Source organism: Quercus robur, chromosome 5 (assembly GCF_932294415.1).
Source record: "Quercus robur chromosome 5, dhQueRobu3.1, whole genome shotgun sequence".
Lineage (NCBI taxonomy): Eukaryota > Viridiplantae > Streptophyta > Magnoliopsida > Fagales > Fagaceae > Quercus > Quercus robur.
The window spans coordinates 72,756,076-72,828,164 of record NC_065538.1 but is presented as its reverse complement, the minus strand read 5'-3'; the positions used below and the strand labels follow the sequence as shown (position 1 = coordinate 72,828,164).

General features: G+C 37.9%; 3 protein-coding genes across 3 annotated transcripts; 1 reads left to right on the top strand and 2 right to left on the bottom strand.

Annotated features, from left to right (window-relative positions):
- The first annotated feature begins 36,181 nt into the window (after positions 1 to 36,181).
- Positions 36,182 to 36,724, top strand: LOC126728678 (uncharacterized). The gene has a single exon (XM_050434470.1). The coding sequence runs from the start codon at positions 36,182 to 36,184 to the stop codon at positions 36,722 to 36,724; it is 543 nt and encodes a 180-aa protein (XP_050290427.1).
- Positions 36,725 to 46,794: 10,070 nt separating this feature from the next.
- Positions 46,795 to 51,168, bottom strand: LOC126728677 (uncharacterized). The gene is made up of 5 exons (XM_050434469.1): positions 51,094 to 51,168; positions 50,759 to 50,983; positions 49,355 to 49,447; positions 49,154 to 49,255; positions 46,795 to 46,995 (listed from the first exon to the last, which is right to left on the bottom strand). Exons 1-5 carry the CDS (start codon positions 51,166 to 51,168, stop codon positions 46,795 to 46,797), a joined length of 696 nt encoding a protein of 231 aa, XP_050290426.1.
- A 10,857-nt stretch (positions 51,169 to 62,025) lies between these two features.
- Positions 62,026 to 70,676, bottom strand: LOC126727001 (uncharacterized). The gene is made up of 6 exons (XM_050432446.1): positions 70,121 to 70,676; positions 69,869 to 70,018; positions 69,653 to 69,787; positions 64,673 to 64,717; positions 63,875 to 64,404; positions 62,026 to 62,807 (listed from the first exon to the last, which is right to left on the bottom strand). The coding sequence occupies exons 1-6, from the start codon at positions 70,665 to 70,667 to the stop codon at positions 62,178 to 62,180; spliced, it is 2,037 nt and encodes a 678-aa protein (XP_050288403.1). The 5' UTR covers positions 70,668 to 70,676; the 3' UTR covers positions 62,026 to 62,177.
- Between the last annotated feature and the right edge of the window lie 1,413 nt (positions 70,677 to 72,089).

The following is a 72,089-nucleotide window of genomic DNA, read 5'->3' as shown; positions in this document are numbered from 1 at the left end:
ATTCATGATCTATGTTGGTTGATTTAATTAAGGGATAATTACACATAACCCACCTGTGGTTAGGGCGAAAATCACTTTGCCTACCCGTGGTTTGAAAAGTATCACTTAACCCACCTGTGGTATGTTTCCGTCAATCTCCGTAACCCACCTCAAGCCCAGCCGTTACAAAAACACCTCTTAACACCAAAACACAACATAACGCGAATCAAAACACCCAAAACTCAGAAACTTTTCAAGAGAGAGACTTGTGGTGTGATCAACGTGTTCTTTGTGGTTTTTATATCTCTTTTTCAGCATCACTCACCTGCAAATCCCTACTCTCTTTCAGTTTCATGGGGTTTTCTCATAGACCCATTTTGCATTCCACCTGAATTCCCACAAACCCAGTTTAGATTAGTGGGTTTTGTACTTGTTCTTCGTGCCACTCTTACCCTCACCCGTTGAGTTCTAGCCATGGAGCCAACTTTAAGAATTTGGGCCGTTCTGAAATGCGATTTGGGCAACTGGGTTTTGATCATTTTCTAGTTTCTACAGTTTCGAATGGTAGGTCGGGTGGCTATGGAGGTTCTGGTGGCTATGGGCAACTGGATTTTTTTTTTAATTCAAGGAGTTAGCCAAAGGGTTGAGGGAGGCAATGGGGAAAACTTCTATCTTTCTTTTCTCTCTATTGTGAACCCATAACCACTGGCCATCGTGATTTCTGCAAAAAATAAAAAATAAATAAAGCACACCCAAATGCAAAAACCAACAAAACCCACAAATGGTGACACAAAACCACCAAATGGAGAGCCACAACTCATTAATGGCGAGAAAATTTGTAACCACTTATGGAGAGCCAGAACCACCGTGATGAGATGAAACCACCGGGCCAGGACAGGCTGAAAAAGAGATATAAAAACCACGAAGAACACATTGATCTCACCACAAGTCTCTCTCTTGAAAAGTTTCTGAGTTTTGGGTGTTTTGATTCGCGTTATGTTGTGTTTTGGTGTTAAGAGGTGTTTTTGTAACGGCTGGGCTTGAGGTGGGTTACGGAGATTGACGGAAACATACCACAGGTGGGTTAAGTGATACTTTTCAAACCACGGGTAGGCAAAGTGATTTTCGCCCTAACCACAGGTGGGTTATGTGTAATTATCCCTTTAATTAATTTGGGGTTTTATGAAAAATCAAAAATTCTAGGGCTTGTATTGAATCCAAATTGGGGATTTTGTTCAAATTAGTTTCAATTGATGAAATTGGCTTGTTGAATTGATGTAATTGGTCATTATTTTCTGAACTCTATCTTGTATGATGATCAATTCATCAATTTATTACAAATTGATCAAGTGGTTTTTCAAAATTTTGGGGTTTTTTTTAGAAACTCTATGCTTAAGCCAAATTTGTGAACTTGAACTTAATTTGAACTTAATTGCACTGCGTTAGGTCATGCATCACTACATTTAATTTGTTCTTGCATCATATAGATTTTTGTTCTATATTTTTGTGCTAACTTGCAGTCTGCCAGTTTTTTTTTTTTTTTTTTTTGCTTTGTGTCTTGGTCCTTATCCTAGCACTATGCCTAGGAAAACTAGAGCCCAATAGGACCCCCTCCACTTCCTCTGAGTCTCCCTCTAGGAGTGAGGTGTTTAGGAATGACAAAAGTAGAGAGGCCTTTGAGAAACTGAATAGTAAGCATAAGATTTGGGCTGAGCGTTTTGTGATTTTAGATGAGATTGATCTGGCCATTAGGGCTAACTTTGAGTCTAGAGGTTGGTTGTCTCTCTTAGAGATAGATCATCCACCCCCTACTGCCCTAATTAGAGAGTTATTCTCGAATCTCTCTTGCCATGTCTATGATTCCAACACTCTTGTTAGGAGTTGGATATGAGGTGTTGAGCTCACCATGACTCCTCGGGTAGTGGCTAAAGCTCTTGGGGTTTCGGTTGTTCGGGAGCCTGACTATCCCTATGATAAATCTCCACCCTTAGATGTTGTCATGTATCACTAGGTCTTCTATCCAGTGGGGTTCTGATCCTTGGATCACGTCTGCTGAGCTTACCGAGACTGCCTATCTTTTCTTTAGGATAGCGTGTCATTTTTGTGACCTATTTCTCATCTCCACACCATTCCACTAGAGTGATGTGTGTTTTTGTATGCTTTTGTTTCTGGTGCGTCTATCAGTTTCCCTTATCTGCTCCTTCGTTCTTTGAACGAGGTTCATAGGAGTTCTGCCGTAAGGCATGCGCTTATCCATCCTATTTTCATTCATAGGATTTTGTTGTTTCTTGGTCTAAATGGTTTTCCTTCTGGTGAGCCTATTCATGTTGTTGCTCCCATAGGTGCCACATTTCTTAGGCAGAGGGTTGCTCACTTAAGAGTTGATCCTCCACGTCCTAGAGGTGCGTCATCTGGTGCTGTTCCCCCTCCTCCCCTTTCTATAGGTTCTGAGGCTGCTGAGGCGTCTGGTGCTGCTGCTGCTGATGCTGATGTTCCTCCACTGACTACTTCGGATGTTTCGGACATTCGACGTATGTTGGATCATGTCTTGATCTTTCAGGTAGCTCATGGACAAATTTTGGTGGACGTGCTCGATGAGATCCATGCTTTACACGCAGAGTTGGCCCAGTTTAGCCGATCTTCACCGCCACCTCCCTTTTGATGATGGATTTTGATTGCCCTTTGGCATTCCGTCACAAAAAGGGGGAGTACATATTTGATTTGTTTTAAGCTCTTGTAGAGTTTTTCAGGGGGAGAGTATTTTTGTTGGTTGGAGCTTGTGGAGTTTAGATTGTATCTAGGTGCTTCACACTGTATTTTATCTTTTTAGCTCTTGCCATATTTTTGTTAGGATATTCATGTTAGGGGGAGTTATTTTTTTTTGCTTTATATGTTTCTTGTTTTCAATTGTTTATTGATTTATATTTATGAGTTATTTATTGATATATGTCTTTATTGTGTGTTGTTTGAAATCAAGAATTTAATTTGTTCACTTGTATTTTCCACACATGTAGTTATGCATTTTGTTTAGTGTTTCAGGAAATATACAGGTTGATTCAATTGAGCTGCTGTCTATACTTGCAACTGATGGATAGTAGTTAGGATTGAGTTTGTTTTATGAGCATTTGTTTTGTAAAGGGCTTTTCTTTGTATACTTTGAGCTTCTAGTTGTGTTTCGTCGCGGATTGCAAAAGGGGGAGTTTGTTAGGTTCTAAAGACTTAGGTTTTTATGTATTTAGAACTCTAATATATATTATTGGTAAACCATGATCAAAACAATATGTTTAGTAGTGTTTAGACTTGCTCAAAGTTGTATCTTTTATGTAAAGTTGGAATCGAGCTAATGCAAAAGTTACTGTGCATTTCGGCTTGGCTCGATCGATCAAAGCTTAGGCTCGATCGATCGAATCTTGGGCAGAATGCGTTTTTCTGCAGAATTCCAACTCAGCCCTAGTTTGTTTAAAACGTTTAGGGTTTTCTAATTTGTCCTAAGTATAAAAGGCAAACCCTAACCACGTTTTAGAGTTACTCATATTGCTGTCTGTGTAAATCTCTTGTGAGATCTAGAGGAGCTTTCCTTTACACAAACTTAGGGTTTTCAGGGAGGAGATATTATCTACACATTGATGATCAACTCAGTTGCTACCATTGAAACTCAAAGAAACACAAGCAGATGTGCTTGTATCTAGTGGTGAATCCAAGAAAGGAGTCCTTGGATTCGGAGCTTGCACGTGGTCGTGTTAGTAAGTTCTACTGGTGGGTAGCAATAAGAAGTCGAGCATGGAGGCTTGTAAGTCTTATTGTATGAACTTCGATTCTTTCAAGATAGTGGATTCAGGTTTACCTTGAGGATAGCTAAGTTAAATCCTCCCCAGGTTTTTACTGGTTTGGTTTCCTAGGTGATCATATTTTTGTGTTATTTATCTTTCCGTTACTTTGCATAATATGATTGTTGTGATTGTGGTAACCTAGTTTTATTAAATTGGACTAAGTAACCACTTGGCTATTTACCTAGGTTAATCCAATTGTGTTTTTAAGGGGTCTAAAAACTATCAGTAGTGAATTTCAAAACCATGACTTGAGAATACCGTTAATTATCATCTCAATTCCACATGGTGCCCAAGATGTGTGGTCTCTCAATCAGTCCTTTGTACATAGACTCTCAAAGAAAAATCCTTCTTCTTCTCCTTATAGAGAAAAAACTGATTTCTTTTCTTTTCATCATACGTACATTTAAACTACATTAGTAGTTCCTTTATGTAATAACTCATATTAAATAAAAACTGATTATCTAATTAGATTAGCCTTTTGGGCCTACCCAATTGGGCTTTAGTTTGTGGCTTGAGATGGGACCAAAGGGAACAAATAAGACTCTAGCTCCAATGGGCCTTGGGCATTTCTGTCAACTCTTGATAAGTCCAAAGTTACCATTAATTATATTCAATACCACTATAAGAATATAATTGCACTCTAGGCCTTATTAATAAATTATATCCCAAGACTTTATTATACATGCAACCCCTTTATTAAAATATTTGTAGTAATACAAAGTCATGAATATTGACTGCCACTTTGAAGATTACTACATCTTAATCCTTGAGTACCCAATTTAATCCTTTATGTTATTCATCATACATTTATGAAATCCAATTTCATAAATATATACTTTATAGTAACTCCCTACTAAAGTGGTTGGGCCCAACACTCTGAATAACCAAACCCATTAAACTTATCTCAAGATAATAATTTATATCTCCGTTAGGAAATTATGAATTCCATCTTGAGAATATATGTTCCATCAACACTAAATGTGGTTGCCCAACATACTGAGGTTTTGATCATGTCTTATAGATCTCACTCCTGATATATCAAAGCAACCTACACCTTATGATCAGGTCCATTATTCTCTCAGGATTTAGAGTTGATGTAAATAGAAATCGTGAGATTTATTATTCATTTGATAGTCGTTAGGAGAATAATAAATCTTACAGCGGTCCAGTTCAATATGTCTTAACTCTTAAAACATATCAATATATCAACTAGAGGTCTCCACTTCTATGATCAAGATAAATCATCTTAGTTGATATGTTATAGTCTTTGCAGATGAAATGCCCAATTTCATCACCGACTATGAACTAAAATTCTGAGTATAACATGCCAATAAATTGGATTTTAGGACAATAAATTGGATTTCATCACCGACTATAACATGCCAATAAATTGGATTTTAGGACATAAACTCTAACAGATGTAACAATGGAGAGGGTGAGAGTTAAGAATTTGAAGAGTCACTATGTAAAGATTGTGGATGAGTCAATCTTGTTTTTCTCTAGAGTTTCTCTCTCAAAATTCTGTCTAGAAGCTCTCTATATTTCGTGGGTATAAAGGGTATTTATATTGGAGTGAGAAAGGAATGCAAAGAGTTAGTTATTCCAAAACAAAGTGGACTGGCGACTTGGGCTCGCGACTTGACTAAGTCGCAAGTCCAAGCCGCGAGCTAAATGAATGGCCAGTCTGGACTTTTTGTCTTGTAGTGCTATAGCTAACATGGTCGTTCAGCTTCTCTGCATGCTTCACTCGTGTGCATCTTTTGGCGGCTTGCAAGCCGCGAGCCACCTGCGAGATCCAGCTACAAGTTCCTGCTTCATTGCATAGTCCTGAGCATTTCTTCACACTCTGTAACACACTACCCTTACATGATTCCCACCTAAACACAAGGTTACAAACTGCTAAATTACAAGCAAATTTGACATGGAATAAAGCCAACAAGATGGTTGATTAAATTCAACCTTACAATCTCCCCCTTTGGCTATTCTGTGACAAAACCCTAAAACAAACTCTAGACTTAGCATGTGAATTGGGAACAGTTGAACAAAACTTACTTACACCTAACTCTAGAATCTAAGAAGCTCTTGAATCATAAGAAAAAGTGTCTCCTAAAACATAACAACACAACTTGATCATTGTATGCAGAAAACTTGTAATGCATATAAAGCAAGCACAATGCGATCAAGCAAAATGGAATAAAGCAATAAACCATGGCTTGACCATACAAGCAATCACTATAGAATAGTGACCACAATGCTCATTCACATATAGAATGAACATCTGAACATGCAAGCTAATAAGCTTAAATGCAAAGTATCATTTGCATGTCCAACACTCAACCAATGCACAAAATATGTATGCATCTAGGAACAAGATCCTACTAGGGCACAAGAGTGAGAGTACTTAAAGTAATGCATGACAAAACAACAAGTACTAAGCTACAAGGTATAGGTACAAACCATAAAAGCCTACAAAATACTGAATGTAAACTTATATATTTATAAACCAATGTACCAACAGCATTTAAAACATACTCACAAAAGCACTATAACCATGACCAGAAGTATATATAAGCTATAAGTAGATAACTGTACCAAAAAAAAAAAAAAAAAAAAAAAAAACCAACTAAACTAGCCAAAAGTGTGTGTGAGTATATGTAGCAGCTTCCTCTTTTTAGGCACATAACTCCCCCTTTCACTATGCACTCTTCCCTTTGTGTTGCTCTCCCCCTTTCACTGTGTTCTCCCCCTTTTTGGCACGAATAGCTAAAGGCTGTCCTCTAGCTTTTATTGAATAACATCTAACTGTGTCTCAATGTTTGTTAGACGCATTTGAACTTGATTGTTGGTGGAGTAGATAAGCCGTTCTAATCCAGAAATCCACTGAGATACACTTTCAATCATAGTGCTTAACCTGTCAGCTTAAGAACTAGGAGGTGCAAATGGAGTTCTAGTTGTTTGCATCTCGGAAAGAATGGGAGAAGCAGTCTTGGTATGTATAGGTGTAGCTGAACCTTGACCAGATGAAGTGGTATGAAGGAAGGATTCACTTTTAGGTGTTTTGGAAGAGTGACTTTTGCTTGCTTGAAGAGAAATCATGGACAATGGACGAAGACGATCCATTTTCTTCCCATTTGTTGGTGGACTTACCCCTTAAAGAACCATGATCTTCATAATAAGACTACAAAAAGGATTACATGTTTTGTTTTCCTGATCAAGCCGCTGTTTTCCCAATGATCTGAAAGATGTGGGCACATATGTCAATTGGAGCTCCAGTGATCAGATCACATAAGAATTGAGCTCTTCCAAGATTGATGAATACAGTGTTCAAGAGTGGATACAGGTTGAAGAACATGATTAGTTTGAGAGTATTCAGTTCAGGTGCAAACTTTGTAGTGCCTATGGATTTGCCTTTGCTTGAGACTTCATGATCAGGCCCGAGGCCTTGAAGAATGTCCTGTATCTGAGGCTGTCTATCATTATACGGAGTAAAGTCTACATTTGCCAATCTTGTGATGTGAAGAACCTTTGCAATGTAGTCTGGATTGATGGTGAACTCTCTTCCGCATACCCAACACTTCAACTCAACTTCAGTATATCTAGGCATTCAAATAGAATTCCTTGACCAATTCATCAATCGAGTCCTCAAAGTTCCCAAACAGATCAACCTAATCTTTTGCTTCAAATATCTTAGGAATAAATGTAGTTCCCACTCGTTCCACCATAGTAGGAGCTTTCAGAAAAATGCTAGAGTGTGTTTGTGAATTAAGAGGAGTCTTGAATCTTTCACTGTTTGAGTCTTGAGACGAACGGCGAGTCCGTTTTGAAACAGGGGATGATGGAACATCAATTACAACATCTTTTCCTCGAGAGGAACAGCTAGACATCTGCAAAAGAATAGACACACAGCAGAGAAATGGATCAAGAAAGAGATAGCACACAAATGTGGGAAATGGATCAAGAATGCAACATTTAAGCACAAGAAACACAAGTGTGTGTGGTGTGTAGGCACAACCAGGCACAATGTATACTATGAAAACCCCGGAAACACAAGTAACTATCTTTGAGACAAATTACTACAAGCATGAAATGCACAGCACAGCGCAGGTTTAATCAGATAGCATGCTCAAAATAGAGACACATTCAAGGAAACAAGTATATCAAGCGTCATTAAATCAAACCCCATAAAACCCAATCAAAAAAACTCAACAAAATAAACCAACCCATGGTAGAAACATCATATATCACAATACTCAATGACAACTCACAAATCAAGAAATCCAAGGCAAAGAACATGAAATATATAGTGAGAATAAGAGAATCCATACCTTTTTCTTGAAGATTGAAGTTGAAATGATGAACAAATGGAGGTTTTTGTGAGAAACTCGGTGGGTTAGGGAAAGGGATAACTGGAGAATGAACAGTCACAAAATTTCGAGGGAAAACTCAAAAAGGTTTTAAAAACTGACCTATTTGCGCAAAACACACAATTTTCGCAACTGGGTTAAGTCGCGAGCAAGTCGCCAGGGCCAGTTGCCAGAACACTTAAGACAAAATTTAGAAAATTTTTCTAGTGTTTTTTGTGACTGGAAGTTCGACCTATAAGGGAGTCACGAAATAAGCTGCGAAAATCTCTAAGTACCGCTCGCAACTAGAACCTCCATTCATGAACAAGTCGCCAATCTAAGCCACAAGAAACATAAAAACCCAAATTTTGAAAAATATTCTAACTATTTTTCTCGATTGGGACATTGACCCGCCAATGAGTCGCGAAGAATCTCTGAGTTGGCTCGCGACTGGGGCATGCGACTGGATCAACCTACGATTGAGCCGCCAGAATAGGGCAACACTGTTTTTGAAATTTTTACAATTTTTGTAAAAACAAAATACTTTCCAAAAAAACTAAAACACTCAAAAATATTTTTGTGTTTGATCAACAAAGATTAAGCATGTGAAAACACATTTAATCAAGTACAATCACACAAATGAATATGGCATTCATTGAACATAGACTTGTGATGTGTGTGGATATCAACAATGAGATAGTCCATAGTCTAACGTGAAGCTTCAATGATCAATTCAACCAAGCCTTACACAATTAGCACTAGATAAAGTGACCCATCTCAATTATAGATATATGCATATATGACCTCCCACAAAACTTGATTACATAACATGTGAAGCTTTTCATATGGCTCCATATACATCATATCATTTGATTTTTTTTGAATCAATATATCTCATTATGAGATCGATGCCTGAAATTTTTGATATTTCAATTGATGAGCAAGCCTTTGGCTTTTTGGGTATCATACATTTCATTTTACGTCGCTTTCCCTTTTTCCTAGTTAAATACTAGTATGTGCGACAGGCTTTTACAACTCACTATCTCTTTTTATTTGGAGATTTACATTTGTTGAGCTCTTAAGCAAAATAATAAAATAAAATAAAAGAGTGGGAAGATATGTAGGCACAAGTTTATGCATGTCTCAAGACCAACAAAACCATTGACTAATCATTCATGGCAAGTTTGAAGATCTATTTACAACAATCACATAGATGTCAAGATTTCTACCACAATGATATGAGTGCATAGGGAACAAGCTACGCTCGTAAATGCACAAGGCCATTAGTACAAAAGTACAAGGCAAAAATATGTTTGTGACAAAACACAATAATGTCTATCAAACTCTTCGGATTTTCTATTTTTTATGTGTTTTTGGATTTTTGACACGATAAGCAATAAAAGATTGATAAAAAAATCAATATAAAAACATTTAAATCAAAAGCATACAAACAAACAATTTTCAACTCAAACTAGCACTAAGCACACAACCAAGCATCGTCACAATAACATAGGAAGTATTAATGCATGGAATTGTTGTAATGCTTATGCATGAGTACCCCTCTTCACCCACATGTCTTGTGCGTTTGGGGTGATATCCCTATAGGATTGGGTATGAGAGTTAGGACTTTCAAACCTTCTAGTGAAGCTTTCTAAGCAAGTGGTGAATGCACCGATCATCTTCATCACATCCACCACACCGGGATCACCATTTCGACCTCTTGATGACTCAACAGCCCAAGTCCTCTTGTCATTTCTTGGTCCTCTTGACCTTTGATTACTGGCATTCTTCAATGCTCTTAACTTATGACAATTCGGTCTGGTGTGCACTTGAAGTCCATAATGGTGACAGACATGGTTCGCTCTTAGACCTCTTTGTATTCTTGGAAGAGATTTCCCTTTGGCTTCAAACCTAACCACAGATTGGTTACGGGGTTTGTTCAACACCCGTTGGTCAGCCACAATCCTCTTTTTCTCAACCTTTGCCTTCTCCACAGTGGGGGTAACTAAAATTAGCTCTTTGGCCTTCACAAACTTCACTTCTTTGGAGATATTCACATCTGTACTACTTTCTCCTGTGTATCCTAATCCGGTTTTGTCGAAGAAGGGTTTTTGATGAGAGAGGACATCATCAAGCTTTTTTGTGGATACTCGCTCTACCTTCGCATTTGCTTGAACCACCTCAAGCTCAAGGAATTTCACCTTGGTGTAAGCTTCGGTTAGCTCACCATTTATTGTCTCAATCTCACACTTGGCCTCCTTATATCTTACTAAGAGACTTCTATAGTCCTCCTTTGCTTTCTTCATCTTCTTCATAGTCGCGTTGGCCACCCTTGTGTATTCCCCTGATTTTTCAAGAAGAGAATTGTAGTTCTCTTGAAGGCCTGCTATACATTCAACTTCTTCAGCATTCGATTCTTCTACAATTCTCATGGATTCCTCATTACTATGCTCCTTAAGTTCTTGCATAAGCAAATTCAAGTCCTCTGAAGATTCAACATGAGCAATAGTCATAAATGCTAAGAAATTCCCTTCTTCTCACAGCTATCCTCCAAATCAAAGGTGGAGGAATCTAAGTCACTAAGAGTGGTGGCATACGCCTTGCCCTTTGATCTTAAGTAATTAGGACATTCCTTTTTGAAATGGACATGTCCATTACATTCAAAATAAGTGACTCCTTGATTAGATTGGGACTCCTTCCTGACTCTCTTTTTGAAGTCCTTCTTCTCCTTTCCGGAACTTGTGAATTTCCCTTTATCATCAAATTTCCCACTATTCTTGAACTTCAGGAATTTTCAGAAATTCTTTGCAAGGTAAGCAACATCTTTCTCGACGACATCCTCATCAGATGAGTCGTGCTTCTACCCTTTCATTTATTGTCTTAAGAGCAAGAGATTTGCTTTTCCTTTGAGTGGGCAACGACAATTCATAAGTTTGAAGCGAGCCAACCAGTTCTTGGACTTTGATCTCATCAAGATCCTTGCTCTCTTCAATCGTTGTCACCTTGGCATGGAAGCTTTTCAGCAATGACTGAAGGCTCTTCCTTACTACCTTGGAATCCTTAGTTTTCTCTCCCAAATTAAACTTGCCGATGACCACTTCATTCAGCTTACTATAGAAAGAGTCAAAGGACTCGTCCTCACTCATTCTGAGCTCCTCAAATCGGGTGGTCAGCATCTGTAGCTTCGTGTCTTTTACTTTCTTTGTTCCCTCATAAGTGGTCTCCAATATCTGCCAAGCCTTCTTGGCAATGGTAATGTGAGAAATCCGATGGAACTCATTTGTAAACACACCACAAAAAATAGTGTTAAGTGCTTTGCTATTAGCATTTGACGCCGCGAGGACCGCCTTATCCCATGTGAATTTGGCTTCCTTCAACCTAGTCCAGCCAATATCAATGGCATCCCAAATAGATTCATCTATTGAACATAAAAATGCTCTTATCCATACCTTCCTAAAGGCATAATTGCTAACATCAAAATATGGTGGTGCATTTAAAGATTGAGACTGGTCCACCTCAAACGGAGTCAAGGATCGCACTAAGGTAATTAAACCACAAAAAGTGCACCTGCTTTGATACCAATTGAATGTTCAGAATTTATGTAAAACACCCTTGAACATTTAGACCCCTAAATAACAAATTACCAATTCAAGCTTATCAACAAACAATGTAAGTGTGAAAAATGTAAATAAGCTTAACACAGAATTAATAAACAATCTAAACCAAATAAAATCTCATCCACAGTAGAAATTAAATGGCAAAGATTAAGGGAAGAGAGTTGCAAACACAAAGACAACACAGCGATGTGTTATCAAAGAGGAAACCGAAACCCTTAGTGTAAAACCTCTCCGCCGCCCTCTAAGTGATCAACAATCCACTAAAGAATCAAGTTAGGATACATGAACAACAAAAGACCCTCCAAGTCTAATTTACCCAGTGTACCTAAGCCCTCCAAGCTCTTACTCCAATGAGGTTACGCCGAACCTATTTCTTCTTTAACTTATCGGATTCCGCTATAACCCATAGCATCAACCAATATGAATTGGTTCCTTCCGAACTACTTCCTAAAGCACCAAAAAGCCTTCTCACAGATATGGGTAAGGTGAGAAAAGGATTTGGTTAAAGAACCTCTCAAGGATGTAACAATGGAGAGGGTGAGAGTTGAGGAATTTGAAGAGTTGTTATGTAAAGATTGTGGATGAGTCAATCTTGTTTTTCTCTGGGGTTTCTCTCTCAAACTTCTCTCTAGAAGCTCTCTATATTTTGTGGGTATAAGGGGTATTTATACTGGATTAAGAAAGGAATGCGAAGAGTCAGTTTTTCCATAATAGAGTGAACTGGCGACTTGGCCTCGCGACTTGATTGAGTTGCGAGTCCAAGCCGCGAGCTAGCAGAATAGCCAGTCTGGACTTTTTGTCCTGTAGTGCTATAGCTGGCATGACGGTTTAGCTTCTCTGTAAGCTTCACTCGTGTGCATCTTCTGGCGGCTTGCAAGCTGTGAGCCACCCACAAGATCCAGCCACGAGTCCCTGCTTCACTGCACAGTCTTGAGCATTTCTTCACACTCTCTCACACATTACCCTTACATGATTTCCACCTAAACACAGGGTTACTAATTGCTAAATTACAAGCAAATTTGGCACGGAATAAAGCCAACAAAATGGTTGATTAAATTCAACCTTACAATTTATATGTCTGCAAATCACATTTACAAATTTACAAAGAGAGAAGTGTGTGTGGTTGTGTGCAACCAAGCTGTCTATCTTAATTGATTCTCTTAATCCCTGTAGAAACATCTTTTGAGAATGGGCCACAACTTCACTTGCAATGTTGAAGCTGATTAGTGCCTGAGTGTCTTAGCTATGTCTAAGTCTATTAAGACAGCTTTGCAAGAATCATACACTGGCATAGGTGGTTTACAAGAGATTTAAGAGGCTGTTGAACTCTTTGCAATGAACTATATGAAAAATTGACATCAAGCCTCCTAAGGTGTTTCTTTCCTTCCTTTGATCTCTAATTTAAAATATAAAGGCATTTTCATATAAATTTATGTCACCTCCTTCATCACTCAGTACATATTCAAACTCCTCCAAGTAAATATTTAACATTGAATTGATTTTAATTAGTTTTTTTCATATAAATTTTATAGATTTATTTTTAGTTTCAACTAAATTAATGAATTTTCTATGTAGATTTACAATCTTCCTTTCTCCTCTCACATTGTTTTTCCAATAGCAATCCACTGTTAGTTTTTTTACTCTCTCTAATTTTATTAATTTTTATTTTTTTCCAATAAATTTGTAATTATTTTTGGCTAATCTAAAGTCCGTTTGGTTGTGCGTTTGATCTGAGCTTGATGTGGTTTTTCATGTGATTAGGTTTTATTCAAATGAGAAACCAGTTAGTGAGAAGTAATGACTTAACTATTTGCACATTCAATAAGTAGCACTGATCAATATGTTTGTGGATTAGTGAACTCAAGAGAAAGCAGTTAGTGATATGTAATGAATTGTCTAACCATGCAAAGTCTCTTCTAACAACTTGGTGTAGGGTTGCATCTAAAGGGAAAATCGAAAATGGTTCCTGTTAATGTTATTAATAAGGAAGCTGTTGATCTGGCATGTTCTTTAAAAAACTAAACTCTGTTATCATCTTACAACATGCCAACTTTACCTTAATGAATGTTCCAGTTAATGAATATTCTTTGTGAAATTTCTTAGCAGCAAATATTAGAATAATAAATGTTATTAGCTTTCATAGTTGTCTTAGTAGAATATATTTTGTTCTGCCACAAACAACCAACTTTTTTATCCTTTATTTTGTGTGGAATTACAGTCAATTGGAACAAATTAGATCTTTTATGTTTAATTCAAGCAATGTCGTATGAATACTCTGATTTGCCTAGAATCAAGAAGCATGAAATGGATGGAAATGCAAAGAAATTTTCTATACTTCATCTTATTTGATTGGTGCTAAATTAGAATTTGCTTCATGTTGGAAATCTAATCCCTGAAGAAGTTTTTGAGTATCTTAATTGTACAATAAAGGACTTGACCTTTGATCAATTGATCTCATGTAGTTTAAGGAGGAAAAGGTTAGTAAAGAAATGTTAAAATTTCATATTCAACCCTGTTAGAACATATGTATTTCACTTGTTAAGAACATATGTCATGATTTTATGTAATTGGCTAATTCTTTGACAAAATGCACTTTACTTGTATTTGGGTAGATCTAGGATGAGGTTTAATATTTCAAGAAATTGTGTTTCAAGATCAAGTGTTGAATTCATCAAGTCTGTCCAAGAAACAAGTGAAGAAGTGCTGAGTTTTTAAACCTCGATAGCTGCTCGACACCTCTCGACAGCTAGGCTATCTATCGAGCCTCTTAAGGTGTTTCTTATCGCAATCTCAACACCTTTTCGATAGCTGGTCGATCGATCGAGAAAGTTTCTGTCCCCTCGATAGCTTCTTGACACCTGGTGGATCGATTAAGCCTCATCTCTTGTGTCTGATGTTTTAATCCTCGACACCTGGCTTGACACCTGCTTGACACCTTATCTGTCGAGCTTTACGAATTTCAGATTTTCAGATCTGATTTTCAACCCATGATGACATGTATGTGTAGGGTTTCTTTTCTCACAACCCTAGACCTATATAAGGCTTATTTTAGAGGCCATCACATAAGAGAATATAAGGAGAACATATGCAAAAAGTGACCGATGCCTTATTCTCTCTGAAAAAAGCTACTGCGTCTTTTACGCCTTAGGGTTTTGTAACCAAGTGCTTCTTGATCTTCACTGTTGATGAAGTAGAGAACTTTTCAGTCAACATTCTTCTTCCTCAAGTTGGTGAGTGAGTCATGTACTGGTATTTGCGTAAAGGAGTTAGTCACGTATTGGGATCCGTGCAACAAAAAAGGTGGCATCCATATATTGAAGAGTTCAGAGGTTCTGAAGCAGTAGAAGGTTTCTGCTGTGAGTTCATCCACGGGGATTGTAGAGTCTAGGGACAAAGGTTTTGTACTAGATCTAAATCTTCTCTTTTCTATAGTGGATTGGTTATTGGGAAGGTTTCCTCCCAGGTTTTTTACTGTGAAACTAGTTGGTTTCATTGGTTTTCCTAGGTTATCATATCTTGTCTTATTTATTTTTCCGCTGCATGATTTTGACATGATATTGATGTTTGTTTGATTTAACAAGTTTTATTGATAATAAATCTAATTAACAACTTGGATTTAAAACTTGTTAATTCTATCAACTAGGGTCTAAATTTCCCAACAAACCCTTCTTGTTTTTTTGCCATTATTGCTTGCTCAATCTCCCTCATTGATTGGTTCTTCTATTCCTTTATTTTTGGTGTTATCTTTAGTGTTGAGGAAGTTAATAAGTTATTTACTTTTTCAAGGAATATAAGTTGCACTTTTGGGTTGGGAGTATTAAAGGCGCCATGGAAAAGTAATAACACCACTAAGGGGCCTGAAAAAAACATTTGTTGCTCTTTGAGACTACATCATACAATACACAATCACTTTGCATAATGTGCAACAATACAAAGATACAATTGTATATTGAAATGAAAATTTCCATCCATGATAAGTGGAAGCATACAAGCATAAACATATTATTTTTGTATTTATTTGTATGTGAGTTTCTGTTGTTATATTATTAAAATTTTAACTTTGAATTTGTTATATGAACCTATGGTCTAACCTTAGGTTACTATTAATATTTATTTATTTGTTCATATATCCTCTAGAGATAACATATATAATATTATATTAAGATTAATATGAAATTAATTGACATTTTATTTATTAGTACTTAATAAAGAAAACAAATATGTATATTATATTAAAATAAAATTTATGAACCTTCTCATGTATAGCACGGATTAGCAACTAATGTGCATATATATATATATATATATATACATATAAAGCGAAAATACCATTTTAGTCTCTATTTTTTTTAGTCACAATCAATTTGGTGACTGTTAATTTCTAATTTGCCATCAATTTAGTTTCTACCATCAACTTACTAACAAAAAATACATGACAAATGGTTTGTACAATTAGTATACTTAAAGCTTAGATCGCAAATAAAATATTTTTAAAATTTTAAATTGGTATAAAAAAAAATGCCAACTCAATGTCATAAAAAATCAAGGTGAGGGGTCCAAGGACCGAAGAGGAATAGATCAAAGAATGGTTTGCATAAATCAGTCTGAAGAGCTAAGTAAGCTTCGAGGATCCCGTTAACCCGAGGACGAAAGTAGAAGCATGGGCATTTGGTATCTTATGAAGAACCATAATGGGGGTGAAGGATATGAGATGAAGCTTATTGAAAGAGAAACTTCCCACCTCCACATTAAATGCCCTACACCAACCTTATCAGCTGCATTAATGTGGAAACAACACCTGGACAATAACTTCACAGCTAGCATCCCCTTTCACCACCTTCAGTAGAGTTTTGATGGGAAAAATATCCTAAGAAATGCCTTGAGGCATACAGGTGGAGGGGTAGGATGCAAGGAGGAATGATATAAAAGGAAGAGAGTATCCTAAGAATGGGGAGATTTTTTGGCCAGAAGAAATAGAAAAGCAAGGAAATGAACAGTGTGTAATTTGAACTAGAACTAGTAATACATATAAATAAGAAACTGATCCTCGGATCAACCCGAGGAGAGCATTACTACCAATCACTACTTCAATTTCTCTTCTCTATCACTCTAATCTCTTCAACTATATACCAAGATTTGATTTAAAGTTACACTTGAAGTATTTTTTTCTTACTCTCTTAGAAATTCTATTGTTTGGGCTTGGTATAAAGGGTGAGGTACCACTGTTGTTAGTGGGCTGAAGCCTTTATTTTCTAAGCACCTACAACCGACATCATAAAAGTTATAACAAACAATATTTGTATTTTTTTTAACAGGAAAAACTTTTAAAAATATACGTGAATGTTAAGGAATAAAGAAAAATGAATAAAAAAAAGTCTTAGCCTAAAATTTTTTATTTTCTTTCAATTTCTTAGCCACCAAACACCTCTAAAGTTATTGTTCCCATTCCTAAACCAGAGATCAAGCACTCCCACCCACTAATCAGACCAATTCAAATCACACAATACCACCACATTCAAATATGTACTCATCTACTTTATCATATATATATATATATATATGTGTGTGTGTGTGTGTGTGTGTGTACTCATCTACACATTCAAATCACAATACCACCGTACACTTCTACTCATTTCATTTTCACCATTTCAGAATATGCAAATCCAAACCCATACCAACATGATAAACACGGGAAAATTTGGCAATTAACACCAATCCATAGACTATATAGTTAGTTGGCAACATTTTGAAACTATATACTAAACTAACATCTCGAGTTTAAAAGACTCGATTTACCCCTAAGAACTCGATCCTCAAAGGCTCGATTTTTATATTTTGATTTGGCTTTTTTCCACGTGGAATTTACCTGGAACTGGATGTGGTTTCTTTGGGTCCTTATTTCCTCATAAACCTCATTCAGATCCCAACTCTCTCTATTATGGGTCTCTCGGGCAGGTAATCTCTCTTCACTCTTGTACTCTCCCTCTCTCACTCTCTCTCTTACTCTCATAATATCCTAGCACTCACAACTCATAAATCCATATGTCAAGTAAGGGTATCTGTGCTTTAGAACTTCTACCAATAGTGTGTAGTTGTTTGTGTATCTAGCTGTTAGTGTATATATTTGCAAGGTTTTTATATGTATATATTTGCTAGGTTCATATGTATCTAGTTGTTAGTGTATATAATTGCTAGGTTTTTATAAAAAGTAAAAATTATTTAAGATATATTTGTATTGTTAGGTTTTTATCATGGGTATGTAATGGATCATGACTCTCTTTTTTTTTTTTTGGTTTGATATTTTTCTTTATTTTTTTGTTAGAATGATTTCAAAATTTTGTAACGGGGGTAATTTTTTTTTTTTTTTTTTTTTTTTTTTTTTGAGTATGAAATGATAATGATTGAGTGTGTTTGTATGTGATGTGGGGTGTGTTTGTATATGCATATGATGTAACAAGTTGTAATTTTTCTACTTTGACTAGATAAAAGGTTTTGTAATTGATATTAAATGAAAGAGATAAAATATGTCTCTAACATATTACACTTGACTTTAATAGGTTCACAATCACAACTGAAGATGATTGATAAAAATATATACTACGATGGACCCCTTATCAATCCTAACGAGATTGACGTTTTCCGATTGAAAGGGTCGAGTATCCAGTGCTATTATATGATGATACGTTGTAAGTTAAAGACATTTAATGTTTTGAAGATGAAAATTATGGAAGAATTGAATTTGAACCTTGCTTGTTATGACATAAAGATTATTTACCGTTACCCATAAGAAGTCCTTCATGAACGGATAAATTATAGCTATATGGCAATCAAAGAAGACAAACGTATAAAGATCATGTTTAATAGGATCCATAAAATGCCCTAAGCAAATGCTATAGAGTTATGTGTAAGTTCAGAGCCGCTTGCAGAAGTTGGTGCCAAAGAGGTGCAACAAACAACTACATCTTTACAATTTACAGCCCTAAATGATGGATGCAATACAATGGGAGGCTATACACTCCCATCTTAAGGGACACATTTAGGGGAGGAAGACGAAGATGAATATCATGCTGCCAATAATGGTGAAACACTCCAACCTCGGGAGACACATTTAGGGGAGGAAGACAAGAAAAAGATCATGCTGCCAATAATGGTGAAAATCTTGATGATATAGATGAGTACGAAGATAGGACTGAGTGAGGTGACTTTGACGGGGATGTTAATGACCATGAAGTTGCCCCTAATTTTGAAGAGGAAAATATGGTTGATTGTGATGAAGGTGAAGCGGACAATGATATTGGTGTCCAGCATGTTACAAATACGACCACTACCTACACACCTCTTGCCTCATCATTCTATGCAAATACTTAAGGAAATATGGTTGATGCTTCATGTCTTAAGATACCATTTGTTTGTACTTGGGAAGATGAGATGAATTTTAGTAAAGGGTTGAATATCGCAAATAAAGAGGCGATGAACTGTGCATTGATAATTTATGTAGTAAAGGATAATAGAAAATTTACAATCAGGAGTTTGACCAAAACTAAATTGTGCGTGACATGCATTGATGAGTCATGCAAGTGGTACATTGGGGCATTCATGAAGTTTAAACTTAATGGTCTATGGATGGTCACATCTTATATGGGTCCACACAGTTGTATATCCTTTAACCTGCAAAGAGACGATAGAATGATGGATTCTAATTTTGTTGCATCAGAAATTGTTCCCAAATGTTCGCACAGTTGTATACCCCTTAACCTGCAAAGAGACGGTAGAATGATGGATTCTAATTTTGTTGCATTAGAAATTGTTCCAAAATTGTGACAAGATCATAGTGCTTGTATTGATTAGCTCTAGGACATCATTAAAAAAAAGTATGATCATGAGCTTTCTTACTATAAGGTATGGGATGTGAAACAAAAGGCAATTGCAAAGATATTCGGGGATTAGGAGCAGTCTTACCTGTAAGGTTGAATTTATTCAACCATCTAATTGGCTTTATTCCGTGCCAAATTTGCTTGTAATTCAACATTTAGTAACCCTGTATTTAGGTGGGATTGTTGTAAGGGTAGTGAGTGAGATAGAGTGAAGATTGCTCAAGAGTGTGCAAGAAAACAGAGTGTCGCGGCTGGGACTCGCGGGTGGACTCGCGGCTTCAACCCACCAGAAGATGCACACGTGCCAAGCATGCTGGAAGATGAACAGTCATGCTAGCTGGAGCACTACAGGACAAAACAGGACAACTGGCCATACGGTTAACTCACGACTGGATCTCGCGACTTGGTCAAGCCGCGAGGTCAAGCCGCGAGCCACCCCTGTTTTGGAAAAACCTGACGTTTCACATTCCTCTTCACTCCAGTATAAATACCCTTTTAACCCACGATTGAAAGAGAGCTTCCAGAGAGAATTTTGAGAGAGAAACCCTAAAGAAAAACCAGATTGTTTCACCCACAATCTCTACCTTAGAGTCTCATCAAATTCCCTCACTCTCTTCCTCTCCATTGTCAAATCCTTGAGAGGCATTATACCAAACCTGGTTCTCACCATTATCATCTCTGTGAGACAGACGTTTGGAGTTCTGGGAAGCAGTTAGGAAGGAGCCAATATTCATTGGTTGATGCTACGGTCTAGTAGCGGAATCCGGAAAGCTAGAAAAGAAAAAGGTTCAGCACAACCTCGTTGGAGCAAGAAGCTTGGAGGGCTTAGGTGCATTGGGTAGATTAGGCTTGGAGGGTCTATTGCTGTCCTTGTATCCCAACTGTATTTTCTAGTGGATTGATTACCGCTTGGAGGGCGGCGGAGAGGTTTTTCGCCGAGGTCTTCGGTTTCCTCTTCGATAACACATCTGGTGTTATCCCTGTGTTTGCATCTTCCTTCCTCTCTATCTCTGCCTTTACATTATCTGCTGTGGTTTATTTTGTTATGGCTTAGATAGTTGTTTAACCAATTCCATATTATAGCATATGTTAAGTTTCCGCACACTAGTTGTTTGACATATTGCTTGTGTTGGTTAAGTTGATTTTTGGGGGTCTAAACGTTCAAAAGTGTTTTTGTACACGTTTTTGAACTTTCAATTGGTATCAGAGCGGGTACACAGCTGTTTGGTTTCATTACCATTGTGTGATCCTTGACTCCCTTTTTTAGATGGATAGGTCTTAATCCCTTAATGCACCTCCATATTTTGATGGAAGTAATTATGCGTTTTGGAAGGTTCGTATGAGAGCCTTTTTATGCTCTATTGATGAATCCGTGTGGGATGCGGTTGAGATTGGTTGGACCAAACCTGAGGCAGCCAAATCCACATGGGATAAGGCAGCACTTGCTGCATCTAATGCTAACAGTAAAGCACTAAATGCTATTTTCTGTGGTGTGTCTCCAGATGAATTTCACAGGATTTCTCACATTACCATTGCCAAAGATGCATGGGAGATTCTGGAAACAACTTATGAAGGCACGAAGAAAGTGAAAGATACCAAGTTACAAATGCTGACCACTCGGTTTGAGGAGCTCAAGATGAGTGAGGATGAGTCTTTCGACTATTTCTATGGGAAGCTAAATGAAGTGGTTGTCAGTAAGTTTAACTTGGGGGAGAAAATGGAAGACTCAAAGATTGTAAGGAAGATCCTTCGATCATTGCCGGAGAGTTTTCGTGCTAAAGTGACAGCCATTGAAGAGAGCAAGGATCTTGACGACATCAAGGTACAGGAGCTGGTTGGTTCACTACAGACTTATGAGATGTCGCTGCCAAATCAACGGAAGAGTAAATCCCTTGCTCTAAAGACCACTAATGAGAAGGTGGAAGATCAAGGCTCATCGGGAGAAGATATGGTGGACAAAGATGTAGCCTATCTTGTTAAAAATTTTAGAAAGTTTTTGAAATTCAAAAACAATGGAAAATTTGATGATAAGAGAAAATTCCAAAATTCTGGAAGGGAGAAGAGGGATTTCAAAAAGAAAGATGGAAAAGAATCCCAATCCACACAAGGTGTCACTTGTTTTGAATGTAACGGGCATGGACACTTTAAGAAGGAATGTCCTAATTACTTGAAATCGAAAGGCAAGGTGTATGCCACGACCCTGAGTGACTCAGATTCGTCTGACTCAGAATCTGAAGAAAGCTGTGATGGAGAGGGGAACTATTCAGCTTTCATGACTATTGCTCATGTTGAGTCGTCGGATGAGTTGAATTTGCTTGTACAAGACCTTGGAGAACATAGTGATGATGAATCACTGGGAATTGTTGAAGAATCAGAAGCTGAAGAAGAAGAAAGCACAGCAACTCTTTAAGAAAATTACAACTCACTCTTGGAGAAGTCGGGTGAATACACAAGGGTAGCCAAGGCTGCTGTGAGAAAGATGAAGAAGGCTGAGGAGGACTACAAAAGTCTCCTAATCCGGTATAGGGAGGCCAAATGCAAGATTGAAACTCTGAATGGTGAGCTGTCCGAAGCTTACACTAAAGTGAGATTTCTTGAGAACGAGGTGATGCAAGCAAATGCTAAAATAGAGAGGGTTACCACCAAGAAGCTAGATGATGTTATATCTTCTCAAAAGAGCTTTTCGGACAAATCCGGACTGGGATATACCGGAGGAAGTAGCTCAACTGGAAATGTCACTAAAGAAGTGAAGTTTGTGAAGGCCAAAGATCCAGTTGTAGCTGACTCTACTGGTGTGAAGCTCGAGGTGGAGGAGAAGAAGAATGTGGTGGACCAACGGATGCTGAATCATCGTAATCAGTCTGTGGGCAGGTCTGAATCTCGTGCCAAGTCACGTCCACGACCACAAAGAGGTCCTAGAGGGATGTATGTGTGCCATTATTGCGGACTTCAAGGGCACACTCGACCAAATTGCCAAAAGCTGAGAGCAAAGAACAGTGCAAATCCTCAAAGGTCAGGAGGACCAAGAATTGATAGGAGAACTTGGGCAGGTGATCAACCTAGAGAGCAAAATGGAGATCCCGGAATGATGAACGTGATGAAGATGATTGGTGCATTCACCAACTGCTTGGAAAGCTTCTCACGAAGGTTTGAAAGCCCTAACTCCCGTACCCAATCCTTTAAGGAAATCACCCCAAACGCAAGTGACGTGTGGGTGAAAAGGGGTACTCATGCATAAGCATTACAACATGTCCATGCATTAATACTTCCTATGCTTTGTGACTATGTTTGTTTGGTATGCTTGTTGTGTTTGTTCGTGGTTGTTTGATTATTCTTCTTGTGAATATTTCTTAATTGTGTTTTATCAATCTTTTTGTTTCTTGAGTCAAAAATCCAAAAATTACATAAAAATTTGAAAATCAAAAAGCTTGATTGACTTTGTTGAGTTTTGTCATAAAACTCGTTTTGCCTTGTACCTTTGTGATAATGGCTTTGTGCATTTTCGAGCATTGCTTGTTTTCATGCACTCATATCACTATGGGAAAAATCTTGAAATCTATGTGATTGTTGTAAATAGATCTTCAAACTTGTCATGAATGATTAGTGAATGGTTATGTTGATCTTGAAACATGCATAGACTTGTGTCTATATATCTTCCCACTTTTTATTTTTTTGCTAAAAAGAGCTCACCAATGTAAATCTCCAAATGAAAAGAGATATTGAGCTGCAAAAGCCTGTCGCACATTCTAGTATTTGACTAGGAAAAAGGGTAAGCGACCTTATATTAAAAGTGAAATTTCATTCAAAAGGGCCAAAGGCCTGTTCTTCAAAGAGAAATGTTACATATTCCTCTCACAATGAGAGATGATTGTCTCAAAAAGATCAAAAAGATCAAATGTTATGATTGTTAGTGGAGTCAAATGAAAAGCTCCAAGTTATGTTATCAAGATGTGTGGGAGGTCATATATTCATATTTCTATAATTGAGATTGGTCACATGATCTAGTGCTAATTGTGTATGCCTTGGTTGAATTGATCATTGAAGCTTCACATTAGACAAAGGACTATCTCATTGTTGATATCCACACACAACACACAAGTTTATGTTCGATAAATGCCATATTCATTTGTGTGATTGTACTTGATAAAATGTGTTTTCACATGCTCAATCTTTGTTAATTCAAGCACAAAAAGATTTTTGAGTGTTTTAGGTGTTTTTGGAAAGTGTTTTGCTGGAAAAATCTGAAAATTTCAAAAATACAGTTTTGCCCTGTTTTGGCGGCTCAGTCGCGGGTATGTCAAGTCGCGAGCCTCAGTCGCATCTTCGCTGGTCAGTTTTGGCAACTTGTTCACGAGTGGAAGGTCCAGTCGCGAGATTCACTCAGAGATTTTCGCGGCTCAGCTCGCGACTCACTCGCGGGTAGACCTTCCAGTCGCGAAAAACACTTAGAAAAATTTTTCAAAATTTTGTTCTTGAGTGCTTTGGCGGCTTGAGCTGGCGACTGTCTGGCGACTTAATCCAGTCGCGAAAATCGCGTGTTTTGCAGAAAAATGAGCAGTTTTTAAACCTCTTTCAGTTTTCCCTCGAACTTTTGTAACTGTTCATCTTCTCTTAAAACTGTTGTTTCCTTCCAAACACTTCGTGAATCCTTCTTTCAAACCCCTTTGGTGCTTCGTTTCGTATCCAAATCATCAAGAAAAGGTATGGGTTTTTGCTTTCTTAATCTCATTTTCTTTTTCCTGCATATTTCTGTTAATGTTTGGACTGGTTTTGTATTCGTTATACTTATCTCTATGTTCAGTCTGGGTTTTTATATTGAAATATTGTTTACACTGAATCTTGTTGACAATCTTTTGTGGGGTATTGTTGCTTGGTTCTTTTCTGTTGGCCTGTTCTCTTGCAGATGTCTCGTCGATCTTCCAGGGGTAAAGACATTGTTGCTGACGAACCAGCAACACCAGTTGCTAAAAGGACTCGTCTATCATCTCAAGCATCTCAAGATCCCAATGAGGATAGATTCAGAGTTCCCCTTAACTCACACGCCTACTCAAATGTGTTTGACAAGTCAACAACTATAGTGGAGCGGGTAGTAGAGTTCAACACCTTAGGGACTACTTTCATCCCTCGAATCTTTGAGAAACGAGACTGGGCAAACTTGTTCGGCAACTTTGATGATCCAATGGATGAGTTGGTCAAAGAATGCTTCTCCAATGCATCTGATTTTGGACCTATCCTCGTTTTCTGGGTCAGAGGAACAGAGTTTAGTGTTACCCCAGACTCCATCGCAAATCTTCTCGGCATCACCAGACCTCAAAATGTGAATTTAACTCCCTATAATGAACGAAATCCAGAGGTTGGAGAAATTTTACAAATCCTAGGACACGATCATGAGGTATCCAGTGCAGGAACTTCCATCAGCACCGCAAAGTTTGCACCTGAGCTGACCACACTGAAGTTGATCATGTTCACCAATCTCTACCCACTGTCCAACACTACATTCATCAATCTTGGGAGAGCTATATTTCTGTGTGATCTCATTACCGGAGCCCCCATTGATATATGTGCTCACATCTACTACAACTTGAGGAAGACCGCGTGTCGATCTACAGCTCGAGGAATCATTCCATTTTGCAGTCTCGTCATGAAACTTATTCTTAGTGCTGGCATTACTCCTCCTGCAGATGGTAAAATGTTGACTCGTCAACGTCCCATTTCTTTGTTCACTCTTCAAGCGAGCAGAAGTCACTCCTCCAAATCACCACGAAGTGCTCACATCTCTCCAGTTACTTCATCTGCCCCTGACTCAGAGACACCTGCACATACTACATCTGCATCACGTGCTGTTCCTGAAGCTTCACCGGCTGGTATTCCGCAAGCACAAACTGTTTCTCATACTAACAGAGTTGGCAGTGTTCTTGAGCATATTCAGAAACGCGTTGATGAGCTTGTGGCACTTCTCTACTCCACAAACAACCATGTCCAAATGCACCTCGAGACTATGGAGAATCAGCTAGATGAGATTCAACGAAAGTTGGACGAGAGTCTTTAGCTATTCGTGACAAAAAGGGGGAGAGCATTCAGTAAGGGGGAGAAAAGTTCAAAGGGAAGTGTGCATAGTGATAGGGGGAGTACACACATACTTTTGTTTTTAGTCTTATCTTCTAAACTTATGGTTTTTATGGTTTTGATACACTGTGTTTTGGTGTATAGCTGTTTCTAACTCTTTTCATATACTCTTGGTTTAAACTTTAATATATGTTTGATGATGTTATTCAGGAAGTTGTTGGTTTGTACCCATGTGCTTTTGTAAGCTTTTAGGGTTATTGTTTTATGCATAGCTTGTAGGCTTTATGGTATGTACCTTGCTTAAGTGCAGCCTTTATGCTATGTTGAAATCAGTACTTTAATCTAAATGTTCTGCATTTTGGTTTATGTACTGTCACTCTTGTGCCCTTGTAGGATTGTTCCTAGATGCATATGCCATGTGTGCTATGCATTGGTTGAGTGTTGAGCATACAAGTGTCTTGCCTTGTGCTTGTTAACTTGTATGTCATTGTGTTCATTCCAAGTGTGAATGAGCACTGTGATCACTACCTTGTGGTGTTCACTTGGTTGATCAAGCCATGGTTTGTTTATTAACTCCATCTTTGCTTGATCTCATATTGCCTGTTTCATATGCATTTATAATTTTCTGCTTACAATGATCATGGTGTATTGTTGTGTTTCAGGAGTTTATGTTCATATGATTCAAGTGCTTCACAGCTTCTAGAGTTAGGTGTGAGTGAGTTTTGTTCAACTGTTCCCAACTCACATGTTAAGTCTAGAGTCTGTTTTAGGGTTTTGTCACGGAATAGCCAAAGGGGGAGATTGTAAGGTTGAATTTATTCAACCATCTAATTGGCTTTATTCCGTGCCAAATTTGCTTGTAATTCAGCATTTAGTAACCCTGTATTTAGGTGGGATTGTTGTAAGGGTAGTGAGTGAGATAGAGTGAAGATTGCTCAAGAGTGTGCAAGAAAACAGAGTGTCGCGGCTGGGACTCGCGGGTGGACTCGCGGCTTCAACCCGCCAGAAGATGCACACGTGCCAAGCATGCTGGAAGATGAACAGTCATGCTAGCTGGAGCACTACAGGACAAAACAGGACAACTGGCCATACGGTTAACTCGCGACTGGATCTCGCGACTTGGTCAAGCCGCGAGGTCAAGCCGCGAGCCACCCCTGTTTTGGAAAAACCTGACGTTTCACATTCCTCTTCACTCCAGTATAAATACCCTTTTAACCCACGATTGAAAGAGAGCTTCCAGAGAGAATTTTGAGAGAGAAACCCTAAAGAAAAACCAGATTGTTTCACCCACAATCTCTACCTTAGAGTCTCATCAAATTCCCTCACTCTCTTCCTCTCCATTGTCAAATCCTTGAGAGGCATTATACCAAACCTGGTTCTCACCATTATCATCTCTGTGAGACAGACGTTTGGAGTTCTGGGAAGCAGTTAGGAAGGAGCCAATATTCATTGGTTGATGCTACGGTCTAGTAGCGGAATCCGGAAAGCTAGAAAAGAAAAAGGTTCGGCGCAACCTCGTTGGAGCAAGAAGCTTGGAGGGTTTAGGTGCATTGGGTAGATTAGGCTTGGAGGGTCTATTGCTGTCCTTGTATCGCAACTGTATTTTCTAATGGATTGATTACCGCTTGGAGGGCGGCGGAGAGGTTTTTCGCCGAGGTCTTCGGTTTCCTCTTCGATAACACATCTGGTGTTATCCCTGTGTTTGCATCTTCCTTCCTCTCTATCTCTGCCTTTACATTATCTGCTGTGGTTTATTTTGTTATGGCTTAGATAGTTGTTTAACCAATTCCATATTATAGCATATGTTAAGTTTCCGCACACTAGTTGTTTGACATATTGCTTGTGTTGGTTAAGTTGATTTTTGGGGGTCTAAACGTTCAAAAGTGTTTTTGTACACGTTTTTGAACTTTCATTACCAAAGGTTGCAAAAGTTGTTGTTGGCATACTTAGATCAAGATCCGAGTACCTAGTACTTTTATCACACCATACCCAGAAGTGCACCTGGTACTACATTACTGCGTTATGTATTTTGGGCATTTGCTCCATGCATTGATGGATTCAGATATTGCAATCCAATGATCAGAATTAATAGGACCCATTTGTATGGTAAATATCGAAGGGTGTTGTTGATTGCAATGGTAACCAATGCTAACAACAAGGTTCTTCCTCTCGCCTTTGTTGTTGTCAACAAGGAGTCAAGACCTAGTTAGGGGTGGCTTTTAGAGTAACTCAAGGTTTTGATAAGGCATGTGATACCTGATAAGGACATTTGCATTATTTCTAATCGTCATGGCGATATCAAAAGCACCATTATAGAGTGGCCTAGAGATGATGACAGAAGATTACGAGTTTTTCACTAATATTGCCTTCAACATGTTTCTAGCAACTTCAACACACATTTTCAAAACCCGATTCTAAGGGCATTGGCCTTGAAAGCTAGATATGCTACTCAGGAAGCTAAATTTAAGTCCATAATGCAAACCATTAAGGAAGTTGAGATTAATGCCCTTAGGAGGAATGTGATGATACAAAGAAAGAATGGCGATCTTGTACACTATATGCCATACACATATCTAATGAGTGAGGATCTAGACACATGGACCTAGTCACATGATGGTGGAAGATGCTATGGGGCAATGACAACCAATATCTCAGAGTTCTTTAATGGGGTACTTAAAGGTGCTCGTGGCTTGCCCATTGGTGCAATGGTTGAGTTCACTGAGTGCAAACTTGTTGCATATTTCCATGATTGGCATAAAGAAATTACTTCTGATCTCTCTGAAGGTGTGGTATGTAGTAAATATGCCTTGGGGATCTATGGCTCAAATGTACGCAAAGCTTCAGGACACTCTATGAGGGCATTTAATCATGAAGCTAGTATATATCAAGTAGTTACCCCATACAACGACTATAGTGGTAGAGGGAGAAACCACAGTCATGAAATAAACATACTGGCTAGAACATGTGGTTATGGAAAGTGGCAAAACATTAAGATCCCTTGTTCACATGCAATTAAAGTTTTTCAGAGTCTGCGAATTGATCTGACCAGCTATATTGACCCATGTTACAGTTTAGACAATGCCATTCACACATATTCACATCAATTTATGGTGCCAAAGTCAGAGTCATTGTGGAGGGAAGTTAACGGCCCACGGTAGGTGCCTCACCCAAACCAAAGGTCGACCTTTGAAATCAAGAATAAGGAATGAAATGGATGGGGTATGGATAGAATCGGGAAGCTGGAGGGAAGACTCGAACTTAAGGGAGATTCAACTGAGGCAGCAATGCGGAGTGTGTCATGAAGAGGGGCATAATCGTTGAAGATGTCCCAATTCCTATGAGGCTCCGACAAGTGATGATGTTTCAAACTAGGTAAGTGTTGTTTTTATATAATATGCTCAAATTGTACAAAGTAGATGAGATGTAATGATCGGATTGTATAAAGTAGCTAACTTGCATAGAATTTCGTTTGCTTTTTGTTCTTCGCCTTTGGGAACTAACGACCATATTTAAATGTTTGTCAAGCGAGCGGAAACTTGATTTTGGAATGGCATTGTACCTAGAAGTTGTGGTTATCTTCAATATGGACAAGTCCATTTATCAAAGTAAGCTATGTTGTATCGACACAATTATTATTTTGTTTATTGCTAAATATTCTTGTAATTGAACTGACTTCAAAACTTATATATATTGTGTGTGGGACTAATGTGCTCTATTTTCTCTGTTTCTGGTTGTATCTGGCTTTGGTCATAAATAATTTTGAACTCTCTGCCTACTTACTCACTTTCACTAAACTCCAGTACTAAATTAAACTTGAGTTTCATATACTCGAGTTCCATTAATTTTTTTTTTCCTGCAAAATAAGGCATAGCTCCCTGTATATTCACAATCAAAATGGAAAGTTTCATATACTCGAGTTCCATTGAATCATTTTGTTTTTCCTGCAAAACAAGGCATAACTCCCTATATATTCACAATCAAACTATATATTCATTTCCAAAAAGTTATTTCCCTGTATACTCAATTTTTATACTCAAGTTTCACGAGTTTCATATACTCACGTCATTTCCCTGTATATTCATAATCAACTATATATTCATTTCCAAAAAGACATTTTCTATATCACCATTGCTTGTTCACATAATGGAGATTAGATCAAAATACTAGGGATATGCCTAACTTTGTACACTTGTTCACATCAAAATACTAGACTAATGCCTATCTTTCTTCGTATCAAATTCTAGTTCACATAATTTCTTTGTCAACTACCTTTTTTGAATCTTATGCTGTCTCATATAATATTTACTTTGCGGAGGAGGAGGTCTTGCACGTCCTTGGTCAAATGCCTCGTGCCTAGCTTTGGGTCCATATTTGTGACCACCTGTCCCACAAGGAGGTGCTTTTGATATGCACTCCGGCTGACCTTCTAGCTGTGTAGGCAACCTAACAACTTGCTCAACCTGCACAACTAGTTGCTAAGCTTCACTCTAAACATGGTCAGCATAGGGTGAGTTAGTGCCCAAAGTGGGGTTGAAGTCAATACCCAGGTCAAATGATGGAATGGGTGAAAGCTCAGGAAATGAACGTGGGATGGTTGGAGGGATGTCGGACCCAGGACATGGATGTGGGGTGGGTGGAGGGATGTTGGAGCTAGGAGATGGATGTGGGGTGGGTGGAGAGGGATCAAGGGTAGGGACAACTCAAGGGGTTGCAACATGTAAACGACAGCCACATCCAGCAGAAACTATGCTCGTGCTTGGCCTCTCAGTAGTGCTTGGCCTCTTAGTAGCCACTACCTCAAGAGTAGCTGTTTCTTCATTTGGGGCCTCAGGGATATGACCACGTACACGATCAATCTCATTCATTGCCTTCAGCACGTCAGTAATGTCCTTGTAGTCTGGAGTGCCCACTCCATGACGCCTCAACAAATAGAGGTATCCTTCAATCTACAAGTACATTACGACTATTAGTAATACAATACCTATTAAAAATGGAGAACTTTAAGCACAGGAATTGAAATCATAGGAAATGTAAAATAACCAGAAAACTCGTGCAGTATCTAGATCAGTATTTTGCAAATAACAAGCTAACATTGTATAGTATGACACAGTGCAAATAACAACCTGTGCTTCCACATTTTACTAAGTTTGAAAATGATTAAATGACACAAATGATTTATAGAAGATTAATAAATATGAATGAAATTAAATGACAAAAATGATTATTAGGACTGATTTTTAAGCCTAATTCGATTGATGTTTAATAAGAATTTCTGGCCCTGAAGTTTTGGCTGGGGGTGAAATTGCCCCCACATTCATGCATAGGTGCTTAGAAACTTACATGACAGCCTAGGTACCTTCCTCTTTTCCTCTTTCATTTTTAACTTCTTCAAGGTTGAACATTATTCCAACACCATTTACAACCCATCAAATAGTCTTGATAAACCTCCTGAAATTTCAACATCCCATTCCACTGATTGTAATTTCAATTTTACCTGATATATTCACTTTTTGTTAATGTATAGACTGTAGGTTGATTCAATTGTTGTGAGTAGTTTTTGCTAGTAATCCAGATTCAGATTTGAAGCATGATGAACTTTGAACATTAAGATGGCATAAAAATTTGGCAGTATTGAATATTTTTGGCCGAAATCTAACTAGGATGCTTCACTTAGCACCAATTCATTAGAGTTCTCCATATTTTCCTGGAAAAAAGAGCATTCAAAGAAGAGGTGCTCTCTATTTTTAATTTTATTTCTACATAGTTCACACTTAGTATCTCCATTAAAGCCCCATTTAAGCATTTTTTTTCCTTTGTTGACAATCTATTCAATGTGGCCAGCCAACCAATGGAAGGATGTTTTTGGCATTAGCACCATGGCAACTAATTTGACATCAGCACCCCTAATAAATAGTTCCCCATGCTTTTTTGATCACCTATTTCTAACTCACACACAATATGCACTTTGTTAACACTAAATAGAATTCACAAGATACCTCAAAAGGCAAATCCACTTTACGCGTAAAACATTAGAGTGCACACAACCGAAGAGAAATCTAGCAGATCCAATTTAGGTTTCAATCTAGCTAAAACAGATATAAGTATAAATGTATGATTCTACTTGTTTAATGAGAACAACAATATTATTGTAACTCAAAAATGACAAGACTAAATAAGACATGCCAAGACTAAACAAGACATGGAGAAATGAAAGAACTTACCATTATAATTATTTTAGCGCCCCCACTGCTCCCCCCCCCCCCCCCGGCGGGAATCGAGGAACCTCTGAGTTACCTTATGGAACTAGTCGAAGTACTCATGGTGAAGAGGCATATTACCAAGCACTGCATGGCACCATTGTTCAAATCAATTACCCCAATCAATGATATGCCCAGCATGTTTCTGCATCCAATCGACACCGACCTTCCTCCTCAAATCAATCCCATTAAGCACTACATCAGTATTAATAGGTTGGGGAATTTCCTTGATCATCCCAAACTAACAAAAGACACGATCTAGTGTATATTTCTCTACTAGGTGGAAACATACAAGCGGCATCGTTGCCATCCACACTGCCTTCCCTGCAATGCAGTATGTTGTAAGGTCGCTTAATTCAACTTCATTCGGTTGCCACACCATTGGCTTTAGTGTTCCTATGGATAATACAATGGTGCTACACTACTAAAGGATTGTAATTAAATGGCTTTTGGAGCAAGTTGCAATACCATTGTCGCCAAATACTGAAGAGGATCAGGTGCATAAGTATGCATGGTGCTACATTCTAGCGCTACTGGAGGATACAATCTTCATGGACAAGTCTGGTGATAGGGTGCATCTAATGTGGGTGTAATTATTAGAAGACCTTCGCAACCCATGAAGGTACAGTCGGGGAAGTGCTTGCCTTGCATAGTTGTATAGAGATTTATACAGGGCAAGCAATAAGATGACCATTCAGATTGGTGGGTCCTTGCTATTAGTCCAGTATTGGGCATGGGTCAGGTTCCCATTTTGTGCCAAAGTGTTGAGTGTGGCCCATCAGTAGGTGCTTATGGTCCTCTAATGCGTGGTCCATTGTCCTTGAAGTAAGTCTCTACCCGAGACACCTCATATACATTCTTTGTAGGTGGTTGTGGGTCCAAAGTAAGAAAAACAGGCCTTCCAACATCTTTTTGCGCCAGTATCACGAGCAAATAGCTTCAATGTTGTTGGACTAGGTACAAAAATGTGTTTTTTTTTACATGTTTAGGAACAAGATATAGCTTGGGTGAACTTTGAAATATACAAATTGTTGCCAAATGTGTTTTCTACTTGTTTTTTGGCTGCTATAGATGGTCATACACCACAAGAAAAGGGGACTAATGTGGCGGACCAAAACTACCGCTAAAAGTACATTTGACCTTTAGCGGTGGGTGCTATTGTGGCAATTCTCCCCACCACTGTTGCGGAGCCGCAATAGATCTATTATGGCGGTAACAAAAAGCGCCACAATAGATCTACCATTTAGCAGCAGTTTTGGTATATTGCAGCGAGTAGAAAACCGTTGCCATATGAGGTTACAATTCGGGTCAATTGACCTTTTAGCGGTAGTATATGTGTGCCGCTATAGGTGACAACCTTTAGTGGTTGTCAATAAGCGCCGCTATAGGGTTTAATGTACAACAACCCATATGCACCTTTTAGCGGCAGTTACACCCACCGCTATATGTGTGAAGTTTTAGCGGCAGGCTATAAACGCCGCTATAGGGCTTTAATTATAACATAATTTTAGACCTTTAGCAGCGCTTTTTGCCCACCACTATAGGTTAAATTTTTTTTTCCCCTGGGTTTTAAAACCACAATCCTATTACAAACAACCTGTAATAATTTTAGTTCTACTAAAACAATACCACAAATGTAACTAATTAACAACACCACAAATGTCTCCAAACTAACATTATATTAACATAGAAATATATTATCAAATACATAATATTGTCTATAACCATCATCATAAAATTAACAAAAAAAAAAAAAAGATGTGGTCCTCTGTACACAAAAAGTCCTTCAACACTTAAATTAAGCTAATACCATAATCAAGGTTCCAAAGTGTTTCAAAATATTTTTCAACACTTGCAGAAAATGTGGTTGTTCAAATGTGGTTCTTTGTACACAAAAGGTCCTCAAACACCAACATAAAACTTATAAGCTGCTTGGTTGATGGGATGCAGCTGATGATTTTTGGAGAGTTGGGGATTATAGGAGAGCCAGGGATCGTTGGATCGGAGGAACGTCTTACATACAAACCCAAAAAAAAAAAAAAAAGCAATAATTAGGACACAACGAAATCAAATATTGGAATCCAAAATTGCTATGCAACATCAAAAACAAGCAATAAGCTCCTATTGAACACTTCATCTAACAAAAATGGTAATTAGTCATTACTCACTTAAGCTTCATTGGAGACATTAAAGATTCAAAGGGAATTAATTCCCACCGTAAAAATGGCTACCTATTCCAAGACATTGGAATCATATCAGAGAGAGATAGAAAGTGAGTAGATCCAACCAAGTGTATAAAAAAAGCAAGTTTCTCATGGACTATAGGATACTAATGTAGAAGAATTCTCAAAATATAAGTGTTCTTATCATATCATTTTACAGAAATTACAACATATACCAAACTATGCTTTCCCCTTAAGAAACTGTGGCAAGTTAGAAAATTAATAGAAAGAGAACTCGATATTACAATTGCGACAAGAAACTCTAAGTCAACACATGAAGGGGATAAAAAAAATAGCCTGATGGGCCTTATTAAATGGGCCTGACGGATCCATGTCCGTGGGTCGACAGAGAGCAAGCCCAACTTATGCAAAGGCTCATTATGGATGGATACAGCAAAAACCCTAGATGGGAAATATTTGCGACACACGCTATGGAATCCTAAGTTAAATGGAATCCTAGCGCGATTAGGATTCCGGAAGATACGTGCATGAATGAAGATTTTCTCTACAAGGAAAAGTCTTGTTCATCACATTTAGGACTACTAAATTCCTATAAGGAAAAGACTTCTACACCAAGAAAGAGGTGCCAACCTTCTACTACTATAAAAACCCCAATCCCCTCACAAATCAAGGTACGCATAATTAACCCCTCTCTAGCACTCTAGAGTTAAGAATAGTTCTAACTTAACCTTCGGAGGGTATTTGGTCGGCACTACACCAGTGCCATCTGTTAGGTCACTTCTTTCTTCTTGCAAGTCGCTATTTCAAGCGTGCGAGGATCGTGTAACTCACTGGTGATTTTTACGGCATCATCAGTTGGCGTCGTCTATGGGAAACAACTGTTTAGCCAGACTAATCGCTTCTCGGACATAAGAGTTTCATGGTACTCACTCACTCGTTGGCTACCACTAACAACGTTCAAGGAGACGAGACGCCGCGATCCACTACATTAGAGAGGCAGGTCCAAACCCTCATGGCAGCAGTAGAACGTCTCACAAAATAGAACCATGATCTGGAGGAACAGCTACGCCAAAGGGACGCAGGACACAACGTTTAAGAGGAAAACCAAGAAGGTACCAGTGCCGAACGAAGGGACCAAGAAAGGCCAGAGAGCAGTAACACCCCAAGCAGACCAAAGTGGCAAAACATGAGCCTTCCATCTCTCATGGATACGCCCCCCCCCCACCTATTGTCGCAGAGATGCAGGCGATAAAGGAACAGATGGAGGTCATGATGAATGCCCTCAAGGGATGAGTGTCCAATGATCTTGATGACCTAGTAAACAGAACCGACTCACTATTCACTACCTCCGTCAACTCCTTCCCCCTGCCACAGAAATTTCGCATGCCCCAGATTGAAAGCTACGACGGGGTCAAGGACCCCCTCGATCACCTAGAGACTTTCAAGACCTTGATGCACCTTTAAGGAGTACCAGACGAGATCATGTGTAGGGCCTTTCCTACGATACTGAAGGGTCCTGCGAGAATTTGGTTCAGTAGATTAACATCGAACTCCATCAACACTTTCAAGGAGTTGAGCGCCTAGTTCACCTCGCACTTTATTGGGGGACATAGGTATAAGAGGTCTACTGCATGCTTGATGAGTATTAAGCAGCGAGAAGAAGAGACGCTGACATCCTACATAACTCGTTTCAACAAGGAGGCCTTTTTAATTGACGAAGCAGATGATAAGATACTTGTAGCAGCATTCACTAATGGGTTATGGAAGGGTAAGTTCTTGTTTTCTTTATACAAGAACGACCCAAAAACCATATCAAATGTGCTCTACAGAGCCACCAAATACATGAACGTGGAAGATGCATTACTGGTCTGAGAGGAGAAGCCCAGAAAGTGGGAAAGACAAGAGGACACATGACAGGATAGGGGCGAAAGATGGCTAGAACCGGAGACCAACGAGATGAAAGGCGCTCTAGACCCCCACTGGGAAGTTCACGAGCTTCACCCCATTAACCGCCCTGATAGATCAAGTCTTAATGCAGATCAAAGACGAACGAGCCCTAACATTCCCTGGTAAGCTAAAGGGAGATCCCAGCAAGAGGCTAAGGGACAAGTATTACCACTTCCATCGTGACCACGGGCACGACACAACCAACTGCTACGATCTGAAACAGCAGATTGAGGCTTTTATTAGACAAGGGAAACTACAGAGGTTCGTCCACAAGGAAAGAACTAATCCTCCCCAAGAGCAAGCCCCACGACGGGAGAACGAGCGCCCTCAACCACCTATAGGGGACATAAGAATGATTATAGGGGGCATAATTGCTGCCGGATCTTCCAAAAAAGCCCATAAAACCTACCTCAGAATGGTCCAAAGCATCCAACTTACAGGGTCCGTACCTAAAATGCCACGAATAGACAACCCCATCATCGGATTTTCAGAAGATGATGCTCGAAGACTTCACCATCCGCATGACGACGCACTTGTGGTCAGCTTGCAAATAAAAGATTATAACATGCATCGGGTCCTTATCGACAACAGCAGCTTAGCGGACATCCTATACTACCCAGCATTCTAGCAAATGAGGATTGACAGGGAACGGTTAACCCCAACGAATGCCCCTCTTATGGGATTTGGAGGAACGAAGGTGTTCCCCTTGGGCGTGATCACACTATCTGTGACAGCAGGTGACTATCCTCAGCAGATCACTAGGGAGGTAACGTTTCTCGTAGTCGACTGCTCTTCTGCCTACAATGCCATTCTCAGACGGCTCACTTTCAATTCCTGGAAGCCGGTGACTTCAACATACCACTTGATGATTAAATTCCCGACGGATTACGAGGTAGGAGAGCTGCAGGGAAATCAAGTGGGAGCACAGGAATGCTATATTGCCATATTAGAGATGGAGGATCAATAGCAAACGATGTGCATCAGAGAATAACGAGCACTAGCAGAGTCGGTTAAGGAACTGGAAGAGGTGAACCTTGACAACACACTGCCAGAACGGATGACTAGAATTGGCACACTACCTAGTTGGCCGATGCGCCAAGTGCTCACGACTTTCCTCAGAGATAACCAAGACGTGTTCGCCTGGAGTCATGAAGACATGCTAGGAATTGACCCCTCAGTCATAGTTCACAAGTTAAATGTGTCGCCCTCATTCCCTCCAATCCGACAAAAGAAATGAGTGCTCGCCTAGGAGCGGGACAAGGCCATAGCAGAGGAAGTTCGAAAATTACTAGAGGCAGATTTCATCCGAGAAGTATACTACCCCGACTGGTTGGCAAATGTTGTCATGGTTAAAAAGGCCAACGGAAAATGGAGGATGGGTGTAGATTTCATGGACCTCAACAAAGCTTGCCCTAAAGATAGCTACCCACTCCCACGGATAGATACTTTGGTAAACTCAACTGCAAGACACCAGCTCTTAAGTTTCTGGATGCTTTCTCAGGCTACAACTAGATCAAAATGGAAGAATCTGATCAAGAAAAGACCTCCTTTGTTACAAGCCAGGGACTATTCTACTACAAGGTGATGCCATTCGGACTCAAAAATGTTGGGCAACATACCAGAGGTTAATGAACAAAATGTTGGTGCACCAGATTGGTAGGAACATACAAGTTTATGTTGATGACATGTTAGTAAAGAGTCTGCATGAAGATGATCACCTAGACGACCTCAGGGAGACCTTTGACACACTCCGGTCATACAACATGAAGCTGAATCCAAACAAGTGCACGTTCGGAGTGATGGCGGGGAAATTCTTGGGTTTCATGGTGTCCCAAAGAGGTATAAAGGTCAACCCGGAGAAGATATAGGCCATAATGGAGTTGGAACCACCAAGGACGGTTAAGGAGGTCTAGAGTTTGAATGGAAAAATCGCAGCCCTGAATAGGTTCGTCTCAAGAGCGATGGAAAGATGTCTACCCTTCTTCCGCACTCTAAGAAAATCATTCGAGTTGACGGACGAATGCCATATGGCATTTGACAACTTAAAGGCATATCTTTCCTCTCCACCGTTGCTCAGTCCATCTAACTCAGGAGAAGAGCTTTACCTGTATTTAGCCATTTCACACGCCGCTGTAAGTGTAGCTTTGGTAAGAGAGGAAGACAGATTGCAAAGACCAGTCTACTTTACGAGACGAGCGCTCTGAAGGGCAGAAGAGAGATACCCTCAGATGGAAAAATTGGCTTTCGCTTTGATAATCGCAGCGTGAAGACTAAAACCGTACTTCCATGCACATACCATCGTTGTCTTAATGAACAAGCCCTTGAGAAAAGCTATGAGTAGTCTAGAGGCAACAGGAAGAATGGCTTTGTGGGCAGTAGAGCTTAGCGAGTTTGACATACAGTACCATCCACAAACGGCTATGAAAGGGCAGGTAGTGGCTGACTTTGTCACCGAATTCACCCTTAGAGATGGCCAAAGGGCAGAGGAGAAGAGACAATGGAATATTTATACAGATGGATCTTCAAATAAACAAGCCGCAGGAGCCGGCGTGGTGATCTAAACCCCGAAGGGAGATAAGACCCAGTGTATGATCCGACTAGATTTCCCCACAACCAATAACAAGGTAGAATATGAAGCCTTGGTGGTAGGGCTAGACCTCACAAAGGCTGCAGGTGCAGAAAACGTGGTCGTACATTGCGACTCACAGGTAGTAATAATGGCGGTTACAAGTGTAAGAATGAAAGGATGAAAAGGTATCAAGAAGAAGTGAAGTACCGAATCGGCAACCTCGAAGTCAAATTCGTTCAAATCCCAAGGGAAGAAAACGAATGTGCTGACCATCTAGCAAAAGTTGCCTCAGCTGAATTTATGCTTGTCCCCGAACAGGTATTATCATTCATTCAAGTCTCCTCACTTATTGGTGACGGAACAAATATGCAGGAAGTAGATTTTGAATGCAATTGGACTACGCCATTGATATCCTATCTGAAAACCGGCGCGTTACCAGACGGGAAGGATGCTGCAAGAAAGTTGAAAGTCCAGGCATCCCGATTTGTGTTGATAAAAGATGTCTTATACAAAAGAGGGTTCTCTCAACCATACCTGAGGTGTCTAGGCCATGAGGAAGCAAATTACATAATGAGAGAAATCAACGAGGGTATCTGCGGAAACCACTCGGGGGCACGGTCATTAGTACACAAGATGATCCGAGCAGGATACTATTGGCCTACAATGCTGAAGGATGCGCAAGCATACGTCAGGTCCTATAACAAGTGTCAGAGGTTCAGCAATTTCATTAGGCAACCGTCCAAAGAGCTGACCCCCATGACGGCACCTTGGTCGTTCGCTCAATGGGGACTAGATATTATGGGCCCCTTCCCGACAACGGTTAGGCAGCTAAAGTTTCTAGTAGTTGGCATCGACTACTTCACTAAGTGGGTAGAAGTAGAGGCCTTAGCCACTATCATGAAGAAGAACATCCGAAATTTTGTCTGGAGAAATATCATATGCAGGTACGGGATACCCAGAGTGCTGGTCTCTGGCAACAGAAAGCAATTCGACAACAGCACATTTAGAGACTTCTGCTCGGAACTAGGGATCAAGAATCACTACTCGTCGCCTACACACCCGCAGGCTAATGGGCAAGTTGAAGTCATGAACCGATGCTTGCTCAAGATCATCAAGACCCAGCTCAAGGGGGTAAAGGGTATCTGGCCAAACGAGCTACCAAGCGTTCTGTGGGATACCGGACTACAGCAAGAACACCCACTGGAGAAATGCCATTCCGACTAGCATACGAAGGTGAAGCTGTCATTCCTGTAGAAATGGCGCTAAGAAGCTATTAGGTGGAGAGCTATGACAAGGATAAGAATGAAGAAGCCATGCACCTTCAGCTTGACCTGATGGACGAAGTCAGAGCGGCAGCGGAGCAAAGGTTAGCGCGATATCAAAATCTCACGGTGAAACACTACAACTCCAACGTTAGGCATAGAGACTTTCAGGTCGGTGATCTTGTGCTACGAAAGGTAATGGGCGCTACTAGAGATCCTTCACAAGGGAAGCTCAGACCCAACTGGGAAGGACCCTACAGGATCGCATTATGGTAGAGGAAGGGCACCTACCACCTCAAGACACTAGACGGACAAAAGCTGTAGCACCCATGGAACGTAGAGCACCTACGAAAATACTACCAGTAGAGAGATAGTATGAAGAATAGCAACGATCCCTAATTTCCCAGTTTATTTAATCTTAGCTACTATTTTAAGTCCAAAATGGACGGGTATAAACCAAAGTCTACAATGTGAACGGATCATCCCAGGAGGATGAAAATTTCAAGTCCAGAATGGACGGGTATAAACCAAAGTCCACAATGGACGGATCATCCTAGGAGGATGAAAATTTAAAGTCCAAAATGGACGGGTATAAACCAAAGTCCACAAAGTGGACAGATCATCCCAAGAGAATGAAAATTCAAAGTCCAAAAATGGACGGATGTAAACTAAAGCCCACAAAGTGGACGGATCATCCCTAAAGGATAAAAATTATAATCAATTCCATAAAGTGGACGAATAAAAACTAACGCCCACAAACCTAACGAATTACAAAAATTCTTCAGGTCAAAAAATGAACAAGTGAAAACAACATCCACAAAGTGGACGGGTCATCCAAAGATGGTGAAAATTTTACAAAAGCCCAATAAGTGGACGGATGCAAACAAGGTCCGCAATCTAGACGGATATGAATAAGGTGGACGGACCACCCTTGAAAAGTCCAAGGTGGACAGTTTAGCTCAAAAGTGTCAAAATGCACGGTGCACCAATAAACTGGACTTATTAGATGAGTCCTCAAAATTGGGTTGTGAGTAACTCCGATTGGGTGTAAGTTTAAAAATCCAAAAGGTTAAAATACTCAACTAGATGGCTATCACATTAGAATAAAATGAACGGATGCATTCGACAGAAACGAAATAACAAAACTAAATAATATAAAGCCCTTAAAAGGAAATGTTTACATATTATCCACAACGGATGAAAGTTGTTCTCCAAATAACTAAAAAATAATAATAATAATTAGCTAATTACAGCTACTGTTGGACTGGAGTGTCAACCGTCTACTCTACAAAATTGTCTGGCTGAGGGGCTTTATCTGCGACGGACTGATGGACTACCTCTACAACGGGCTGGACTTGTACATTCTGGGCTTGTGCTGACTCCCCGTCGCCAAGAACTTCGTCATCAGCAAAGAGGTCGTCAGTGTCCTCTGAGGCGACGGGCATAACGGAGGTTTGAGCTTGGTCCTCACCTTTGATGTTTGTAATGTCCAAGTCTGGGTAGGCCTTCTTAACTTGACAAAGGGCGTCATCAAAACCTTGAAGGAATGAGTCTCCTAGCTCGGACAGCAAGGCGTCGGAGTCACGGTACTCATGTATCGTCACCTCCTTAGCCTGACGGAGCTTATCCTTTAGGTCTTGTATCTCCTTATCCTTACCCTCAAGGGCCTTCTTCGCCTCCTTCGTGCTCTGCTCAAGATTTTTTCTCGCCTTCCCTGAAAGTTTAAGCTTTTTCTCCATCTTGGATTTCCAACCTCGCAGTTGGTTCAGTTCATCCTCCGTCTGCTCTGCCTTTGTCTGTACATGCTCCAGGGTTGTCTCATGGCTAAGACATCATCCCATCAGCCCTTTCATCATAACCATTGCCTGAAATGCAAAAAGGAGTTAGATGGAGAGCAAACTGAAAGGATGGACATAAAGGTGACGGGCTGGGTTACCTAAGCAATTGCAAAAAGGCCCGTCTCCCCCATGGCTTCTGTGGAGTGGTTGCCCAAGTCCTCATAATCCTCCGACGAAATAATGGATGAGAGCTGCTCCAAGGCATGTTTAGAATCCTCCTAGAGGAGGATGGGCAACTTCTCTTGATTGGTCAACGGACCCTTTATGAGGCCTTTGCCAGCCCCGTGCTTCACTGGGGTGGCCGTCTTCGCAGCCTCAACCATTAGCCCTACAACGGGCTCCAAAGGGACTTTGGCCTTTTTAGCAAGATGGTCCCCCTTTGGTAGTGGTTTCCTCTTTGTGTACGAGATACTTGGGCCCGTCCCAGTGGGGGCCACATCAACGGTATCCTTTTTCTTTGCGGCCTGAGACTTGATCATCGCTCTCCTCTTAGCATCGTCCATTTCTAAAAAGGTGAACGAGTAAAGTTAACTACTAAAATGAAAATAAAGACCGTTCAAATAGGAATGAAGACGACGAACTTACGTCTGCGAATTTTTTCTTCGTATTTGACGGCTGCTGGCATTGGCTCTAGTCCGTCACAATACCAGTGGATGTTATTAAGTGTAACTAATTTTGCCCAAGTCCTTTCTTCCAGCCGAGTCTTAGAAAAAATTTTCTCAAGGAAGGCGAACTCCTTAATATTAACTTGGGGGTGTCTCTAACTGCAAAAGAAAAAGAATGATGAAAATTGTTGAATAAGTTATAATGAACGGTTGTAAAAATTCACACACTAGGACAGGTGCATACTGGACGGATGCAATATGCCCCAAGTCAAGTCGACAGGCATGTGCTCTGTGTCCCCTGGGGGACACATCCAATCGTCACCTTCTAGGAAGAAATAACGGCTCTTCCAATCCCGATTTGAGTCTGGTGTTTCATAAATAACCTTTAACAACAGACTCCTGGGTACAAAACTATACATCCCCCTCGACCTATCAATCTCATCCAGACGGTAGTAGTGAAGGAACTCCCTCACTGTTAGCCTCCTAGCACCGTCAGTCATAGCACCATATAGGACCTCTATTGCTATGAAAACTCTCCAGGCATTTGGGGACACTTGGTTGATGGATAATCCCAGATATTTGAGGAGCTCACAGTGAAGGGAACTTAGCGGAAACCTAAGCCCCACCTATAGCATCTGTTCATACACTCCGACGCCCTCTACCCTTCGTAGTAGCATTTCTTTGACTTATAGGGCAAACGGATGGGGATGTTATCTGGAATTTGAAAGTTATCCCTAAGTGTTTTGAAGTGGTTTTTCTTGATGGTGGACACAAAGTTGTTCATCGTCCACTCTGGTAGCATGATGAACTCCCTAAGTCCATCAGCACCTATGACGGACTTTACTGTCTGTTCCTCACCGTCAACAGAAGCCTCTTCTTGTTCAACCATCTCCATATCCTCATTTGTTGAGGACGAGGAGGAGGCAGACGGACTCCTATCTTCGCCTGGACTCTCTTGATCTTTATGACAGGACGAATATACTTCCTTGTAATCCACCCCGTCACGGACAACTAACTGGTTACTCGACGTACTAGACATTGCCCGTGATGACAAAACCTAAGACTCTAATGGATCTAGAAATTATGACGGGTGTATAAAGTCTAGGAAAATGAATTAAAATAAAAGGGGCTAAAGTATATCTACAGGATTTGTGAAAAGAGAGCACTTACCAAACTTGTTAATGAACAGAGGAAGTGTGGTGATAACGGACGTAGCAACTAGACGGAGTGGTCTCTGACAGGTATGGCAGTTGCACTCTGACAAATATGTTTTAGCTGAAAATGGAGAAATGAGAGAGGAAGACTCTGGTATTTATAGAGTAGGTGCATGGAAGATGAAGCGACGTTTCGATCCAAGATAAAATCCAATCAAAGAGCAACACATGTCATGCACCATAATGACTTCTAGATAGTCTGTTAGGTGTTGGCGCAGTTCACAGCGTCTGCACTAGAACTGTCATCCCATTAGATTTGAACCACCATCCTATTAGCTTTGAACCGTCATCCCTTTAGCTTCGAACCGTCATCCCCTGAGCTTTGGATCGTCACCCCATGGGTCCTTCCCTTCTATTAGGACATATGTGTTTCACATGTTAAGAACATATGTCATGATTTTATGTAATTGGTTTATCCTTTGACAAAATGCACTTTACTTGTATTTGGGTAGATTTAGGATGTTTTAAATACTTCAAGAAACCTTGTTTCAAGATCAAGTATTGAAGCTTTCAAGTCTATTTAAGAAAACAAGTTCAGAGTGCAAAATTATTAAAGCTCAACAGCTGCATCTATCGAGCTTAAGGAAGCTATTCTTCATTCGGTGTGCTCAACACCTACTATCTGTCGAGATTTAAGATTTTAAGAATTTCAATCTGATTTTCTTGGGATCCATGAATGTGTCTTTGGGCTTTCTTTTCTCTTAACCTTAGACATATAAAAGGATCAGTTTAAGGGCCATCAAAGTGTTCACAAGTTGTACAAGCTTTGAGCAAACTCTGTTCAAGCAAATTATGACCGAAGACGAAGTTCTTACCCTAGTTCATCTCTTTCACTTGAAGAAGTTGCTATGTATGTGCAACACAGGGTTTTGTGACCAAGCATCTTCTTGATCTTCATCGTTTGGATGAACTAAAGAACTTTGCAACCAACAACCTTCTTAGCTGGTGATTGAAGTCGCATACTGGGATCCGCACAATTGGTTAGTCACGTACTGGGAGTCATGCATCAGAAAGGGGAACTGTCACTACAGAACAAATCCAATTGCGTATTGGGGTAAGGGTTCAACTGTAGGTTGGTAAGGTACTGGGATTCTTTTACTTGTAACCGCTTGTTGTGATAATAGTGGAGTTTCGGGAGTGGTGACCTGAAATTCACCTGGTGGGGTTTTTGCCATTAGGTTTTCCCTATTCATAAACAAATCACCGTATTATTTATTTTCCGCTGTATATTTAGTTTATTGGTGATTTGTTTGTGCTACCATGCGTTTGCATGATAAATTGATTAATTAATAACTTGGCTAATTAATTAATTAATTTTTATCACGAGGGGTCATTCAGTTTGTGGCCTATCACCCTCGAGTATGACGAACCCCTGGAGTGAAGGGGGCAACCGAAAGGGATAAAAAAAAATAGCCTGACGGGCCTTATTAAATGGGCCTAACAGATCCATGTCCGTGGGCCAACAAAGAGCAAGCCCAACTTGTGCAAAGGCCCATTATGGATAGATACAGCAAAGACCCTAGATGGGAAATATTTGAGACACACGCTATGGAATCCTAAGGTAAATGGAATCCTAGCGCGATTAGGATTCCGGAAGATACATGAATAAATGAAGATCTTCTCTACAAGGAAAAGTCTTGTTCATCACGTTTGGGACTACTAGATTCCTATAAGGAAAAGACTTCTACACCAAGAAAAAGATGCCAACCTTCTACTACTATAAAAGCCCCAATACCCTCACAAATCAAGATACGCATAATTAACCCCTCTCTAGCACTCTAGAGTTGAGAATAGTTCTAACTTGACTTTTGGAGGGTATTTGGCCGGCACCACACCAGTGCCCTCTGTTAGGTCACTTCTTTCTTCTTACAAGTCGCTATTTCAAGCGTGCGAGGATCATGTAGCTCACTGGTGATTTTTACGGCATCATCAACACATAAATGGGTAGGTGCTAGGCAGCATACATGCCAATAACAGCTACATTATAAACCAAAATCTGAATAAGACGAGGAATTTATAATCCAATTTACAGTTTTCTTTTAATTAAGAATGAAATGCTAACTTGAATTTTTTATTTTAATTTTACTGCAAGAATAACCTATCCTAGTAAATTAATCTCCCAAAGTCTCACAAGATAGCAATAGCATGCCAACTCACAAAATCAGTTGAGCCAAAAGGAAAACCAAATTAATACAGTATAAACTCTTGCATATGGAATGCAAAAAATAAAATGCCAACTTGAAATGTACAAAGGCCCATGCTTGCACACAGAGAGACACCCCTCAAGAATAGAGGAAGAGAAGGAGATAAAACTACCATTAATTTTGCTGACTTAAGTTGTGGAAGATATGACAAATTTTTGCTAATCATCATAATATTTCATCCCTAATTACCCTAAACTGATTTAGATAAAGCAGGTAAACAAAAATATCAAAAACGACATAGCAATGGATTGAAGGCTTTATAATTAGATATACCAATTAGGACACCCCTAGTTCAATGCATACCACCTGTGACCTGTTTTAGGTGCTGTTTTCAAGATTTATCTTCCATATGGGCACCAAAAGCATTTTCTATGAACTTGAAGTTATTTACTGAGATTGAGAGTGAGTGTTTATTGATATACTTCACTGGCACTTCAATAAAAAGGCAAGCTTGTCCTGAGGAATAAAACATTTATAGGCTAATGGTCCCAAGACACCAAAAGAAACTTTTCGTAATGAAACATTTATACAGAATCCAAAAATATTCACTGAGGACTTACCAGAACATCTACATGGTACCACAATCTTGATTTATTTATTTAGTTTTTATTACTAGTACACTATGCCTAGACAACACCATGTATCATATCATATCATACAAGTTACCAACAAAATGTTATGGTAAATCACAATTTATTATTACCCAATCAGGAGAAAATCATAGTGAAAAATTACCCTTTATTCTTTGCTAATAATCCAACACAAGCAATGCAATACCGTTTACTAAAAAATAAATGCATTGTAATAACCCTAAAACCGTTTATCATACATAACTGCATTGTGAAGTTATTTGTTGCATTTGTTGAAGCATGCGAGCCATTCTTTGCTCCATCTCTTCGAATTGGCTAAGTCTTTCCTTCATTTCTTCAAAAAATGACAGTTTCTCCTCCATATTAGCCAAGGAAGCCTTCAGTTGTGCAACTTCGTCATCCCTTGCTTGACTTGATCATATTTGAATGTCCGTGAGAGCACTCTTACTACTTTGGCCACTTGGTCTTGGACCAAATCCTACCCCACGAATACGACCTTTGCGCTCCTTACCCATCACTTTGGCAAACACATCATCCAATGACCATGCAATACTACCACTTATGTCAGATGATTTCAATTGATTTGAAGGGTTAGCCAACAATTCCTTCATTTTATCCTGATATTTGGGTTTGAACAAAACAAAACAATTAAAAATTAGCAACATCATTTGATTCAAGATAACAAAAAATATATTTTTCATGAATTTCACTGGAAATCTTTATACAACCCATGCCATTATCCTAGAAAACTAATTAACTAATAAACCTAAAATAAAATCCAATTGACTAGCAAATACACCCGACTTCCAAAATTAAATAAACTCCAATTGACCAGCAAATTTTACTTCCTTTTGCAAAAGCAAGTTGGCAAGTTATGTCATGGGTTATTCACCGGGTGCATGTTTAATTACTATGAATAAAAAGGACTTTTTAATTTGTATATAAACATGTAAATTACTTATTTTGTACTGCCAATGTGACAGACAAATTTTGTGCTTCTTCAGCTATTTGCTTTTTCAATAGCTCCTATTGTTCTCAAGAATAGGAATATTGTTCTCAATGTTTAACTTCAATATTGATATAAAAGCAAAGTCCCAAGACAAAAAAAATGTTATCTAAAAATCAATTTGATAATAGGGACATTAAACATAACAACAATGTTCTAAGGCCAATGGGGAAACTGTTGAACATTAGAAACCAAGTAAATATCAACATTGAAAAGGTGCATGATAAAATCCTAAATAGAAGGCACCAAGTATTTAATCACATATTGATGGGATTAAGGACATCTAGGTAGGTTAAAAAAAGTGTGAGAACAATGATATCAAATAAAATATTAATTTCTAGACACAAGAAGCACAGCTCAGAGATTAGCACAAAGCTCTTATAAATTGGAAATGGACGAGCTAGGCAAGGAACATCCAGAAAAGAAGTTTCCACAATGTACATTGTCACCTGCAGATATACCTTTAACAAACAAGCAAGCCTGCCACAAAACACATACTTGGTACCATTCAAGAGCTTCTTCTTCTTTTTTTGGGGGGGGTGGTGGGGGGGTGTGGGGGGCAGGGGAATCAATCAGAAAATCTTACTGAATGATCATTTCCATTAATTTGCATCTATCTGTTGCCAATCAAAAAGATAGATTTCTCATGTAGATAAAGAAGCATGAACAATTTATAAATTGCCTCACAAATGTAGCAGGTGATAAATAACCTCTTACATAAAATATACATACATTCTACTGCAGCAATAGAAGAAATTACACAAAGAAAAGATTGCAAATCAATAGAGAATTTCCTGATAAATGAATGTTGAGCACAGGAAAGCACCCTTAGAAAGTTAGAAAGTTAAAAATGTGATACGATACAACAGAAAGATGACAATAGGATTATTTTCTAATTAATTTTCTTGACATGGCCCTATCCTACATCCTCATGACATTTAGTTGAATGTCAGCATGTTAAAAACTTAAAAGCCCTAGGACAACTGAAAAAACGACGGCCGCAGCACAAACCAAGGTCACACCAACTTGCACAGAATATAGAAAATTTCAGGAAAAAAAAAATTTGATTGCTCTAAAAGGAAAAATAAAGCACCCAGATCTTCTAGAATAACAGAGGAAGGCATCAATTTTTTACTATGAAAAAATTTGCAATATATTGATATTACAATCTTATAATATTTTTTCTTTATTCAGTAATAGTAGAATCTTCTAAATTTCTACAAGCCTTAAGCATGTACTGCCTGTGTTACCCAAAAGCCAATGCCAATACAAAAACCAATACTAGTAGCTCTAAATTCTAATACAGACATGTTCATAAATGGTCCTCCTCATGGACGTAGCTTTTGTCGCATTCAGTCTTAAATTAATTGGAACCACTGGCTCCTATATTGTTATGCCTTCCAGCTAGCATTATTGCTAGGTTATATAAATGACATGCATATGACTGATTATCTTAAGTTCACATATAGTCTATTTTCAAATATGAAATGTAAAAATTTATATGTTCATTGTAATTCATAGAAATTGACTCTCGTCTCACATTTACCCTTGTTTTTCCATTGTTGGCAATAATGGGGAGAGAGATTGGATTACCTAAAGATTTTCAGCTATGTGACTCTTTTTAGGAAAACTATAAGCAACATAAACATGTAAAGCAAAGAAAAAATCACAACAATTACTCAAATTTGATAAACTCTTTCAAGGAATCCAAGTCTAAGCTAATGGTAGTTTGAATTTCATATTGATATAAGGGATACTAGATTACTCACCATTCTTTCTTGCACTACAGGATTAACTACAGATCCATCTTTACAAGTATACAGTATTGAATATAATGTTGCACGCTCTATAGGACGTCCATCCGCTTTTGCCTGCAATATGAACAGTATATTTATGTAGTGATGAATATTGGTTCCACATAAACTTAAGATAAGTCAAATCATTTAAAAATTAGTCATAATGCTTATTACCTTCTTTGTAGCGTGCACGGCATAGCTACAAGAACCAGCAGTATGTAAGTCATCCCGTTTAGAACGACAGTCCCTACTCTTCTCTGACTCTATCTACATTCAATTAGAGTAACATGTGTATATACAGTATGCTTTAAGTATCTATTTCAGGCAGGCAGTGGGTATAATTTTCAAGCAAAATCAAGTTAGGATCTTTTATTCTTCTTTTACCTTTTTGATTTCCTACTAGTGGAGTCCTTTTTATCTTTTTTTTTTCATATAACTACATTACAACTAAGATGGCAATAGCTAAAAGATGTAAAATAACCTCAAACAGGACCAAAGTTTTGATTCTTCGATTAGTGCTTCAAATTCAAACCCTTCTTATAAAAAAAGTCATCTCAAGTTCTCAACTCTCAATATCATGGTTTTGAAAAAACAACCAATTAAACAACTATAAAAAAAATATACAAGATTTAATATTTTAAGTTTAAATGGTTAAACCGTGATAATATCATAATTAATTAGAATATAAACAGATAGGTTAAATTTATAAAGCATACCTAAGAAAAGGATAAAAAAGAAAATCCAACATAATAAAGCATACCTAATAATACCTCATTTATTTAGAAAAGGAGAAAAGAAAAGAATTCTTAAACAAACATTTATAAATAAAAAACAATAACTGAGTACCATCCAATTCCCATATAATGTCACAATTCCTTGTATTTACACAATACCAAAGGACAAACTAAACAATCAGCATCTAGAAATTGATGGCATGAACTGATTGAACCCACGAATAGTTTGTTGGACCGTTGAATTCAACTGTTGTTCGAATAGCTTGAATGTGTGCACAATACATCATCTTATTCAGTTATTTGAGGCAACACCTCTTTCTTGTATGTTTTTTTCTATCTCTTGGAAGTACATCTAATCATCTAAATGCTTTTAAAAAAATGACAAAAAATCAAGTCTGCACCACATTCTATATGACATCAGTGGCAAGTGGCAACAACTTTGTTCTTGTATAACTATATGAGAAAAATTGTCCAGATCAATTTTTTGATTCAGATTTAAATTTTACAAATATGGAGATAGAGAAATTGTCATGAAATTTAAAATTTTTACCGGATTTGAAGCAAGAATAAATAACTGAGCAATGCTAAAGGCCCAAATATTTCCTTCCTTCAAAACAAAAGATTAGAATTAGATGACTATTATTGTTGTTTAAAGTAGATAATCAAACAGCAAACAAGACCATAATCCTAGCAATTCTTTTTGTATTGTAGCACAACAGTCATGGCAATTTGCAATATTACCAATACATGACAGCTTCTTAACATACAAATATGTAATAGCTTCAACTTCTTTCTTATATTAAAGAGAGAGAGAGAGAGAGAGAGAGAGAGAGAGCAAGCATACCACTGTATCATCAGTGTACCAATGCCCAACAAGAACATCCCAAGCTTTTGGTATGCATCCCTTGGGTCGGATGCTCTTCACTCGTACTTTGTTTCTTGGATGCGGTATGTAATGAGTGCTTTTCAACCTACACCTGTGATCCCTCCAAGCCTTCCCAATTTTCTGTAAGGTAAATCTCTTCAGAGCCGCGTATGCAGTAGGATTAGCAGGGACGATGTATTTTCGCTACAATCAAATAGTTGAGTTAACAAATTACAAATTTTTTCATGCTCAAATATTTATGTATAACCTAGCACAAAATGTCATAATTACAAGTATTATAACTTCTTTAATACATTTACAACATGCCAACACTCTTCTTTAAGTTCTTCTAGCATGTCCTTCCAAGTCAGATATCTAATAGGGCACATGTGGGGTTTCCGAACAATCGTACCCAAGAAACTAGTGAAAGCCCTTGCCCCTTCATCAACCGGCTAATACATACTATTTAGTGGTAACTCAATTACTTAGTCGTCGAGAAGATCCCAAACATCCAAGTACTTGCTTGGCCTACAGGTGGCATGTACAAGTGGGTGCACATTTGAAATTTAAAGGAGACAATATCATTAATTTAAGCCATAACTAGCAGAGTGTGATCTTCAACTTTATAACTTCCAAAACAAAGCTGTCATATATATATATATATATATATATATGAAATTGAATATATAATGCAAATCAATATTTAAAGTAAGTAAATAGTAAGTAAAAGCAATGTTATTAATTTCGTTACGGACCCCATTTCAGTTTGTCTAGTGGAATGGAATATTTCGGTACCGGCCTATTTCAGCATACCATTTTAGAGTGTTTCAGGGTTTCTAAAATATATATATATATATATATATATATATATGAACACACACGTATACATCATAAAAGTTTCAATTTAAATAAGTGTTACTACTATATAAAAAATGAATTTAATTAATTTTTTAAATTAAACAAAGTAAAATTTAAAAAAGAAATATTTATTTATAATTGTCTACAAATAAAATTCACATTTTGGATAATCCTAAAAAATACAACAAATGTGAAAGTCAAAGCACAAAATTTCTTAACATTTTAATTAGTATATGAATCTTAAAACTATAATAATAAAAGAAGTGCTACGTTTACAATATTTTCACAATAAATCATAAGTGTCTAGTTGTTATTAGTTTTAATTTACACCTAGAATTAAAATTACTTCTTTGTTTATTAATAACAGCTAATATCAAACTATTACTTACAATTTATTGTGTAAGTATTATGAAAATGTTATCAATATAACATTTTTCTATTAATAATATTTTTTTTAAAATTATATTAATATTAATATAAAGTTATAAACCATTGAACACGACGAGGAAAATAAAAATAATACCTCTGACTAACATTTGCTTTTGGATTTTTTTTAACTTTCTTTGTCGTTTCCAAAGTTACTCACGTGATGAGCTCAGAAAAGTTGAAATTTGAAATCAATAAAAGAGGATAGAATAGAACTAGACTCTAGAAGACACCAAGACACTCAAGAGTCAAGACATTAGAAAATAAAAAAACAAAAGACTAGTCCCACTAACCAGTGGATACAAAATGAAGAAGAAGAAGATAAAGAAGAAGAAGATGATGAAGAAGTGGGCTGGGACACTAGGTTCATTCAGGCAAACGGTGGACCGGCGTTGTTTGGACCTTTACTTCTTCTTCTTCTTCTTTTAATAATAGACCAAATCCTGTACCGGCCGAAATTGGCCAAAATTTTCTGGAATGACCAAAACGGCCCGAAACCTGACCCGAGGTGGAACGTGGGGTATTCTGGTACCAGTTTGCATACTGGTATGAAAAATTTCGATCGTTCCGACCAGAACAGAATGGTATCAATAACAATGAGTAAAAGTGAATGAAATGTTGCTCTAGGCTTCCAGAGACAGAAACTGATTTTGGAGAGGGGGTGGAGGATTTAGTATAGAATGTATTGTTTTTTTTTTTTTTTTTTAATAGTATTTTGATTTTGGTGAGACTTACTATGATTGTGTTCTTAATCAAATTGTTAACTCCCAAACAAGAATCCAAGACCTAGACCGATTCCATGGCTTAGAGAGATCTCAGCTTTATCCCTTGGCCAATATCCAATTCATCATGTAACCGAACTCTCATCACTTTTATGCTTATTTCTAAAAGAAGTCACAAGTAGAATTTCAATTTGAACAAGTATATTCAACACATATTCCTAAAAGAATTTTTAAGTTACCAAACTAATAGCAAAATGTTCATGTAAGCCCATACCTTACATAGAAGCTTTGTGCATTTCTTGGTTTGTTTCCTGATCTGCATGTTGTGTAGAAGCTCCTTCCAAGGTTACGCTCTTGGAATGCATGCGCAAATTTGCTTTTCGCCTTGCCATTTCAACTATCAAAGTCTAAAATAAATAAATAAATATATATATATAAGCACAACGACAAGTAAAAAACAAGTTGATATCAAGTAAAAAGTGTAGCTAAGCTTGCACATTTTCACTTCACCTAGGTAAGCCAATGCAACTCAAAAGACCAAAAGATTCCACATGACCAAAAGACATAGCAAGCATTAGATTTTCCTCTAATCTTCTTAGTCAAAGTTTGTAATGTGAAAATAATTATAATAATAATAATAACAATAAAACCAAGGTGAGGGTAAGAGTCCAATTGCCTTGTGGAAATCGTTTCCTTAAAGTAGCACAACCACTAGACCTTAGGACCAGAAGAAAATTATAGCAGATCAAAGAGGAATAACAAGAAACCTTTGGACAAGTTGTGTAATAGGTAAATCACAGGCACACCATGCTCTAGAGTAGGATTGAACTATCCAACTAGAAGGCAATCATAAAAAGCTTTTGTTCCCCCTTACAAAGTGCATTCAAAAGGTGAAAAGTGTAATTCTCAATTAGTCTATTATGTAAAAAGTAATCACACTGGAACCTTAATCTTAGCTTCCCTAATTCTACTTCACAAGAAATATTTATATTATTAACACATACAATATGGAGTTCTAGCATCTGAAAAGGGATTTAATAATGCTTTCATAACCAAAATTGAATGTTCAAATAGTGTATAAAACACTATGAACGTTTAGACCCCCAAATAATAAATTACCAATTCAAGCTTAATATCAAACAATTAATGTGCGGAATATGAACATAAGCTTAATGAAAAATTGATAAACAATCTAAACTAAATAAAATCACATCCACAGCAGAAATTAAATGGCAAAGATTAAGGGAAGAGAGATGCAAACACAAGGACAACACACGATGTGTTATCGAAGAGGAAACCGAAGCCCTCGGCGTAAAACCTCTCTGCCGCCCTCCAAGTGGTAAATAATCTACTAAAGAATGTAGTTGGGATACATGAACAGCAGAAGACCCTCCAAGCCTAATCTACCTAGTGTACCTAAGCCCTCCAAGCTCCTACTCCAATGAGGTTACGCCGAACATATTTCTTCTTTAGCTTACCAGATTCCGCTATAAACCATAGCATCAACCAATATGAAATTGGTCCCTTCCTAACTGCTTCCCAAGCACCAAATGGCCTTCTCACAAATGTGGGTATGGTGAGAGAAGGTTTTGGTAATGAACCTCTCAAGGATGTAACAATGGAGAGGGTGAGAGTAGAGGAATTTGAAGAGTCTTTTTGTGAAGATTGTGGATGAGTCAATCTTATTTTTCTCTTGGGTTTTTCTCTCAATATTCTCTCTGGAAGCTCTCAATATTTCATGGGTATGAGGGGGTATTTATACTTGTGTGTGTTTGGAATGCAAAGAGTCAGTTTTTCGAAAACAGAGCTGGCTAGTGGCTTGGCCTTGCGACTTCTTGTCCTGTAGTGCTCCAGCTGGCATGACGCTTCAACTTCTTAGCATGCTTGGTACGTGTGCAACTTTTGGCGGCTTGCAAGCCGCGAGCTACCCGCGAGGTCCAATCACGAGTCCTTGCTACTTTGCACAAACTTGAGCATTTTTTCACACTCTCTCACACACTACCCTTACATGATTCCCACCTAAATACAGGGTTACTAATTGCTAAAATACAAACAAATTTGGCACGAAATAAAGCCAACAAGATGGTTGATTAAATTCAACCTTACAAAAATTTTGTTGAACATTGAAACTTTCACCAACCATTCTTATCCAACCCCATCAATAGGATGATAAGTACAACTAATTGCGAAAAACCTTAAAGTAAGACATGAATAGCGGAGCATGAATGCTTACAAATGCTAAGAAGCCTAAATTGGGTCCTTGCAATTCCCATTGTAAGGATATACAATACCTGTTTCCAAGGAAGACCAAATTCCAGTATTCACTAGTGGCTCCACACCATTTACTACCACATTCTTGATCAACAAGAGATAGGTTGTATAATATAAGGAGTTCTTTACCCATTTTATATAGCTAGTAGTTTGCCTTATTTTCTTTTTATCAATAAAGTTATGTTACTCATTTATAAATAAATAAATAAATAAAAGAAAGTAAGAAAAAATTGTATAAAATTGATCTACTCCCTCTCTTCAAATAAGGGCCAAACAGAAAATTTTCATTAACAATCAAAAAAGCGTAGTAGCACGAAAATATCAAAAATCCACTTGCTCAAAAAGCTAATCACTACAATCTAATGTAAAATATTTTTAAGTTTGTAAAGGACAAACCAACACACATTTGGCAACACCAAACATAACACATCACATGGGACTAATAAAGGGATACCCATAAACTGATAAAGGGATACCCATAACCAAAGCACATTGAACTTCCTTAACTTGTTTCTCATCATCAAATAAAAAATAAATAAAAAAACTAAAAAAAAAACACTAAAAAAAACTAAAAAATCCCTTTTTTTTTTAAAAAAAAAAAAAAATCGATACATCATAGGTTTCGAGAGTTCAAGAGAACTTACTGGATTGGGGTTGCTAGGTGGCAGCAACGAGGTGGATTGGGGTTGCTAGGTGGCGGTGACGAGGTGGATTGGGGTTGCTAGGTGGCGGTGACGAGGTGGATTGGGGTCACTGGGTGGCCACTGAGTCGACGGCTTGGTGGTGGTGGTGGGGTTGTTGTGGAGGCAGCGACGGTGGTGGGATTCGTGCTGAGGATTAAAAGGATTTTGGGTTTGCAAGTTAGAGAGAGAGAGAGAGAGAGAGAGAGAGCTAGGTGTTTAGGTTGTGAGAAAGAGAGAGGGAAAGTGGGTTCATCTTCACTAAAGATGAATAGTTATAGAGAAAGAGAGAGAGTGAATACAGAGAGAGTGCCTGGATTTTGGGAGTGAAATGAGAGAGATAGTGTTTTTGGTTAGAGCTGGCAAAAATGAAAAGGCGCTAAAAATGAAAAGCCAAAAAAAAAAAAAAAAAACAGAGGGAAAATTTGGGGAGGCAGAGAATTAGAAGGAGGTCTATTGCGGTGGTCAACTCAACGCTGCTACAACTTACATTTATATAGCCACTATAGTATCTCCGCAAAATGCTATATTTATTGCGGCAAGTTTTTGAAGCGCCACTATATCTAAGTTAACACTGCTAAAACATATATATTATGGAAGTTCTATGTACCACCGCTGTAGGTTGCCGCAAAAGACTAGAACTACTATGGCAGTCCAATCAAATGCCGCAATAGACCCTATGTACAGCAGTGGTCCAAAAAAACGCCGTAATATGCGACATATAGCGGCATTTTTTGCATCCGCCGCAATAACTCGTTTTTCTTGTAGCGATAAATTCTGAAGGTAATAATCGTATAATGTAATCAAGTATTAATTGGAAGATTCTCCTAAAAGGAAAGTCTCAATAGTCTAATTCAAGATTAAAATCTTTCCAAGTGGAGGTAATCAAGCTTTAATAACAGAAGATATTGGAATTTATACCTAAAATTAGATTAAGGAAAAGATAAGTGATTAATGAGATATTAATTACAACTCTTTCCTAAAAGGCTTAAGAGCATCTCCAACAGGGCTGGCCATAGGGGTGTCAATTCGGGTTAGCGTGTCGGGTTCGTGTCGTGTCGAAGTAGGGGTATTCGACTAAATGGCTCAACCCTAACCCGACCCATTTAATAATCGTGTCAAGATCCTTCAACCCTAACCCGACCTGTTAATAAGGCGGGTTGACCTGACCCAACCCATTTGACACGCTTAATAAACGAGTCGTGTTGGGTTGACACGAATGTAACACAACTCATTTCAACCTGCATAATATTAAATATAACATCCATTTAGATATAATTTTTTTTACATCCCAAAAAGCAGTGCATACACTTCAAGTCTTCAACCCACATTCAAAATAATATAGTTCAACAAAAATAAACATTCATCTAGAAATAAGTTATTTACACTCTAAAAGAAATGCATACACTTCAACCCAAATACAAAATAACAAAGTTTAACAAAAATAAAAATAATATAGTTCAACAAAAATATAATATTCTTGGAACTCGTCAAATGCTAAGTATCAATATTGAAAGAATTTGAGCAAACAGTAGACTAATTCTGACTATGACCATAATTATCATCCATAGATTCTTTGTTGATGTTCAAATTCATAACATCTTCCACAAGCTCATCTAATTTCATTTGTGTAAGTTCTATGCCCAAAAAAAAAAAAAAAAAAAAAAAAGGTATTAGTAGTTCTAGAGTCTATAAAGTTTCAATTTCCAATTATATCCCTTGTAAATTTTTGTAATTACTTACTTTTCTTTTTAAATTTAAAATATATGTTGGATATAAAAGATATTTGACAAATCTAAAATAAAATAAATATTAATTTGTTATACGAGTTAAACATGTTGTGTTAAGTGGGTCATTTCGGGTTGACACAAATAAATTGGCGTGTCAAACGTGTCTATTGCGGGTTACGCGGGTTGACCCGTTTATGACCCGTTTCTTATCGTGTCGCTATCGGGTCGACCCGTTTATGACCCAAACCCATTAAGGCCCAACCCTAACCCGAAAAAACCCGTGTCGGGTTCGTGTCATGTTCGCGGATTGGGTTGAACATTGACACCCCTAGCTGGCCATCTCCAAATTTTGGAGAGAAAAGCAACTGTTCACACAAAATCAGCTCTCCAGCAGCCTCTCTATCTCCAAAAAAAATTTTAGATTTGCTACAGTAGCTCTCCAAGTCTGGAGAGCACTGTAGCAATCACTGTAGATTTTGCAAACATTATTTCTCCTTAAATTAATCCCGGTTGAATTAAAAAAATATTTTTTTCTCTTTCCTTCCTTTCTCTTTCTTCTTCACTCTCTTTCTCTCTTCTTTATCTCAACGGCTACAAAACGCAGAATACAATCCAAACACTAAAACAATTTTTCTCATAAACCAAATGAAATCAGGAAAAAAAAAAAAAAAAAAAAAAGAAAAAAAAGAAAAGAGAGACACCTATTCATGAGCAAAAGAATTAATTCAATCTCAATAATCACAACCGATTAAAATTTTTTATTTTCACTCAATAATCACAACGGTAACAACAGAACTATTCTTGATCTTTTCTCTCAAACATCTCTAAACTCAGTCTCAATCAAAATACAAACTCAAATCACAATTTTAAAACTAATCAAATTAGAACAAAAAAAAAAAAAAAAAAAAAAAAAGAAGCAAAGCTGACCCATCTGAGCCTTGGTGGGGAGGAGGATATGCGGTGGTGGGAGAAGGACAAGCGGACGATCTTCATGTGTGAGAGAGAGCTCCAGCCGAAGTGCTGCTAGAGAAGAAAAGAAAAAAAAAAAAGAATAGAGCTCCAGCCGAATGCTGCTAGAGAAGAAAAGAACAAAAAAAGAAAAGTGCTCTAGAGAAAGTGCTAGAGAAGATAGAGATAAGGGAAAGGTGTGGAGGAGAAAAAAAGAGGAAAAAAGAAAAGAAAAGAAACGTGTGGAGGAAAAAAAGAGATAAGGGAAAAATAAAAAATCCTAATTGAAAAATACTACCACAATATTTTTACAATATTTTCACAATAAATTTTAAGTAACAGATTATTATTAGTTAATATTGGCGAGTAAAAAAATAATTTCAGTGGTGGGTACAAATTAAAACTAGTAATAACTTTCCACATAAATTTTGTTGTGAAAGTATTGCGTAAAATGTTGTGAATATAGCACTTTTCATTGAAAAATATAGTTGTTAAAAAAAGAATAAATGATGATTAAAAAAGAATAAACAATGAATGAAGAAATAATATTTAAATGAGATAGAGAATCTGTTGGAAAGTATATTTGAAAAAGTGGGTAGCTAAAAGCTAAATGTCACTGTTCATTCTCCAAACAGACAAAAATTAGGTAAAAATTTGGAGAGGCTGCTGGAGATGCTCTAAGGGTTTTAACTCCAAAATAGTTGGCAATCAATAGATCAGATTGCCTAATATATTAGAGATAATTGAATTTGAATTTAAAGGTTGATTAGGAAAGGACAAAGCATTTGATGGCTTATTTAATTTGATGATCCTTCCTAAAATACTTGGATATTTGAATTCAAACTAATTTGATATCAAAGGTAATAAAAGTCAATTGATTATAGAACACCTTAAAAGGCAAGAGCACATGTTTAATTATTGAGGTTGAGTTTAATAGAGGAAAGACATTCAAGACTTAATGAGGACCCCACTCTAATTAAGTGTCACTCTTGCAAAAGATTTAATCATTAATTCTCATTAAGCATCAACCCTTTGTTTGTGTCCACATGTGCACACACTTGGATGATCATATTTCTATTTGCTTGGAGGCTCACGTGTTCATGCAATTGGACATTTATGCACTCATGCACTTTGATGATTGTGTTTAAATGCTGAGGTGATTGGGGGGTAAAAATGTACATGCTTAAATTTTCACATGCTCATATATTCTTACATGCTTATATGCTTACATGCTCACAAGCTCACATGCTCATATACTCACATGCTCACGTTTTCACATGCTTATATATACTCATGTTCACATGCTTAGATGTTCACATGATTGGATGTTCGTATTCTCTCATGCTCACATATTTTTATGCTCACATGCTCTTACACTCTTATGCTCACATGCTTAGATGTTCATATGCTTGGATGTTCATACCCTCACATGCTTGCATATTCACATGTTCACATGCTTGCACACTTCCATGTTCACATGCTTCCATATTCACATGCTTCTATGTTCACATGATCAAATATGCATATGTTCATACATTTCTTTGACCTTCACATGATTGATTGTCTTCTACATGTCTATTATGCTTTCAATAGCTGTCTCAAATGACCCGTAAACGAAATCTAGGGCTTAGATGCATGCGCACATTCACATAGGCTCATTAGATAAACACCATTTATCCACTATCCAGTAATAATATATGAAGGCCAGTTACAGCTAGGCAAGCTTGGGGTGTCTAACCTCTTCCCATCCTATACCTTAACTCCATACCTAGTCTGGTAGGTAGACCTTCATGGAATCATTTTTTTTTCTGGACCTATAATCTAGTGGTGAATCCTTTGTCTCTTTTTAAGAGACTGTGCATACTCCCAAGCTTGGGCTGGCTTTAAGTCTAAAACCACTTTCGAGGAGATTAAGTACCGCGCATCCTGTCTTCGTGAGAAGGAATCGACATGCCAATATGTCATCTAAAGGGGGTAAAAATCATAAAACTTACAGCAGTTAAAAAATGACAAACAAAAATCTCCATTGTAACTGATATTGGCCAAGTGGAGAGGAAGAGGCATCTTACAAAGAGAGAGAGCTGATCATCACAATGAACTCGATCTGAAGCAGATCATGACAGCCTTGGCAGTCCATGGAGGCAAAAAGGTGGAGAGAGAGAGAGAGAAAGATAGAGGAATAATAAAAATAGTAGCAACTTGCTACAATAACTGCTACTAGTAGCAGATTACTATAGCAAGTTACTAAAAAATTTTAGCTTTTGCATCACTAATAAAGGCTGTTTGAGGTGTTTGACGTGTTAAAATAGTGTAAGGTTGAATTTATTCAATCATATGTAGGCTTTATTTTGTGCCAAAATTTGCTTGTATTTTAGCAATTAGATACCCTGTGTTTAGGTGGGAATTATGGAAGGGTAGTGTGTGACAGAGTGTAAAGAAAACTCAAATGTGTGCATTCAAGAAGGGCCTTGCGACTAGATCTCGCGACTAGGGAGTCGCCAAAAGTGGCACACATGTGAAGCATGCAGGGGAGCTGAAGAGTCACGTCAGCTATAATACTACAGGAAAAAACTTCCAATCTGGCCAGGCAATTAGCTCGCGACTCGTTCCAGTCATGAGGTCGAGTCGCCAGAATGCCCTGTTTGGTTGAAACATGACTTTTCGCATTCCTCATACACTCTACTATAAATACCCTTATACCCTAGAGAACTTCCAGAGAGAATTTTGAGAGAGAAACCCTAGAGAAAAACAAGATTAACTCATCCACAATCTTCATCCTTTGATTCTCCAAATTCCTCTACTCTCACCCTCTCCATTGACATATCCTTGAGAGATACATTTAGCCAAATCCTTATCTTACCATACCCATATCAGTGAAGAGGTATTTTGGTACTTGGGAAGCAGTTTAAAAGGGACCAATTCATTTTGGTTGATGCAATGGGCGATTGCGGGATTTGGTAAGCTAGAGAAGACAAGGTTCGGCATAACCCTATTGAAGCAAGAAGCTTGGAGGGCTTAGGTACATTGGGTAGATTAGGCTTGGAGGGTCTTCTACTATTCAGGTATCACAACTTTATTCTCTAGTGGGTTATTGACTGCTTGGAGGACAGCGGAGAGGTTTTTCGCCGAGTGCTTCGGTTTCCTCTTCGATAACACATCACCATGTCATCTTTGTGTTTGCATCTTTCTTCCATTTCTCTTTACCTTTTAATTACTGCTGTGTTGATTATTAATTATAGTTTAGAGTGTGTTACCTATTTGGTTATAGCTTATATTTCATTTTCCACACAAATATTGTTTGATTATAAGCTTGTATTGGTAATTTTAATTTGGGGGTCTAAATGTTCATAGATGTTTTACACACTATTTGAATTTCAAATAACTTCCAATGTGAATACTCTAAACCAATGTCCTTATGGCATCCGTCAACTTTTCCCACAAACATTTTTGACATAGTCAATAACATAAGCAAAATGCTAACTAGCAACATAAAACAAACTCTACCACTACTTTAAAAACTTTTTTCATAGTTTTTTTTTTTTTTTTTTTTTTTAAGAACTTATTAAGTGGTAAGTAATGACAAATTGACAATCACTTTGAAAGTTTATCACTATCATTGATGCTACTTTTATTGTTTATCACTCATTTACCATCACTCAAGTAAGTTGTGAAAAGAGCTGTGCTAGTCAACTTATTCTGAAATAAGACATTTTATTTTTAGGCATAGCTATATAATCACCCTAGGTGCGCTACTCCACATAGCTCAAAATCTTTTACATTTTCCAAGAGGAAGAGAGTAGCTGAGACTCTGTAGCACATCACTAAGTGTAAACCACGCAATATTGAGATAAAGAGGGAATTGAAGCGCAATAAAAACAGTGACTGGGCAACAAGTGACAGTGTAAATTGGAATTGCAGCCCAATGTAGCCTCTGTCGCATCATCAGCACTAGTGTAGCAGCAAAAGCAACCATCATGGCTGCCACAGCAAAGAACAATGTAGTCAGTCCCAAGCCTAGCTTCAATGGAAGAGACCTCCTGAAATCCCTTTCGTGCATTCTCGATGTCATAATCGAGAGGAACACGACCACAGAAGTCAGGGAGAAGCAGAGTGATACTGTGTCTGAGATTGTGAAAACGTGAAATGGAGTTTCTTTGTGTAGCAAGGGATGTCCTGTTCTTGAGTTCGAACCTCCAGGGATGGTGTAGGCACAGGTAAAAGCAACGGTGGCTATTAGGACAGCAACTATAGTGCACGCCTTTGCTGTTCGCATTAGCCATTCTTGGCCATCTGCCACCAGTTGCTTATGTTGGTTGGTGAACAATTCTTCAGCAGTCAGATCACTCTTATTTTGGTTTTTGATAAAATCTGGAGGTACAAGTTTCTGCACTCGCTGCATTGATTGAAAACTATTATTCTTATTTCTTATGCAATTGGATAACAAAAAGCACATTCTAAGTTCCCTAAACAAGTTATGCTTCTCACTTCCAAAAGAAATGAGACTATTAAAATAAGTAAAACTTAGATGCAGTTCTATAGGTATTCTACCGTAGGTTTCCCAATTTAATTCAACTATGTAGTTATATTGGCCAATAAACTATATAATTGAATTTAATTGCTTTTGGAGAAAATAAAATTACTTCAGTTTCACAAGGTTGAATTTAATTGAGGAAAACTATACATTAGTTATGCCCATTTATAATATACTCCTATAAATTAACATATTTCACACGCTTTCTATGAAATTGAGTTTTTAAGTCAAGTTGTACGCATCCACTTGTAAAATTGTATAGTCCCCTACTTGAGAAAAAAATATGTTTAAGAGATGCTAATGAAAACCTAAAATTGGATAATTAGTGAAGGTAAGTAAATCAAAATTGTGAAGAGCATTAGAATATAAGGCCTAGGATCCAAGGGTCCAAGATCCTAAATCATATCTTATAGGTTCAATGTATCAGCAAACTAACATAGGCAGCTCTAAATTTAATATTTATACTGCTGTATTACCTCTGTACCATGTGATGTACTTACGTAGTATTAGACATGAAATTATTACATATTTGGGGAGCATTGTTTCCTCCTCTCACATGAGGAGTGAGCCCCGTGTGAAATCCACCATGAGGCTCACCCCTCATGTGAGAGAAAGTAGCAATACTCCTGAGGTATGTTATAATTTTCAGCTAATATGGTCTCCTACAAGTTAATACACATGATGCAATAAAGATAAAGTAGTTATGGGACTACAAACTATTTCTTAACTTTTTGTCATAACTCTAGCGTGATAGACTGTGAATGATTGACTATCACCTACATATTGATTCACCATTTTTTCTCCACCACTCATACTCTGTCACATTAAGATTATGGCAAAAAAATTTCTATAATAGTTTGAAGTACTAAATTTTTTCATAAAGATATCCAGTTATGAAGTAAAGAGGGAAATGCAGGCAAAATGAGCACCTTGAACCATTGTATTTCTGACTGCATGCGGAGGGCTTCCCCAGGCCTATCCCTCAACTGATGCTCACCCAAGTATGCAGCTTGATGCAAAATGGTGTCAAGATCGACGTTGATCAACCTCTTAAGCCTCAGCACTGGAACCTGAGATTGTTGTAGAAGATCCAAGATTTCTTTCCTTCGATATCTTGCTGCAACGTGAAGTATGTTCTCAAGTCGGTCATTTCTATTCTCAATTGCCTGAGGATACCGTTTGAGAATGATCTCTACAATCTCTGTGATCCCATTTCTTGCTGCTGAAATTAGTGGAGTATCAGAAGATAAAGCAATAAGCGGAGGAGGCCCAGCTTCCTTACTTAAATCTTCTATTGCTTGTTTCCCCACAACATAAAAATCTTCTCCTTCTGCTTCATGATCTCTGTTCTTATTTGTATTCATCCATGTCTTGTCTATTTGAGCTAGAATTGTAGCAAGCTTCATGACTCTCTTTTGCTGTATTTTTATGTCCCAAAGTCTTCTAATTGTTGGCAATCCTATTCACATCACATGAGAGAGCAAGATGAGACTAACTTTCCACAAAAATGATTAAACGCCAATTCTAACATACCACTTTGACAGAAGCAAATATTGACTTATGGTTACAAAGCCACCAATTTTTTACATGTTTGATTGAAAACTGGTGATTAGTAATTTATACATTTAAACTGGTATCAAAATTTTGATTTGCACTGAGAGTGGCAATAGTACAGTGTAATGAATATATGTATTTAAAAATAAATAAATAAATGAAGCAGGTTGTACCTTGAGCTATGCACCTCCAAACAGTATGGTATATCCTTGACATGGCTGCAAATTAGCATGACTTAGGTCGTTGAAGAAATATTTATATATTGGATTGAAAAATAAGAAGAGAAGCATAAATTGATAAATGCTCTAATTGAAATAAATAGAAATGTAAAACGCGCGGTATGGCATCAGATGCAGGTTTTGTGTTTCATCCAAGAAAAATTGTTTTGTAGTTCCAAAAGAAAAAATCTAGGACCACACACTTTTTTGTCACAAGACTCATAATTTTGCTATAATTTTGATGTGCTAAGTTTGAGTAGTGTAAAAAGGTGGTAGTCTAAGTGAAAGTAACAGATAATCAATCACAATTTGCTATATAAAATAGTTATAAAAAATGATGTGATAAAGGTGTGATTCCAAAATTACTCATTCGAAGAAAAAAAGAAATAAAAAAGACTGCCCAATTTCCAAAGCTGGTGTCATACTCTTCTTTTAAGATTTTGATGACTATTGTGCAAAAACTGGTCAAATTCCCTCGCAGTTGCATCCATTTCCACTCATTTTGCGGAGAATGTATCTTAAGAGACTTTCTCCTCACAACAAGTGAGACTTACAAGTGTGGAACTCACACATTTTGTGAGAAAGTAGTCTTACGAGATCGTTACTCATAAGGTAATTTTTTTCCATTTTGAGACATGATGTTGCCATTCCGACCCACATGCTGACCCAAATAGATGCCCAAGTGGTTAGTTTATGGCATTGATTTTTTTTTTTTTTTGGTGTGCACACTATAAAAGTGCACTATTCTTTGGGAAGAAAATGCTAGAACTATGAACTTTTACAAACTACTAATATGGTCAAAGATTATTGATAAGTAAAAATAAATATCAATGGCGAGCCCAAATAAGAATCAATAAAGATTTGCCACAATGTGCTTGGGGGTCTAAGGGGGAAAGGATTCGAGTTGCGGGGTTAGTAACATGTTGTTAATTATTTCTCAAAAAAAATAAATAAATAAAGATTTGCCACAATAATAGTTTGTAAAAATGTTATATGGTTGTAGCATTACTCTCTTTGGAATATAAATTTTTTTCTCACATTTAATGTTCCACTTTATATTTTATCAACCACAATTTTTCATGTTTTCGTTTGACTTTTCTTATAAAAGAATAATGCTACGATATTACAACTTTTACTATATAAAACTTACAAATTGATGTGTCAACAATCAACAAAACACATTTCAAATATTCATTAATTAGGTAGTTAAAATCCATCAATCACATACATTGATACATTAGTTTGTAAACTTTACATGGTAACACTTGTAGCATCTAGGGTTGTCCAAGGCAACCGTGAAGTTTACCAACCCAAAGGACCCAATTGGACTCAAGCCAAAACCAAACCGATCTTGTGCTATGGTGGTCAGCGAAAAATTGGAGCCTTCAAACTAGATCTCGCCATATGTGATGAAATCTTAACCAAATCCTGCAAAAGCTCACTAGATCTGATGAGATTTCCATTAGATCCAGGGATATTTCGACTGATTGGTTGAGATTTCTCTCTAGATCTAGCAAGATCACATTGAATCTAGTGAGATTTCCATAAGATTCGGTAAGATCTAGCCAAATCTGGCCAAATTTAGAGAAATCTTGCCCAATTTGGCGAGTCCTAATAAAATTTGGCCACTCACCACCACAACCAAATTGATAGGCATCCACCCAAGCTCAAAACTGACTCAACCTACTGATGTTGGTGGTTGATGGTGAGTCTCTTCACCTACCACTTAATGCGAGCAAGTCAGGTGAAGGTTGAGTCCAAAACTGAATAGACCTGACTCGTGGACACCCTTGGTAGTACCCTTAACATTCTTCCTTAGAATATAACTAAAATTCAAAAATGGAAAAATAATCAAACACATGGGAAGTTGTGATTAGTGGAAGAGATGATTTTTAAAGGTAGGGTTACACACATTTAGAATATTAGAGAGAGACACACTCACATGCATTGGTTAAAATGTTTTAGTTTTGTCATTTTTTTTTTAATTTAAACAAAGTGACATAACATTGAATATTTATATTTAAATTTAAATAATTAATTTTGTAAGGGTGGTCATATTTTTATGTAATTGGCATACCCTATGGCAAAATGCATTGTACTTGTAATTGGTAAGTTCTAAGTGGGTTCAAGAATATCATGACAAGGGGTTTATTAAAGACATGAAGACTACTCAAGAAACAGCACAAGAAAAGTTGAACCAGATTGTCTCAATACCTAGCTCGATGTTGAGGGCCATTTGTAAGAAAGAAAGTCCAATAACAAGGGCAACAAAGAATTGACAAAGTAGGCAGCAAAACTATTAGGCCCAAGTGGCAGGAATAATGGATCACAGGCCCAAGAAATAAACAAGTGGTCTTGAAGAGGCAAGTGGGCTCATAAAAGCCCGGAAATAAAGAAATAGCATCCCATGGGCAGTGTATGAGGTAAAAAAGCGAGAAAGGGTTGTCGCAGGCTCAATGTAATGTAAACAAAGAAAGTAAGGGGTTTATGGCAGGCCCATAAACCCCAAGGATAAGAATAAGGTTATTAGGCCAAAGAAACCCAATGAAATTAGTAAAAAGCCCATGAGAGTGTGGAATTAGCAAATGGGCCGAGGAAGCCCAAAGAAAGCAAACGGGCCGTGGATGCCCAAAGGGACATAAGAGCCCATAAATAAAAGCAAAACAGTGGCCATGTCAAGCCACTGAGAGAAGGAATAAATGGTTGGCCCAAAAGAGGCCCAGCAGGATTAAGTTATTACGGTAGGAATAATAGTACAACATTGCAAGAAATAAAGAAAACTAAGGAGTGGGCCAAAGAAATGTAAGGCCCATCATCAGACAAAGTCCAGCTCTTGAATGGAGCGGGAAAACAAAGAAAAGCCCACATAAGAGGTCAAAAAAACACAGACGACGAGCCTCCAGACCACGACAGATGCATGAGCAACAGGCAGATTTTTTGGACATATGTGAAAGGAAAGTATGCGCAAGGCCTAGGCACCACCAGCCTGTACCCAGCCAATATGGGACGTGGTGGGGTCATGGGTCAGAGGTAAGAGGTAAAGGGGGTATGGTTTGGTGGTGGGAAGAGGGGAAAAGACCTATTTTGCGACTCTTGCCCAAGCCCTTTTGGGAGGTACGTCCTGCTGGGATGACAGACCACCCAAAAGAGGCAAGGTTGAGGGGGAAACCATTAGGTGCATGCCTTGAGGGAAAGAGAGAGAAAGCATTTACGTCATGGCAAGTAAGAGTGCTACGGTGGACTGACGAATGAAACAAACCTGCCTTTGTCTAGCAAGGGTGAGTGGCACACAGACGAACCCTTTGATGGTCGGCAAGTACGTCCAAACTAGACAAAGGCGGTTAAGGGGCAAAGTGGTAAAATCCAGTCATGGCAGGCACTATAAAAGAACTCTTGTCGTGCCCTGAAGAAGGGATCGAAAAACAGAGGGTATTCACGGAGTAAAAGAAAACAGAAGAAAAGAAAACAAGAGAAAGAAAAGAAAAAGATAAGAGAGAAAACAAAGGAAAGAAGAGAGAAAACAGAGGAAAAAGAAAGATAATACAATGGGCATGTACCAGTAGGTCGATTTCCCTCTCTCCCCCTTCAAATCCTGCTCTCTTCTAAAACATGACAAGGATTCCTTTTGGGTATTAACCATTCAGGTCCGACTCCCTCAAAGCCATTAATCCCCACGGCAAAATCTTTTCCTGAGAGATTATTTGCATTGAGAGGAGGCGTTCTCCCCTCTTTGGTTTTGCTTTTGCGGACCAAACTTAAACTTGATTTTATGCCCATTCTTGATTATTTTATATTACTTTCTTTCTCCTTTACTTTCTTTGTAAATGACATTGTTACGACTGAGTTATGTTTTATAAGTAGGGATTACTTGGCCATTTTTCATTAAATAGTCAGAGTACTCTGTTTTGTTATTATTATTATATCTGTCTGTCGTAACTCATCTGAAACAGTTCTGTTTGCCGTAAGCATACTTCTAGCAGACGAGGCATATTTTGTGCACAAGCCGACCCAAGTTGAGCTACAGTTGGACCGATCTCAACTCCCTTACTCAAAAACATTCGGGCCCATTATCGCAGGAGGCAGCCTAGCCTAACGCAATACACAAAAAAGGCCCCTACACTCGACACCTCTAATCCATCGAGCTTTAATGAATCGCGATACTTACCTCGATACCTTTCGATATATTGAGGTATGCAGATTTTGAATTTCCAGATTTGTTTTTGACCCCATGATGACAAGGCTTTTCTAGGGTTTTATTCTTTAGGTTTCCAAAGGATATAAAAAGCAATATTTTATAGCTATCATCACATACACAAAGACTCTTATTGAGATACACACTTTTATGAAGTTGATACAACTTCTTGTGTGCCTGAGAGTTACGTGCCAAGATTCTTTTGGATCTACAAGTGTGGATTGAAAAACTTTGCATCAAAGAACAACAATCAAATTGATAAAGGAAAGAAGTTGATAAAGGGGTCAAACCTAAGAAGAAATCTCTATAAGATCAAATCTAGTTGGAGATTAGTTTAAGGGTTCAATTGTATGTTGGTATTTTAGGATAGACCGGTAGTGGTGTATGATTCATTATACTTGTAACCGTTTGTTCTTAATTAGTGGATTCTTCGAAAGTGGTAACCTGAAATTCACTTTGTGAGATTTTTGCCTGTAAAGGTTTTTCTCATTTGTCAACAAATTACTGTGTCAAATTTAATTTTCGCTACTCTCTAGTTTAGATTAGTGATTAATTTGTTTGTGCTTCCATGATATTGTATGTAATTTGGATAATTAATCAATTTAGGTAATTAAATTAATTAACCAGTTTCAATCTATTTTAACCCAACAAATTTGAAATATGAAAGAAATTTATTCAAATAAAGAGACTTTTTCGATGAATGTAAAGCTCCTTAGGAGCAAAGTTTCTTCAGCATACATTACCTATATAGTCACCTGAGCGGCAGAATTGGCGGGGGAAACTCCAGCCACATCCACACTCAAGATCTCCTCCTCGACTTGAAGTAGCCCAAGATTCATCCTCTTTGTCATCGTGAAGGTCATCATCATCTGGAAGGCCTGTATTTGATTTAAAATTATTGCAGGTTTTGTTAGCCCTATAAATTTACACGAGTGCAAAATTTAAATTTTTAGGCATACAAAGATAGAGTAGCCCCTCCAATATGCTCATGGGGTGTCCACTCTTGAAAGCAGACGGCATGTTAGCTAGCAGTTGAAAACATGTGGTGCCATTTATATCCACCAAGTCTCGAAGCGAAACATCCCATTTTAGTAACTCCAAAGCTGTATCTGTAATTGAGAGTGAAAGAGAGAGAGAACTTTGAGATTAAAAATTAAAAAATTAAAAATTGAGTAATATTCAACATGAAATGAAAGAGAGGGAAAGCCTACCAAAGTGTTTGCCGATGATAGCTGTTTGAAGAATGGATTTGGTGTCTCCTCGCCTACGGTGCTTTTCCATTGGCCTGCTTTCCAGGTCAATAACTTCAATAATCTTCTCAATCAAAACCTTGACCATTTTTGTCCTACCAAATGCAGCGGCCCTAAACAAAGGAGTTTCACCTTCTTTATTTTTTTGGTCAAGTAGAGTTTTGTCAAAATCTAGTAACATTTTTGCCATTTCGACATTTCCAGTTGCTGCCGCTTCATGAAGTGCTGTGTTTTCAAATATATTCCCGAAGTTATACGAAAATGATGCATGATCTAATAAAAACCTCGGCAACTCCATGTTTTCGATGTACACTGCAATATGAAGCGCAGTGTCATTGGTGATTGTCAGAGGATAATCCAAGTATGCACTATCATTATCCTCGTGCTCGTAGTATTTCATCACCGCTGCCCAATCCTTTCTCATGAATGCTCGATAAGCTTCTGTCAATAATAAAATTCTCTCTGTTTTTGTCTCTCGCTCCCTCACTATGTCTCTCTCTATCTCCATTTCTCTTCTCTCCCCTCACTCTATGCAAGCAATCATGCTTTGTTCCATAGACTGCTCACAATTTAAAGAAAGCTACTGGTATCTACTTTGCTTGCTCGACTAACAAAGGCAACCATTGTAAACATAAAGTAAAAGGTTCTAGGCTGCAATCTTGTCTTTTCCAGCTTTGCCCAACCATTTTTCAATGAATTAGCATGGTTTTCCGGTAAGAAAATATGGATTCCTTAGGGTGTGTTTATTTGGAGGTGAAATAAGATGGAAGGAAAATTTTTGAGAGAAAATGGGAAGGATAATTTTTTTTAAGTGTGTTTGATTGGATGGAGAGAAAGGAAAATAAATGGTAGGGACGAGGTGTTTTCTCTTGGAGCAAACCAAAAAGTTCTCTCTCCAAAATGGAGAGAAAACTGAAAGAAGAAATTGGGCATCATTTTTGGACGATAATGCCCTTGTGTAGTTGCACATGGGCTTTGTCCACCGTGCTACTTTTCTTTTCTTTTTATCTTTTTTTCTTTTTGTTTTTTGATATGCCTCTTCTTCATCCAGTGCTCATATTTTCTTTTTTCTTTTGCTTTCTTTTGTCTTCTTTTTTTTTTTTTTTTTTTGGTTTAGATGTGATTTTTTTTTTTCTAGACATAATTTTTATTTCTCAATAAATTTAGGTGATTAATTTTTGTTTTGTTGTTTATCACTTTTCTACTTTTAACTGGGCATCATTTTTTAACAAGGGTATATGTGTAAACTTATAAAACTCATTTTTTCCATCCCTCTACTTTTCCACTTCCAACCAAACAAAAATGAGAGAAATTAAAATATTTTCTATCCTCCCACTTTTCCATCATCCTATCATTTTTTATCTTCTCACTTTTCCACCCATCCAACCAAACAAACTTTTAAAATTTCAATTTTCCAAAAGAGTTCATAATAGTAATGATTTTTTAGAGTCGAGATGAATTGAGTATTGATTAGATTGTTTTTGTGATTTTGTCTATTGCTTAAGTATTGAGTTAATAATTGGTAAAGTCTCTTATCGTCAAACAATAGATATGGGGTTCAATCCTTGTTTACACTAAAAAACTAATTGGTGTCTTGATCTGATAATAAAAAACAATTATCAAGAGCAAATGTCACAGGCTGAAATTATCTCTAAAAAAATAAAAAATAAAAAGTTAATAATTATAAGTGTGAAATTTTTGAACAATGTATTTTACCCGAACATGTGGCTGAATTCTAATAAAGTTATCATTACAACAATATGCGTATTATGTGGTCCACTTCTCAAGTAATTAGTTTTTATTTTTTAACTCAAGAATGCTTCAATAAGGATATAATGTACATCGCTCACTTTACACCTTCCAATAGAAACATGTCACATCAACATTTCACACAAATCAAATAGACATGCTACACACATCACTCCATCCT

What these genes read in the sequence shown, in the direction of transcription:
- LOC126728678 (XM_050434470.1), top strand. Translation starts at nt 36,182, where the DNA reads ATGCAGATCAAAGACGAACGAGCCCTAACATTCCCTGGTAAGCTAAAG.
- LOC126728677 (XM_050434469.1), bottom strand. Translation starts at nt 51,168, where the DNA reads ATGTGCCCTATTAGATATCTGACTTGGAAGGACATGCTAGAAGAACTT. An exon ending in AGTGTTGGCATGTTGTAAAT is followed by an intron (nt 50,984 to 51,093) that starts GTATTAAAGAAG and finishes ATTTGATTGTAG; the next exon opens with CGAAAATACATCGTCCCTGC. An exon ending in CTGTAGTGCAAGAAAGAATG is followed by an intron (nt 46,996 to 49,153) that starts GTGAGTAATCTA and finishes CCCAAATATCAG; the next exon opens with GATAAAATGAAGGAATTGTT.
- LOC126727001 (XM_050432446.1), bottom strand. Translation starts at nt 70,667, where the DNA reads ATGGAGATAGAGAGAGACATAGTGAGGGAGCGAGAGACAAAAACAGAG. An exon ending in TATCATCGGCAAACACTTTG is followed by an intron (nt 70,019 to 70,120) that starts GTAGGCTTTCCC and finishes TCTCAATTACAG; the next exon opens with ATACAGCTTTGGAGTTACTA. An exon ending in CAGAAATACAATGGTTCAAG is followed by an intron (nt 62,808 to 63,874) that starts GTGCTCATTTTG and finishes CAATCAATGCAG; the next exon opens with CGAGTGCAGAAACTTGTACC.